The sequence below is a fragment of the Silurus meridionalis genome, chromosome 24 (assembly GCF_014805685.1).
Source record: "Silurus meridionalis isolate SWU-2019-XX chromosome 24, ASM1480568v1, whole genome shotgun sequence".
NCBI classification, from domain to species: Eukaryota; Metazoa; Chordata; class Actinopteri; order Siluriformes; family Siluridae; genus Silurus; species Silurus meridionalis.
The window spans coordinates 7716319-7788407 of NC_060907.1; the positions used below are offsets into that span (position 1 = coordinate 7716319).

General features: G+C 38.5%; 1 protein-coding gene and 1 long non-coding RNA gene across 5 annotated transcripts; one reads left to right on the plus strand and one right to left on the minus strand.

The window, feature by feature from the left end:
* Positions 1-15083: 15083 nt before the first annotated feature.
* Positions 15084-16956, plus strand: LOC124378327. Of its 2 annotated transcripts, none has more exons than XR_006924204.1 (2): positions 15084-15455; positions 16757-16956. It is a non-coding gene; the product is annotated as an uncharacterized LOC124378327 (long non-coding RNA). The 2 variants fall into 2 exon arrangements; XR_006924205.1 differs by lacking the exon at positions 15084-15455 and adding an exon at positions 15467-15591.
* LOC124378326 (pseudouridine 5'-phosphatase) lies at positions 16151-48666 on the minus strand. 3 transcript variants are annotated; one of them, XM_046837921.1, is made up of 5 exons: positions 48496-48666; positions 45204-45422; positions 44172-44401; positions 29847-29941; positions 29512-29674 (listed from the first exon to the last, which is right to left on the minus strand). In XM_046837921.1, the coding sequence occupies exons 1-5, from the start codon at positions 48551-48553 to the stop codon at positions 29527-29529; spliced, it is 750 nt and encodes a 249-aa protein (XP_046693877.1). In that variant the 5' UTR covers positions 48554-48666; the 3' UTR covers positions 29512-29526. The 3 variants fall into 3 exon arrangements, with proteins under 3 accessions (XP_046693878.1, XP_046693877.1, XP_046693879.1); XM_046837922.1 differs by lacking the exons at positions 29512-29674; positions 29847-29941 and adding an exon at positions 16151-16956 and having other exon boundaries at positions 48496-48663; XM_046837923.1 differs by having other exon boundaries at positions 29559-29941.
* Between the last annotated feature and the right edge of the window lie 23423 nt (positions 48667-72089).

Below are 72089 nucleotides of genomic sequence, written 5' to 3' on the forward strand. Positions count from 1 at the left end.
ACCTGTCAAATATTGTGCAGTTCCCTCCTTAAGGCATAGATTCCACAACACCACAACACCTCTGCTGTAGTCTCTGGCACCAAGATGTTAGGAGAGACTTTATGTCATGTAAAATGGCTCCATGGATTGACATCTATAAGCATTGAGTGCCCATAGAACTGTGCCTGTTTGGTACTGTATTTCTATAGCGCTTTATTCACAACTAATATTTAAATGTATGTGTATTTATCCTTGATGAGCTGCCTGGAGCGACTGTGGCAAGGAAGAATTCTAAGACATTATGAGGAAGAAACCTTGTTTGGAATCAGACTCAGAAGGGGAACCCATCATCATTTGAGTGATATCAGTAATCATGATAATATAAATCATGAAAACATTACAAACACCGGTGAGTGAGAAATATCATGAGCACCAAAGTATGTGATTATGAATAATTTCCATTCTACAGTCTTCTACAGTCAGTTGGAGTTGTGGAACCAGGCGCTCCTGAGCAACTCATTAATTAACATCTTAACACCAGCTCCTTCATGCCAGAGTTTCAAGTGTTCTATGATGGAAAATAAATACATATGTAGAATGTTATTTTAAGTATTGATTAAGGGGTTGTTTATCCCTAATGTCCGGACATCTGGTACATCTCTGGATGGCTCTGGATCCTTGCGGGGTTGGCATCTTCTCTTTGAAGGTCTGAAAAATGTATAAGGTGGAACACAACTGGAGCTGGCACAACCTCTGGATGCCTCAGGATGGGTATAAAAAGAGAGGCAGTGGAGAGTACATTAGCGTTCATAATATTAACAAGCACAAGATGGTAATGTGCATTTGATCGGATGTACTGTAGCACAAGGTAATGATATGTGTTATGACCACGATCATGATTTGTGTCCTTTGACCACGTTTGATAGGCACTAACTCCACACCCAAACTGCTATTTTGGGTCATAATCTAACCCTGTTGCTTAGCCATCAAAATATTTTATCTTGAAAATGTCACTCAGATCTTTATGCAAATTCAAGTGACCTCTCTTTTTCTTTTCAGCCTAATATATGTAGGTGTCACTATATCAAGATAATCATTGTCATTTCAGTGGTTTTGTGTTCAAATACCAGCATCTCCAAACTGCCTCTGGTCCCTTGAGCAAGGCCTTTAACCCTAAAGTAAGATCATTGTAATTCGCTCTGGATAAATGTCTTCTAAATGCTATACATGTAAATGTGATGAAAGAACTGGGATTGCATGGCACACAGCTTAGCAAAGTCAAGAGATCTTAAATCAGCCATTATCCTGGATTGGTTTGATTTGATGTGCACAAGAGCACTAATCCCTACTTCTTATATATACTGTAATTGCTGTCAAATGGTACCAAAAGGTATTTCTGTTCCCTATCATTTAGTTGGTTATGAATTATTACTTTAGAAGAAAATACACGTAAAACATCATTGTACACATACAGTAAATAAGGGATTGGAGCATTCACTTTTTTTTTTGTTATAAAAAGTGTACAAAGCTACAAAAGTGTACAAGGTCACTTTAGAACTCTTGTTCTATACATTTCTCAATTCTCCAGTTTATCCATACACTGGACTCCAGGTTTATCCAGATGCTCACATTATTGCTCCTCTTTTATTTAAATCTGACGGTACAAATAAACACATTCGTCATATCTAACTGTAATCCATCACAGTCTATTTAAAATACAGCATAACCAACAGTTTTGGCTAAAGCCTGTGGTACGTTTTTAAAAATCAAACTGTTGTGCAGAATGAAGCCGAACATGTGTTTCGGTACTGGAAGTCTTCTATTCCTGCCATTTCAGCCCATAAAACTCTGCATGCTAAATGAGGTCATCAATCACGATCATGAAGTTCTCTAACGTGACATACATAAACTGAAACCAAATTAAGGGGCATTTTGCAGGAATATTACCATCTGAGGAGCTGAAATATTGATTGCTAGAGCTGATTAAGTAACAAAATAGTAATGTGATTTTTTTTGGCTTCGCACTTCCTTAACGTGACTTTTAAGTAAACCAGTGGCAAAAGATTTTTTTATAGTTATTTCTCAGCTGTATTTAAATACTTAGACTGGCATTTCACATAAACTATCACATGGACGTTCTGCATTGCCAAGGCTTATAATTTTTTTACCATTTCTTTGCCCCTGATGTCTCTATTCTATTACCCCATAGCTACTGACTAGGATGAAATGAGCTAGTGTATGCACTTGGAACGTTCATCATTACAGTGCATCACTGTCTACCTGCCTCTTATACATGCATAAACTCATAGATTTTCAAGATAGTCTAGATTTTATTCCAGACTGTTTTGCTACGAGGACTCCTTGTTGGGAATCAATCTTGCAAACTCCAAGTGATATCCTGAATAAGACTATGTTTAAATCCCATTCCCACCTATTTTCAAAGAAATTCTGACCAATCCCTCCAGTCCTCATTTTAATTTGTACCCCCAATATTTACTAGAGCAATCCTGATTACTTTGCAGCAACCCTGCATGGTACATTGCTATCTTGATGAACATGTCTTTTCTTTCTTTCGTGAGCTGTATATCTAAAAAAACTGTCTATGAGACTCCTATATGTTTTTTTTTTTTTTTTTTTTGGCATGAATTCACATTTTTAACATTTCTAGCACATTTTATTGTTAATTAAACTTCAATTCAATTCATTTTTGTTTGTATAGCGCTTTTAACAATGCACATTGTTTTAAAACAGCTTTACAGATATAAGGTGGTTATAATAAGCAGTTTTATAAAACAGTGTCTAAGTTTTAGTGCCTGTACATTTGTTTCTTATAAGTTTATCCCTAATGAGCATTTTGCCCACCTCAAAATTCCCTGAGATGGCGTGAGGAAGAAACCGTGAGAGGATCCAGACTCAAAAGTAAACCCATTGTCATCTGGGTGGCACCAAATGTCCATTCATTACAGTTCCATCATTGTTGAGGTGTGCTTTTTAGTGATAGGCTCTTAAATGCAAAACTGTTCATGCAAACTGTGGTCCTGAGCAATTGAAGTAGATATTAATTATAGTTCTTGAGTTGCTGAGTAACTTCCCTGTCTTACTAAACCAGTCATAATATTGTATTGTTCATTTTCTATGAGTCTACATATATTAGATACAGAACATCCAATTTTGATTTTATTTTTTAAGCATTATATTTATAAAATGGGATTTTATCTCAACTGTAATTTGGCTAAGCATCATGATAATATTTTTTTTTAAGCATTGGGCAATAATATTACTTCACAACTGAACTTTAGATAAAAATGCAATTGAGGCAAACACACTTCTGGACAGTTTTTCAGCTCCGGGTATGAGATATCTTATAGAGAAATTGCAGTGGAATTAAAAAGAATAACAGCTTGCCATATCAGCACAAGTTTAGGAGGCCAGTGACAAGCTGCCACGATGAATAGAAATACTTCTCTATCTAAAGGTAAAGACTTTCTAGCTATCTAGTTTTTCTTCCCAGGTTAATATTGCTCTTCCTCCTCATCAACCAGTAGCGATTGGCTGTAAACATAAACAAAATCATTCTCATGGCTAACTTAACTGGAAATACAGCTTGCTAGCATTAGCGAGACAATATTATTAGCAATAGCATTTTTTTCCTTATTTTTTTGCAAAAAAATGAACTGAAATAGGAAAAATACAGCTGCTCTTTATCAATGCTAATGTCGGCTAATTTTACCCTACCTTGACTAATGCTTTCATGAAGAATGTCAGCTTAGAATCTTTTGTTGATGAGTGAGAACTCTTGTCTGCTGATGGAAACATCTTTTGACTGCAACTAAAGCTAAAAAAAATGCTGAAATGCTGAAAGGCTTACTGGAAATCAATAGGTCTTTGCACATCGTCTTGTGCGCACACACGTGTGCCAAATAGGCAATATCTATGCTATTTAGCCAAACATGGTACCGTAAAATATTCTTAACACCATCAGCCGGTAAAATCTAATGTGCTGGAGAACTTCCTGCATAGCATAAAAGTCATCAGATAACTGTTCATTGTGTGTGTGTGCGTGTGATGCTTTTACCACTGCCAGCTTGTCTACGCTCACTCTACCACCTCTTCACTTCTTCATGACATTGATTAGCAGGCTGCTTTGAATTCATTCCCTCTAGCGTGGGGTTCCAGTTAAGCTCGCCTGAGTGCTGATGTTAACACCAGGTGAAACTCGTCACACGCACCTCCGCTGATTAGCCGCAGCAAGTCCTCGCTCAATCACACACCCACACCCGCCGAGTGCTAAACGCCCTGCATGTTTCTTATTGCACGTGCGGCGAAGGCCAGACCCTTATAAGTCCACTGTAGCGCATTACGCACTTCAGCTGAGTTCGCATCTGTCTTGCATTATAGGCATCCAACTCAGTTATAGACTGGCACAACAGGCACACAAATCACATTAACACAAGCAGTTCTTGGCAAAGTTTCTTGATTAGGGAGTGCCATCCCTCTGTATGGCTAAATGAGATCCCTCTTTAAGATTGCAATCAAGTTATTTACTTGGGGGTTATAAGGCAACACTGCAGACCGGGGCTCTAGAAATAAAGACATGCAAGAACATTTGTGGATCCATTTAAAAAAGTGTGCATATTGTTTTGCGATGAATCGTTTTAACATTTTCCCATCATTAAGAAACGATTTATGTATATATAATAATTAGTAGATGTACTATACTTTTATTATTTAGAAAGTGTCCAATAATCTGTGACATACATTTTATACATAGATTGATTTCTTCACGCTGAACAGTTTCTGATGCGCGTTCTCTCATCACCCTGCTGCTACGTGAACATGACATACCACAACACTACGGAGATCGAGGCGTGTCCTGAGAGTCACACAGAATATAAATGAACATGGCAGAGATCATGGCTAAGGGCCATGCATTAGAAGTCAGAAGGCACTTAAGGAAATTGATGATTTGCTGTATGTCTGGAGCAAAGAAATAAAAGCGAACTATCTGTACCATATTAAATTGCATAGCATCATATTTCATATCATATTGCATTGAATCACATTGTGTTGAAACAAATCATAATTGGATCGTACTGCATCGGAGGTGGGAAGTAACAGAGTACAAATACAGTTTTTTCTGGTACAGCATCTGTTCTTTACTTCACTATTTATTTTTTGGACTTTTTACTTTCACTCATTACATTTTTTATACAAATATCTGTACTTTCTACTTCTTACATTCTCAAACCAGCCTCATTACTTCAGTTTTAATCTATTTGGTGACATGATCAATATTTTTCTGCTCATTACGTGCCATTTTCAGCCCATCAACCTATTTCTTGTCATTGCGATCTACCACTATTGTATCATTTCCTGGCTCTCACACACCACAGACGTAGGCTAGTTTACCAAGCAAACAATCATTAAGGCAGAAGGCAACAAGAATTCTGGGGTTAACGTGGATGAGACAGAAGGAGTCAGCATGTAAACATGACTGAGAACAGAGACGTTCCTGATCACCCGATGATCATCATCTTTTCTCTGCTTGTGTTCTGTATGGTGGATGTTCAGCCTGAATACATTCATTAGGTAACATTTGAAATTCTTTTGTAGTAATATGATGTGAGTTACCAGTGTGACACTAAAACAGATAGTAGTAATGGCTATTTTTTACTTAATCACGTCAGAGCCCAAACTTCATTACTTTAACTAAAAGTGTAGCCAATACTTTAACCAGAGCATATTAAAATATGAGTATCTGTACTTCTACTTGAGTGAAGGATATGTGTACTTTGGCCGTCTTTGCACTGCATCTGCAGCTGCTTCATGTACATCTTTAATGTATCGTATCTTTGGCTATGCATTGAGATGCGAATCACATAAGCCTTAGTTATGGAGATGCACATCCCTAATGCAAAATATTTAGATACAATTATTGCATAAAAAAATGCCCTGACAAGTAATTTACAAAACCAAACAGTACCAAAGCAAAAACTAAGGCTTATGTCAGTGATCGCTGTACCATGCAGTACATGGATATTGTAATTCTTGCTAGTTTTCTAGTGAAGTACAAAAGTGAGGTGTGAGGTGCTAGCATATCCAGTAGCGACTCAGATTTCAGTCTTAGCATAGGCAAAGTATCTCTACCAACTGTTAATGAGATGATGATTTTAGGAATTCTTAAAAAAGTGTACAGGGATATTTTGTGATATTTCACACACTCTGACTGAGCTGGTAAGATTTGAATTTTAAAGCTAGACAGGTAGTGGTCTGCTCTTATAGTTGTCAACTTATTGCCATCTCAGCAAGTGACAAATCCATCGGACTGTTCCAGGCAGGGGTCATGGAGTGATTGATAGGGCATTCAGGTATCCCAGGGGTTTAAGGAAAAGGAAAAGAGAAGATGGAATCGTTTGGAAGGTTATAAGGTCAAAGAATTTGATCAAGGGTCTTGTGAAGGTAAGCCACCTCGTGGGTAGTTATTACTTGAAAAGCCAGTGATCCTGTACTTTAGCTTGACCCAGGAGTGAATGCTGTAGGTGAGACACACAGTAACAAAGCCACTGCATATAGGTTGTGTCCCTGACATATACAATATCTGAACAAATGTAAAATGAAATACAAACATGCAATATTCTGTGATCATGTGCTTACCGAATTGGATTTTCTTTTGTGTTCTTTCATTACATGTGGGATAAAAAACAGGCCATAATTTTATGATTACATTTTTTTTTGTATTGCATAATTTTTTTTAAGTGAAGAAGTTTTTTTTTTGCAGGAGGTTAAAAAACCTCACTATATTTCACAGTACAAAGAGTAAGTAAATGCACTAGAAGGATTTAAAAAACTAGGATAAGCCATACTCACAAATCGAAATAAAGTAACAAAGAAGTAAATGCAAAGCTAAAATATAAGGCACTTTTGAATTACAAGGCAGAAAGAAAGAAAGAAAGAAAGAAAGAAAGAAAGAAAGAAAGAAAGAGCAGGGTAAAAAATAGAGCAACTCTTTATGGGTTAACAGACAACAGGTGAACACAGTAGAGTAACAGACCGGTAACAGGACAGGGGTGGAGATAAAGGCCTATGTAAAAACAAACAAAAACATGTAGGTAATCAATAATGAACAAAGGCAGAGAAATTGACATTGAAACATTTTCTAAAAATGATATTCAAAATATGATGTGTGAGGTGCTAGCATTTGCAGTAGTGGTTTCTATATTAGCATATGCAAATAGAATCTGCAATTGCTCGCAAATGTGCTGGTAGAATTCACTAAAGTATTTTTTCTCTACAGATGTCCAAGATAATTATGAGCTTCCCACTTTCTAAAATCAACACACACACTGAAAACGTAACTTCAAAACTATTACTTAACATTTTAAAAATGTAAAGAACCCAAGGAAGTAGTTTTTACATTTGTTGCAAAATATACACTCCTATAAAGTCTATTTCTAACATCCTGTAATTAACATAGAATTGCAGGATGAGCGTAAATATCATTATATGGACAGTATGTTTGTGGACACCTGACCATAAAATAGTTTTTTTGAACATTCTGCTCCACACTCGGTCCTCATTTGCTGTTGATGTTCCACTAGATTCTCGAGTTTGCTTGTGGAAATTTGTGATCATTCAGCCATAAGGGTGTTATTAAAATCAGGTACTGATGTAGATGAGGTGAGGAGGCCTGGGGTGCAGTCATCCCATAGGTGTTCAATAGGGTTGAAGCTCTATAGCAGGAGATCTTCCACTCCAACCCATTGAAAGCATATTGGCATTGTCATGCTGGAACAGGTTTGGGTCTCCCAGTCCAATCACATCCAACAATGTTCTATACAATTGTGTGCCTCCAACGTTGTGGTAAAAATTCAGAGAAGAAACACATATGGGATGAAGAGACATTTGTCCCAATATATTTGTCTATATAGTATATATTATGGATACAAACAATGTGTGCATTGCACACACACAAACACACACACACACATACACCTTTTACACACCAGTTAATTTCTCACTGTCATGTGATCAAAACAACGTTGATAAAAGTGCAGAGATGTGTTTGGAAGGTGCAACATGAAGCCGATAACCACAATAAACAAAAATGCAAAATAACCAGAAACATGATTAAGATAAACTTGACTTGCACATCATTAAAAAATAAAGAAGAATATGGAACAATGAGACAAAGGAACAATAACCGAACCCTGAACCGTGGAACATAAAGCAAGAAAAACAACTAGCGCTGACAACCATGGAAAGACAAATGTGAGGCAAATGCAAGCATGGCAATGTGAGTCATCATAGAACTGTTAATTAGGTGTGGATCTGAAAAAAAAAAAAGTAATGTGACAAAAACCAAGAGGTGCAGTGGCTGATGGGAAACGTGGTTCTGTGGTATAAACCTGACACACAGCATACAGAAGGATTAAAAGCTTTGTTCAACAAGGATTGTCCTGCAGGACTAAAATCAACAGAGGAAAAAAAAAATAATCATCTAACCGAATTAAACATGACGGGTATTTGTGTGGTGGTAAGAAACACGAGGGCATGGGCAGGTCAGCGCAGACGGTGCATATAAGAGCACAGAAGAATCATCGTTCTACAGGGAACAATGTTAAGTGCTCACACCGACGAGTCAAGAAAGCCAGGCTGAAATTCAAAATGTGAAATGATTGCAGGGTAATTCACTCGAATAATAGCTGTCGGATTAGGAAGGCTTAGTGTGCACCCCAGACGATAGAATAACCCCGGCGTCGAGACTTTTTTTTCCGGTTGAGGTTGCCAACACATTTCTTCTGACCTGACTATCTGCTTGTCTCACAGTTCTTCCATTTGTATGCGTAAACATCCCTTTATTTAACACGACGCAACTGAAAAAAGTCAGGCACCTAATGAAAGTGCAAATATTGGCAATAAATCAGTGAAGTCTATTTGAGGAATATATTAATGCATTGAACTCGGGGGAAAAACTCTACAAAAGGGACGAACACTGAATGCAAAGAAATCTGTGATTCCTGTGGACTTAAGTGAAACTATTTCAATGTAAATTGGAAGCCCGATTTCTGCTGATTTTCAAGGTGATGTTTGAATTTGAGGTGTCAATCTTGTGAATTTGACTACAAATACCATAGCACTTGTGAGAAAAATAAGACAAGTGGAAAACAAGTGGTAGCTCAGTAGTTAAAGTGTTGGATTTCTGACTGGAGTTCAAATCCCAGCACCATCAAGCTGCCATTAACCCTTAGCTGCTCAAGTTGTATAAATGAGATCATTGTAGGTCACTCTGGCATCTGCTAAAATGCCTTAAATGGAAAAGAAAAGAAAAGAAAAGAAAAGAAAAGAAAAGAAAAGAAAAGAAAATTTCTGTGATTGATGATGATATTTGAATGACACATATAAAGTACATATCAGGGGTTGAAACACCAGTAAATCAATGATGAGTTGAGAATCCATTAAAAAAATACAATAACATAAAAAACATTAAATAAAACAAAAAATAGACAAACCAGAAAGTGCTACAGGAAACATAAAAAAAAATGGCTTGGAGACACTTGACACACCAAAGCAGAAATCTGCCAAAATTAATTCAAAAAAGACACAAAACAGGTGAACACAGTAGGGTAGCCAACCAATACCATAAGAGACAGGACCAAAGGAACATCGAAACAGTGAAATTTAAAAAGTGAAAAATGATATGAACACAGCTGGGGGAAGATCATAGGTCCAAATTTATTAGGAAAAGTAACTACAAATCGAAAGCAAATACATCTTTTACATCCAGCAATCCCAGCAAATCCTTTTTTCATTCATTCTGGACAAAATTATATCTGCGTTTCATCTGACTGCTGCTTTATCAGTAAAAGCAGCACAAGCGTATCCTTTAGGAATTTCCATTATCGTTCTAGGAAGAGGTCAAAAATCATAAATGCGATGACTGATCCGTTGATTTTGGCACCTCCGCAGAATGCCAACGCGTACTAACGATGACTCGCCAAAAGCCTTTGTATTTCATTGGCTTCCACTAACTCGAGAGAGACTTTTAGAAGCTTTTGTGCATGTGTAGAATATGACCCCGTTTTAATGCCATGTAATAAAAATAAAAGAAAACTACGAGATTAAAGTTGTGGCAATACGAGGAAAGAAGTCGTAATATTTTGAGAAAAAAAGTCATGCGCCCATGTTCCAATTCTTTCAGGATCAATTTTTTTGATTATCATCATCATAGTCTCTTAAGAAACATCTTTTCGAATAGCACACAGATGTAACCATCGATATCCTTGAATTCGAGCTAAATCCGAACCTAAAGTAGGATTCAACCAAATCTCCCACATCTATTTAATGCAAAACAGCTAAATGTTTCTTGTAATTCTGTGATTTTTCTCAAAACACTACCACTTTAATCACGTATTACTACGGATTATTCTGAAAACATTTTGACTTCATTCTCTTAAATATTTTGACTGTATTCTCAAAATATTTCGAGTTAATTCTCATGGTTTGAACTTTATTCTTGTAATTCGGACTTTCTGAATACTTCGGCATTATTTTCTTTAATATTCCAACTTTATTCTTGTAATTTGAAATTTATTTTAATAATATTTCGGCTTTATTCCCAGGATTTAAACTTTATATTAAAAATATTTCTCGTAAATTTGAATTTATTCTGGTAATTTTCTTTAAATATTTAAACTTCGGTCTCGTAACTTCGACTTTGCTCTGACAAGATTTTGAGTTTATTCTCGTAATTTTCATTAAATATTTTAATTTTGGTCTCGTAATTTCGATTTTGCTCTCACAAGATTTCAAATTTATTTCCGTAATTTTCTTTAAATATTTAAACTTCGGTCTCGTAATTTCGACTTTGCTCTTACACGATATTGAGTTTATTCTCGTAATTTATTCTTGTACGACTTCAATCTATAGTTGATTTTTTTTTTTAACATGCCACTAAAACTCTGTCGGAGTAAAACAACGAGAGACAGAAGGAGTCAATTAAATACCAAGTTAAACTCATTGGAAGCTTAATGGTAACTTCTCTCTCTGATGCTTTAAAGCCCAATCCGACAGGACCTTGTTTTCAAAACGCTTACCAACAGGCCTGTTTTTTTTTTTTTTAAACGCCCCCCACATAAAGCACACTAATTGCGCTGGGTCTTTGAACCTCCCAGTCTACTCTGAAAAATCCTCCCCCCTGCGTATTATTTCTGAGGAGGCTGCGTTATGATGTAGTATTTCACACTGTAGTACTCCCGGCTGCCCTCCCTGTGGTGTGCGACTTACAGTTAAACTTCTATAAAGCAAAGCTTCATGAGGCTTCCTGCGAGAGGGGGGTGAGGAATCGCCGATCATACATAATTTTTTTAGGATAATAATAAACTTTCTTTTGGCTTCTTCCATTAGGGGTCGCCACAGCGGATCATCTGCATGTTTGATTTGGCACAATCCTCCCCATTTATCCGGGCTTGGAACCGGCACTAAGAGTGGCTGGGGTTGGTTCCCTGACTGGGGATCGAACCCGGGCCGCAGCGGTGGGAGCGCTTGATCCTAACCATTAGACCACCAGGGACCCTTTTTTAGGATAATAATAAAAAAAAAAAAAGATTTACCATTAATTTATTGTCCATTTGTCCCACGCAATTCTTCAGTCTTTGCAAAGTTTCAGGAGCTGGCGGACGCTCATGCTAACCCGATGCTGAAAAAAGAATGAATCTGCATTCCATCCTGCAGTAATTAAAATGATAGAAGCAGTCATTGAGACCACCGATGCTTGATATGATTTGGCATGTACGACTGGGCAGTACAGAGGCCTCCTCATCACACTTCTATTTTGTTAAAGAAGCTCGACACCGAGCTGCTCTGTACGCCTCCATGGCCATGTAAACACCTAATATTGCTGCACTCTTTTTTTTCCTTTTCCTGCGTATCTTCAGTGTCTTTTGTATTTAAAAATCTCTTATTTTTGCCTTTACCCTGATTGATTTAATTTGAGAGCACGAGCAAAGCGCTTGGCTGCTTCAGGGTCTCATTTCCCTCGTCTACAACAATTAGGGAGCATCTTATCTTCCTTTCGGGCAAATAAATACATTTATTTTCCAAACTAGCCTGGTTTGGTTGTCTTTGGAGCTCGGCTCCAGTCTGGAAGCTCAAGATGACATGGAGTCGCCTTTATGAGTAAAGCTCTGCAGTCATTGTTGTTCAGGATTTTTCCAGACAGGAAACCAACAAATATAATATAGATACACCAACCAGGCCTAATATTATGACATTATAACATTATAACTAGTGATGTGAATAACACTGAGTATCTCTGATATCATGGTATTGATGAGTGGGATTTATAAGGCAGCAAATTAACATTTTTGTACAAAACGTTCAAGTGTTAGAAGCAGGAAAAATGGGCAAGTGTAGGGATTTGAGTGATGTCTAGACGACTGGGTCAGAGCATCCCCAAAACTGCAGCTCTTGTGGGATGTTCCTGGTCTGCAGTGGTCAGTATCTATCAAAAGTGCTCCAAGGAAGGAACAGTGGTGAACCAGCGACAGGGTCGTGGGGGCCGAGGCTCACTTATGCACATGGGGAGTGAAGGCTTGTCCATGTGGTCCGATCCAACAGACAAACTCCTGTAGCTCAAACTGCTGAAGAAGTTCATGCTCTTAATGCTTGAGGGGTTCAGAACTGTTTTGGCAGCATAAAGGGGACCAACATAATATTAGGCAGGTAGTCATAATGTTATATCTGATCGGTGTAGTTGCAGAACTCTACATATCAAAGGAATGAAATCAAGGGAGTTTTTTAATGCCACAGTTGCTCCAGGCTGATCATCAGGAATAAATAAATGCACACTCAAAATGTTTGTTTTGTTCTATAACACTAACATTCTGGAAAGCTGCTTTAAGACAATGTTCATTGTGAAATAAAGTTGAACTTGGATTTTTTATCAAAAGGTCATAAGTTGAAATCCCAGTTCTTTCTTGGTTCCATGCATGCAAGTTGCTTCTTCCAAACGACATGCATCAAGAGTGAGCCATAGACAGATGTGGTGGAGAGAATCCAGTCATTTTTCAAAATAAAACATCGTTCAGAATCAGATAACAAATAAAACAGAAATAATGTAAGTTATGTATTCTTTCTGTGAGGCCCCGTACCAATTGACCCACGGACTGGTGCCGGTCTGCAGCCCACGGGTTGGGGACCACTCATGTACAGTACATAACAAAATCAGGTCATACCCACCAGTAGGCTTTGTCTATTGTATGCTTGGGTTTCTTTTTCCTTCAAGGTGAGATTCAACTCAGCAAGAAAAGAAAAGCTGACACTGAAGATGAATTGTGGTGTTCCGGTTCCTCCTGTCTATTTAGGCTTGGCTTGAAGACTGAAATGGGGAGTAATCTGTCTCTCGTCTCTTCTTTTGCTGTGTTCTGAACCTCTTCAGTGTATCCTGTAGCACAGTTTTTTTTTTGCTGTTGCACCCTGTCATGATCAGTTTCTCACTAATGCTTCTTTAAACTCTCTGTCGAATAGACTTTCATTTCCTCGTTTTGACACGTCGCCTCTCGAGTCACCATTTTTCATCTTCAGGCGCATGATACTATTCACCGTTTCCTCTAAACTCCATTCCATCTTATTTGACTGTATTTTACCTGGAGATTATTTGCCCATGTCATTTGGAAATGTTGCTGCACTGCATGTGTTTATGCTGAATGTTTCTCTGTACCGGTGCTGGTCAGTAAGTTGGTCACCAAGTTTCTATCCAAATAGGGATGTTTTTAATGTTTATTGGCGTAAGCATCCATTTATCCATCCATCCACCCCTTTGTCTATCCTTCCATACACCCATCTATCCATCACTTATGAACCCTGCTACTAAGCCACTAGAAACCTTCCTTCCATCGATACATCCACCTACAGTATCCATCCATCCATCTACTGAGCTATCCTTCCTTGACTCCATCCCTCCATCCATTCATTCATTCTTCCATCTATCCATCCACTGAGCTATCCTTCCTTTCTTCTATCCACCCATTTATCCATTCTGAACCCTGCCACTAAGCCCCTGGAAACGTTCCTTTTATCCATCCTTCTTTGCTTTGTCCATTCATGCACCCATCCATCTATACTTTTTTAATTTGTCTGTCCATCCATCCATTGAGCTATCTTTCCTTTCTTTACTCCACCCATCTAGCCACCATTTATGAACCCTGTCACTGGAAAACGTCCTTCCACCCATTCTGCATCTATCAATCCATCCCCCGACTAAGCTATTCTTCCTTTCTTCCATCCACCTATCCATCCATCAATTATGAACTCTGCCACTAAGACCCATTCATCCATCCATCCATCCATCCATCCATCCATCCATTATGAACCCTGCTACTATGCCTCTGGAAACATTGCTTCCATCCTTTCTTTCTTAAATCCATGCATAAATCCAGTCCTCCATCATGAACCCTGCCACTAAGCCCCTGGAAATTATTTCTTAAAAAATTACATTTTCAATTAATTTTTTTATCCATCTTAAACATTTTTTTTGCCCATCCATGCATCCATTCCTCCATCATGAACTTTGCCACCAAGACCCTGGAAACCTTCCCTCTATCCTTCCTTTTTATCTCTGTCCATCCATCCATCCATCCAAACCCTGCCACTATGACTCTGAAAACAGGGGGGGAATCCAGATGTAATGTTAGTAGTATCAGCATTTGGGAGTTCCTCAGCCTCCGCAACCGTCATGCCATGTCCAAAGTTACTGACATTACCTTTATTTGATTCGTTTACAAAAGCTCAGGGTAGGAGTTTTTTCTGTTGTCGGTTATTTTTATCATGGCGTAAGTATCAGTTTCTGTTCTTTCTGTTAACAGATGATCAAAACAACCCGGGGTTCAAATCGCACGTTTGCTAGTTGAGAAGGCAGTTGTTTAGGTGCCCTCCCACGCATCGGCTTAATTTTTCCACACCACCTGCTAAGTCTTCGCTCCTTCTTCAGAGCGCACAAACAGTAACATACAAATGGCTCTTTGTTCGAAGCGGCCATGTTGTTCTGCTGGCGTATTATGTGCCCGTGCATCAAAGTAACAAGTTCGCTGTGAATGCGTTTCATTGTTTCGAGCCGAGCTTTTCTGTTCATTTCAGGTTGGCTTCGTAACAATAGCAAGTTTTATGCTCTTACCCCCAACACACTCACACACACTCAGGCAGCTCTCACTTTTCAAACCCCTGCCTTTGGGTATCTTGTGCTCAACAGCATGTTACAGACCCATGGGTAAGCGTCACGCTGAACAACGAGTTTTCCAGATCCCCCCCCACGCTTCATCTTTAAGGTTGATAAGATGAAAGTTCCATAAGCTACACAGCGTAAAAAAAAAAAAAAAGGAGGCTGGAAATGCGTTTCATCCCGAAGGGCTTCACAGAGAGAGCAGAGTGTGTCTCGGACTGCACTGATGGGGGGGGGGGCGACATGCAGCAGCCTAACCCAGGTATGAGCAGAAAGAAGCCTCGTCTCTCAGATCCTTTTTTATTGGATTACACTGCATGGAACTTGAAAATGTCTTTGGCATTTTAATAAAACCCGCCGGGTTTCGGTGGCTGCGTGTTGAACAGGTGGAAAAGCAGGTGAGAATCGCACTCATGAGAATTAGACAAGGTTTGCTCCTGCTTAGCTGTAACACACTTTATTGCCAAAAGTTTGCGGACACCTGGTCATAGGAACGGTATGCACCTTTTAAGCATTGCATTTCACATTTAGTCCCATTTGCTCTTATAAATTCCTCCACTCTTCTTGGAAGATGTTCCACTAGATTTTGTAGAGATTTGTCCTCATTCAGACACAAGGGTGTTAGTAAATTCAGGTACTGCTGTAGATGAGATAAGGAGGCTTTTGGTGCAGTCAACGTTCATCCCAAAGGTGTTCATTCGGGTTGGAGCTCTATAGCATGAGATCTTCCAACCCATGCAAAGCATATCTCCATGAAGTTTGCTTTGTGCACAGGAGCATTGTCATGCTGGAACAGGTTTGGGTCTCCTAGCACAAGTGAAGGAAAACGTAATGCTACTGCATCCAAAGACTCCCTGTACAATTGTGTGATGTCAAGTTTGGGAAAGAACCACATAGCCCTGGGAAAATCAGGCGTCCCAATACTTTTGTTTAATAAAAAAAATTTTAAAAAAGACGTTGTATAAATGAAATGCTTTATTGTGTAAAGGAGGACAAATTGGGGATTTACCCAGCCTTCAGACAACGTATCATTGGTGTGTTAAATATAAAAGTAAACCATTACTGTGACTAATTTAGTGAAAAGCGCAGGGGGAGGATGAAAGTGCAAGCGAGAGGAAAAAAAAAAAGTCGATGTGGCCTAATGGCTTGATTGCGCCTAATTGAGCGGCGTAATCAAAATCGGTTTGGGTGGCGTTCGAGCCGTCGGCGTTCAGAGTGCATAATGGGTGCACCGAGAGTTCGAGGCTCGGGATTGGCTCAGTGAGCTGCACCAATCAGATTATGCTTGCTTTCAATCACGTTTCCTGCGAAGCATAACGAGCATGGAGAAGCATAACGGACGGAAACGGAGCATCGTTTCGCTTTCTCTTTACATTGATTAGTGCTTTTGCGTTTCAGTTCATCCCTTGAATCATCTCCAAGTAAACTTTATACAATCTGTTATACGAGTGAAAATGAAGGATTAATTACGCTACAGAAATCACAATGACAGTGTTTATGTGGCTCATAAGAACTGAGCTTGATTCCTCTGCTCATTATAGCTTTTCATTGGTTGATTTACAGGATACAGGTGCACAAATCGGCGTTTAATCAAAAACAGGAAGGCCGAAGAGCTCGGGTCGGAAGTCCTCCATGCTGTCGAGCACCAGCGTAGCCCCCTGTTTTAGAGCACAGTCCAAGTTCTGATCGGGAATCATGACCACCTGCATGCCAGCCACCAAGCCTGCTTTCACTCCATTGGGGGCGTCTTCAAAAACCAGACACTGCAGAGAAAAAAAACTTTTCAGCATTCACACAAAAACACCTTAAACACAAGAAAATGAGTCCAGTTATATTCATTTCAGACCAAAAACATGTTAATTAGTACAAAAGAATTCTGCTTTTCCATCACATCATATCAGATTTCAGTTTGGGGTTACGGTTATCAATGAACGTTCATGAATTACTTCTGCTGTTGATCCCATTTTTTGGCGGACCGCAAGTTTGTCGAGTCTCCGCCTCGCACTTTGAGCGCTTTTGTTAAATTATTATTAAACTTGAAGCATATACAACAATGCCAGGGGTATCAAAAAGAAACTAGAGTTAGCACAGTGTCACAAATGTTAATAATAATAAACCGTGTTGATAAAAAAATAATTTTTTTAAAGCAATTTTCTGTTTTTCACAATTACTATTAAGCCAAACATACGATCCAGTTTACCAAAAGGTTTGGAAATAACTTAAACTTAAACCCCCAACCGGTCTGTGGGTTAATAGGTACCGGGCCGCACAGAAAGAATACATAACTTACATTATTTCTGTTTTATTTATTATCTGATTCTGAACGATGTTTTATTTTGGAAAATGACCGGATTCTCTCTGCCACATCTGTCTATGGCTCACTCTTGATGCATGTCATGATGCCTCGGTCACATGTCTTACCTCCATCCTCTACCTTCTTAAAGGGGCTCCTCCGGCCGCTAACACGTAATACATTACCACTAAATTGAAACCCCAAGCTAGCAAAATGAACAAACAACAACACAGTGGATTCATGTTTATTATTATATTCAGAAAATACCCAGTTTTTTATGTCGGTCGTATCATTTTATTTTGTTGTATTTATCTGCCACACCTTAAAGGCCAGAAAATATTGTCTGACATTAAACTGGTCTGTGGTGAAAAAAAGGATGGGAACCGCTAATGTACATTATATTGTGTACCCTAATTTCCAGACTATTAAGTGCACCCAAATATAAGCCGCACCCTCTGAATTTTACAAGGATTTTTATTTTGGACATAAATAAGCCGCACCTGTCTATAAGCCGTCTACATTGTCTGTTATACAGCTTGTATCTAAACAGTAGCCTACCAAGAAAGTCATTGTTCACTGTCTTCCTCCTTCCTTTCACAACAAGTTTTTCTTTTGGCATCATCGTGGGTTTAAAAATCACCATCGGTGAATCTTTTCTCCCAATGCCGTGCAGCTCAGAACACAGGTGAAGTGCGTTTTTTTCATGCCCGGTTGTTTTCAGCGTGACGAATGACTCGCATTTCCTGTAGACAGTCCGAGTGAGCGGCAGGTCAAACGTCAGAGGAACCTCATCCATATTTATGATGTGGTGCGGCCCGATTCAGTGGGAGTGCATCTGATTTAATATAAAGAATTTCATTGGTAGATATCTTTATATCTTTATTTATCTGCCTTCTTTTTCTTACTATATTTTTCTTAAATTTTGTTATTATATTTATATTTTTATTCCCCTTTTTACCCTATTTTATTCCCTCATGCCGGACCATCGTTAAAAGCATTTCACTGCATGTCGTACCCTGTATGTATGTGTATGTGACAAATAAAATTTGATTTGATTTGATTTGGTTCACCTGAACCTGTTCTGCCATTTCGTTGGTCTAATGTCATGGGGCTCAGTTTTCTGGCTTGAAGATTGTGAAACCGGGAAAAATCCAGGAAAAATCCATAAATTAGCCGCTTCTTTGTTTAACCCGCGGGGTTCAAAGCGTGGGAAAAAAGTAGCGGCTTATAGTCCGGAAAATACGGTATATTACAGTAAATAATTTTTATTGTCAAAAATTGTGTTTTTTTGTTGGGTTTTTTTTCTTACTATAAGTAAAAAACAAACTGAACAGTGGGCTTTCTCTAAACTTTTTTTAAATTATTTAATAAATAAACAAAAACAAATAAATAAATAAACTGTAACCTGTTTCATAAGAGGATGCTTGAATGCCTTAAAAAATTATTTAAAGGATAAAAAGGCTCAATAAAGTCTGAGCATCTTTAAAATTTTGCTTGTTTCTCTTGCAGAAAGCATTAAAAAGGCTTTGTGTGTGTGTGTGTGTGTGTGTGTGTGTGTGAATACACTTAGAGGCGAAACTAAACACACGCCTACTTTCTGACCTTCTTGTTCTTGTGCTGGCCTTGTGGTTTTTATATGAAAACCCGAGTACAAGACATCATGCTGAGCGTTACCTCCGTGACCCAGATCCAGCTGCCCCTTGGTGGCAGTTCAGTACTGGTTATAAGGTGCATCTTTAACAACTCAGTTGCAGCTCAGCTTCGTGACAAGAAGCCCTGCTGCGAAACTTCACACACACTGAAGGTGTGAGCTAACTAAAAACTAAAACATGAAACTCGCTTTCTCTTTCTAAGAAGTCTTTAATAAGGTATTATGCTGCCTTTGTAACTCACAAGTTGGTTTGTAGAGCGGACTCGGAAGTGCACTCAGGAAAAATTAAAAAAAAAAGAAAAAGGTAAAATAAACGAACCCACTGGACTTTAATATGAATGGACCTAATTGCCTTTGTGCGATCAAAGACACCGGAGAAGAAGCGTCCCATACAAAGGCCGGAGGAAACGCGACGCACTTCAGAAAAGGAAGCTTAGCTAACTCTATTGTGTCGAGGGCCTCAATTAAAACTCCTAATTACACAAAGGAGCCCTACACATGACCTATAATCACTAATTCTCACATTGTGAGAGCGGGAGGAGGGAGAGAAGCGAAACACAAAAGAATGTCGGGCTTTGGCGGAGTTTGACGTTTGAAGTGGAGAAGCATCGCTCTCTCCGTCTTAGGGATGGGAAAGGACGACAGGAAAGAGATGGTAATTAGTCACGGCTTCTGTATGAATCGGCTGCAGAATGCGTGTCAATCACGCTGGCAGATGAGGAGCGAAGAGACAGGGACGTTCACCCAAACACCACTAATTATGACGGTGAGAGCCGCCTCGGAAAAAAAGACGCTAAGTCAGAACTCTAGAGAAAATCGAGGCACTTCTTCAAAACTTAAACAAATCCAGACCACCTCAGTGACGGATACTGGTTTTTGACCAGTAGACTGGTTTTGAAAAACTAGACCTTTTATTTGACGTAGAATTGCTACGTCAAAGCTCCAGAGTCCCTCACTCTGTCTTGGACTCAGGGACTGGTCTGCATGTTCTACGACGTCAGCAGGTGTTTGAATAAACTGGTGTCCCATCTAGGATTATATCCTGCCTTGTACCATAACCCTTACCTGAGTGAAACACCCAAATCCTCTAAAAAGATGTATTCATGGGAGCTATTTTTCTGACTCCTTCAGTGTACCATCACCATCATTCCCCGAGTTTAAATGGACAGCTTCCAACCAGTCTCGTCTCACACACACACATAAATTAAAGAATGCGGAATTATTCAGCAAGTTGCTGAGTAGAGAGTGTGGGTAGACGTGGAGTAAAAGTGGCCATTTTATGCTATCTATTGTGGGATGGAAAATGCCGTTGGAAAAACGTATGCGTGCGTACTCTGTGAAAGTGCAGGGCTGTTGAGATCGGTTTCAGAGCTAACAGCCATTTAAAAGGCAAATTATGTAGAAAAAAAATCACTTTTTTGATAGAATATGAGATATAAATAGATAGTCCCCAAGTTATGATGGTTAGACTTTTCTATTTCTTATGATAATGACAAAAAAAAAAACAGTATAAAAAATGTGCTAAAAGAAAATCAATTTAAATATATTTATTAATAAATAAAATAATATAATGAATACATTGCAAATAATAAATATAATATAGCGCACTCCGTGCAGCATGCAGTGTAATCTCACGTGTAAAATCTAACATCTTGTGGCGTCAGTGATTCGCCTCTAGAGGCCGCTCTCGTAATGACAGCAGAACAGGAGCCGGAAAAACTATTGGATTTTATATTATATGGATATTTTTTAGTGATAGCTGAGAGTTCCAGCAATCAACTATCTGTGGCTCAAATACTATTCATAACTAAGGGAAATTTTTGTTTGAAAACCAACCTTTATTATCAAATACAGATATGATATGAGTAAAACATATATTTAAAATGACTTTTAAAAAATGTCTGCCATTGTTCAGAAGGCTGTTCCAAATGGCCCATAATTTGGGGACCCCTGATTTAAAGCCCGATGTTTAACACTCCCATCCTTGCTGAACAGACTCCATCCACCCACATTAGCCCTTAACGCTTACCATGAACTGCTTGCAGCCGTGTATGATGAAACAGACACGACCTGACACATCAGAGTCCATCTGTGCTCTGGCACTCTGGGAAAATGTCACATGCCAGATGACCAATGTATGTCCCTGTGACTTACGACTTCGGTCCACACGGCATGAGCAAAGCAGCTTTGGTGCCTAAAACGGTCCAAATGAGGACGACGCACTCGTACAGGAGAGCGCAATAGTGGGGAGAAAATATCACGAGTTCTGTCTGACAGAAGGAAAAATCTCATTAAAATTACCTATTTCTGTCAGTGCCAGTGGAGGAAGGCAAGCCTAGAAAACATGGCACAAACTCTCAGATGGAGTACGGCATCATGTACCCTTGGGGAACGGATTTAAACATGCACGCTTTAGGAAGGCAATGGGACTCTGATAAGACCAATGAGGACATTCTCTATATCTCCTAATATCTGCTAATTATTTCTTAAACTGAGAGATATTTGCTATAAATATGTTTAAAAACGCTGTAAATGACAAACAAAGTCAACCACAAAAAAGCCAGGCTTGCTAAAAACACTTATGCAAGACTCTTACTCTTTTGAAGACCACCCAGGAACCAAAATCTCAAAAAAAAAGGCAATGCTTTTAGCAGCATTAGCAGCTAAACCCTCGCCTACACACATTCCTCGTCACATTAGGACGCACAAATTTTGAATAGGTTAAATTCTGTCTACATAAACCCTGTGAACTCCGATATATGTGTGTGTTTGAACGAATATCTGTAAAGAAGGTTGTAAAACCTATTCTCAAGATGACAACAGATTGCACAGGCTGCATTTTTGAAACCATCACTACGCCTGGGGACAGCCCTGAGAGGATGGTGTGGAATGGATTATTATCTGTGCTAAAGGAACGACAGCACCGAGAGACAGGAGAAAAATAATAAATCCCTTTGTTTAGGCTTCAAGATGTGAACTGATAGACATTGCATTTAAAAAAAAAGTATGCTTATATTTGGCACATCACAATTTCAGTTCCATTATTTATTGCACAGCTCAAGTAAATCAGAGGGAATCAGGTGGACTCTGGCCAATGGGAAACTGCCTATTCGCTCTGAGGATGAGTGGGAAGGCAGGCTGATAATCAGAGGCAAGGAGGTCGATTTTCCCCTGGTACCATGCCCAGACCAAGATACAGTTTTACAGTTGGGTTGAATGAGGCCGCAAAGTCTTGTTAGTGCCAGCTTGGCTAGAACTTCATGGAGGGGCAAAGATACCATTTATCAAGTAGTATTGCAAATTAGTTAGACAAAGGCTTGTATAATGGTGAATTATAGATAAGGATGTAAGTATTTCTATTAGACACATATTTCGAGGTTGAGCAGCTCACCGAATAATGGCAATAATCTACATCTAACCTACATGAAAATAATCTACATCTCCTGTAAGAGGACCAGAGAAAACCAAGGAAAGGAAGACCAAGTGAGACCAAGTAGGAACTAAGAAAGAATGTCAAAGCAAAGCAATCAGATGATATTCCTGACTTGCACTTGATACACATCAAGCCAGGGCCAAGAGCACCGAGGCCAAAGGAGACACAGAAAGAATGGTCGTATAAAAAAACAAGAAAAAGAATGAAACAGAAACCCAAGAAAATGCAGGGCACAAAGGAAACAACAAGGAAAAGCTAGAAAAGGAATGCGTAAGACAACAAAGCAATGAAAAAGGCCAATGGAACTGCAAAATACTGTAGGAGGACTAAAGAAAACCAAGGAAAGGAAGGCAAAGGAAGACCAAGAAGAGGAAAGAATACCAAAGAAAAGAAGACAAAAGAACTATTGGCTGCTGTCATTACGAGAGCGGCCTCTAGAGGCAAATCACTGCCGCCAAATGCTGCTTGCTATTACACGCAAGACTACATGTTGCACGGAAAGCGCTATATTATATATCATTTATTAACATATTAATATGTACATGAATATATATATTTATTTCATTTAGCTCATTTTATGATTCTGTACTGTTTTTTGTTTTGGTTGTAATAATGTTAAGAACTATTTTACATGGAGTGAATAATAGAGCGTTTTCACATTCAGCTCCTAAACTTTGGAATAGTCTTCCTGACTCAGACAGGCTCTCCCAGTTTAAGTGCAGATTAAAGACGTATCTTTTTAGTAAGGCCGACAGATAACACACATCTACCCATCCCGAGGCATCCTGAGGTTGCGCCAGCTCTAGTCATGTCCCACCTTATGAAGATTGTGGACCTTTAAAGAAGCGGATGCCGATCCTGCAAACATTCCGATCCATCTAGAGACGTACCAGCGCCATTTGGATTCCACTTCATGTGGAGTTTGAACATTGGCCCTCTGAGTGTTTAAAGGCTCTGGCATGGAGAATCTGGTGTTGGATCTCTGATGATCTCAAATATTGAGCTATTTTATGAGTTGCTCAGTAGCTCCTGGTTTCTTACCCTCAAATGACTGTTTAAGACTGTAGGAAGGACATTTTATTTTACATTAAATTATGCTCATAAATTATGCTCATGTTAGTTCTCACTCTCCAGTGTTCTGTATTGTTTAAAGACTATAATCACACTCTTGATGTCGCCCAAATGAGGATGGTTTCCCTTTTGAGTCTGGTTCCTTTCAAGGTTTCTTCCTCATAACATCTAAGGGAGTTTTTCCTTGCCACAGTCACCATGGCTGCTCATCAGGGATAAACACACATCATTAGCCTTAACTGTTAAATTCTGTAAAGCTGCTTTGAGACAATGTCCATTGTGAAAAGTGCTATAGAAACAAACTTGATGACTGTTTTCAACTTTGGTTGATTAATCGGTTATTGGCAAGTACGATCCAACCTTGGTATCCGTTTCGGTAAAATCCACTATCGGTCGTCCTCTAGTTAAGTGGATCAGTACTCTAGATTTGGATGGAGCAGTAGTGAGCAACTAAAATGCACACCCATACCAAAAAGAAAATACACATACAGAGCATTATATATACACCAAAAGGCATACACCATTGAGAGACCTCTTGTCTAAACATAGCTTCACTCCTAAAGTCTCTCACATGTCTGAAAACACTGGTCAGCACATGTGGACAGCACATCTATAAGCTTTATTGATGAAGGCATCAATACACTTGTGGCCTTTGCAGCTCCATGATGAGGAAAACGGCCCGTGTAAATCGTTTTGTAAAGACGTTTTATGCTGATATTAACGGGTAATAATAATAATAATAATTAAAAAAAAACTTGCTGAAAGAATAAAAAAAAAAAAAAAAAACGGCACTGGCATGCTGTATGTGTCAATTAATCTTTCATTTTATATCTCATTTCCCAGAACTCGGCTGGCCTTTCCCCTAGATGAGTTTAGGAGTTTGATCAATACTGCAAAGCTTCTCGGTAAACACATACACACAAACATATTTGAGTTGTGCTGCCCACACATTTTTCAAGAGGTTGTGAACTCTGTAAAGACTCCCTACTCAAGCTGCAGGTTTGACAAAGTACCCAACAGAGATTTGAGCAGTAAAGCCCAAATGAGGAAATCCCTCTACTGGGCTGCTGTACAAATAGAGGAGAAAACACACACACACACACACACACACACACACACACACACACACACACACACACATAAGCACATACACCTATGCAGCTTCTGACAAAATAGTCTCTGAAAGAAACCGACCATAAAAGAGCGCACGGCCTTGTGAACCGCACAATCGTGATTCTGACCTTACTTTAATAGCTTAACCGATTATACGAACTGCCCACTGAGGTTTCTGTGACAAACAGGTCTTTATATGCCATAAAGAAAATATACTGCAGCTACAGTTTGACAAGCCGACTGCTGTAATGTTTATAAGATTATATACAGAGAAACTTGTTTCCTCTCAAGCAGGTGGAACAAACAAATAGTTTGTTTTGTCAATTTCTTGATCATCATTATATTTGCTATAGTTATAAATTACAGTTGTCAAAAAAAAAAAAAAAGCTTTTGTGATATGATCTCAATGGCTCTACTAGAGAGAACTCTCCTACACCAGCAGGGGGCAGTTGTCTGGAAATGGAAATGGAAAAGTGCGAATATATATATATATATATATATATATATATATATATATATATATATATATATATATATATTCGCTATATATATATATATATATATATATATATATATATATATATATATATATATATATATATATATATATATATAGCGAGCAGCGCCAACAAGCTCCGCCTCCAATTCGACAATCCAGAATTGGACGGAAAAACAGCTGACACTGTCCGACCAGAGCCAAAGGTGCAGAACACACCAATAAAACTAAATCTGGGCGATGCTCAAAAGTCACCTGACATTTCCCAACCATCAACTTGGCGTGTCCTGGGCTTTAAGTTGTTATCCTTCGTCCCTAATCTAGCCTCATCTATTTTATTGGATAAATATGACGCTACATATGATGAGAGAATGAGAACATTTGGAGACAACATTTGGAAAGAGAATGTGAGTAACTTTTAAGAACTGTATTGTTAGTGAGCCTTCAATCAGCTGTTGTTTAGGCTACAGGTTGGCACAGCTACTAAAACCTGCTAACAGCTGCACTGATAGAAGAGGCCTGTGTTTGTTTAATTCAAGCAATTTTCTGTATCACTTCTTATTAATGAACTGTTATATTTTATGAGGTGAAGGAAAAAAAATTCAGCCAAACATATCGGCCCAAAAAAAAAAAATCGTCATCATATATCAGGCTGCTCGATATCTAAATATCAGTATCGGCATCGGCAGAGAAAAACCCGTATCGGTCGGCATCTAGTTACACAATCTTACACAGCCATGATATTATAATAACTGCCCTGTCAAACTTTATTCACTTATAATAGTATTTCTCATAACAACCCTCAATCCAACAACAGTCAAGTCATGTCAGTGTATTATTCTGACAACTATAGGTCGAACTCGAAGGAAGCCCTCCAACACATAAATCTGGTGCATACTTTTGTTTTTTTCCCCCAGAATATATTTAAAAAAGTAGATAAAACAAAGTGGATCCAAATTGCTTGTGGCAGGCCAGGAATGTAGGTTAAATTTCCCTCAGGGTCCCTAGGGTGCGCTGACTCACGGGCTGTTTATGCGGTTGTGGTGAAAGGAATCGGAGATTAAACCCCAAAGTAAACCAGAACCTCAATCAAGTCAAAAACACTGGGCCTGACGGACGGATCTGCTTGCGTCGGGATTCAGTCATGTTTGGCTTCACATTTTTGCCAAATCTACAAACGCAAAGTAGAACTGTGCCAATGTCTATAAAACCATGCCTTTAAAGACAGATTGCTGAAAAAAAAATGAAGTGTAAAATGGGTCTGATTACACATTGCATTCTGTGCAGTAAACTGTGGGCAAAGAAATGTATTTAATGCAATTTCTTTTTTTTTTTATTTAAACCAAGCAGACATTTAAATTGTTTAAGTTTTGCATTTCTTCCCCCTAACTGTACCGAAATTGAACCGACCGTTTATTTTGTGTACTGTTACACCCTTATCACATGCTCATCCCCATCATACATCATCAACCACCATACGAAACTAGCAGGTGCTTCTTCTGAGCCTTCTCATCTCATTCTTTTCTAACTTGCTGCATATGCTGTGTCCACCTCAGCCTAACACTATGAAAAGCACTATTGGGTTTGCTCCTATTGTTGGGTTCTTGAGCAAGGAGGGCCTCATTAACACAATCTTCTCAAAGGGTTATCAAGCCATAGCTGACCCTACGCTCTGCATACGAAATGCATAGGAAGGAATTTGCAACAAATTAAGTCTTCTTCATCTTCCTTTTCCCGCATTCAGAGACTGCAGTGATCGGTTAATGTCACTCGAATTGACCTGTGAGAAAGAAGATGGCATCCCACCCACACCTCTGGCTCTTGGGCACAGATGACCTTGTTGGGTTTTGCGATCTGGCACTTTGAGTCGCTGGTCCTTCTTATATACTTCATTCGGACGCAAAATCATTAACGGCGCATTTCCACTTGATTGAAACGCTTCACGTTACCAAACCGGCATGACGGAAAACGACAACGGAATACTTTTACCTGCTCCTAATCTTCACATTAATCCAAATGGATCCCACCCTGTGCTCCCCTTCAGGCCGTTTCGAGCCAGATGTTGACAAGTAAAAAAATAAATAAATAAATTACAATCCTGTCCTCCCTAGAAAAGAGGGGGTCTGTTCCCCAGCCTCCGGTTAGAATAGAGATGAACGAGCACATGTTAGTTCATTACTCACCTGTGGACTGCTGCTTCTGTACCATGGGACAGAACTACTTGGTATTCATTGTCGGTAACCCCATGTAACATCGTTGCATGAATCAAAAGGTGGCCAGATATCTCCGTTCACATTCTTGGCTCATACTCATGCGCGCGTTCGTAATGCAAACCGATCCGATAGGTCAGGAGCAAGATCAAATCCTGCTTTTTTTCCTCATCTGAAAGCTCATCATGCCCTAGAAGGATATTTGTATTAATGATCAAGAAGGCACTCTTTGAAGAACGAGTTCTCACTTGTATAGAAGTTGGGATTTAGCAACAAAAGTCTGGAAAAAGTAATTGTTATTAATATTAAACAGTTGGAGAAACATTTCGCAACTAATGAGGTTAATTAATAACAGGTCAGTATGATGATTGGATATAAACAGTGTTAGAAAGGGAAAGTCTCTCAGAAGTAAAGATGGGGAGAGCTTTACCAATGTATGTAAGACTGTCTACTAATTTGTAACAATTTCAGAATAATGTTCCTCAAAATAAAATAGCAAAATAAAATATCTCATCATTTACCGAACATAATATCAAAAGTTTTAAAGAATCTGAAGAAATCTCTGTGCAAGAGAGAGACAAGGGAGAAAATCAATCCTGGATGTCTTCGGACCCTCGGGCGGCACTGCATTTAGAACAGTTATGATTCCGTAATGGACATTAGCGGTCGACCAAATAATCGGGCCAATTTTGGGCATTTTTTCCCGGCATCTGCCACCAAACTGTGCGCGTACGTTCTGTGCTTGCAATAGCTCTCCAAAACCAGCAGGTGGCAGTAGTGTGTATTTGGCATCCAAACAGGGAAACCGGAAACGCCACAACTGAATATACAGTATAAAGCAAGCAATGTTTACACCTGCCGCAATCATTGCTAATGGATACGTGTAACTTTTCTCAGTCATGTCAGAATTTGGGAGACAAGCCCCCCCACACTGACAGTCAGTGTTTGGTGCCCGGGCTTTAAGTTCTTATCCTTCATACTTAATCTTAAATTTCATATTACTTTTGGAGAGAAAGTGTTTTTGGAACTGTTCTTAGCGATCCTTCAACCAGCTGTAGTTTAGGCTACAGGTAGCTCCGGGAACAAGTGCAGGCATTGGAGAGGCTTGTGGTGTTCAATAAATGTTGAATTCAAGCAATTTTCTGTATCACTTCTTATTAACTGTTAGATTTTATGAGATATATTGGCATCGGCCAGACGAAAACCTCCAGAAAATATTGTCAGTGGATACAGTTTGTCATCCACAAATGCAGGTTATTTCTCTATCATGCAAAGAAGAAGGCATGCGTGAACATGATCCAGAAATGGCCACAACACATCCACATTCTTTGAAGATGTGATGCTACACAGTGGTAAACTAGGGTCGGTTAAACTATAGTACAGACCAAAAGTTTGGACACACCTTCTCATTCAAAGAGTTTCTTTATTTTCATGACTATGAAAATTGAAGAGTCACACTGAAGGCATCAAGGGCTATTTGGCCAAGAAGGAGAGTGATGGGGTGCTGCGCCAGATGACCTGGCCTCCACAGTCCTCGGACCTGAACCCAATCAAAATGGTTTAGGGGTGAGCTGGACCGCAGAGTGAAGGCAAAAGGGCCAACAAGTGCCAAGCATCTCTCTGGGAACTCCTTCAAGACTGTTGGAAGACCATTTCAGGTGACTACCTCTTGAAGCTCATCAAGAGAATGCCAAGAGTGTGCAAAGCAGTAATCAAAGCAAAAGTTGGCTACTTTGAAGAACCTAGAATATGACATTTTTCAGTTGTTTCACACTTTTTTGTTATGTATATAATTCCATATATGTTAATTTATAGTTTTGATGCCTTCAGTGTGAATCTACAATTTTCATAGTCATGAAAATAAAGAAAACTCTTTGAATGAGAAGGTGTGTCCAAACTTTTGGTCTGTACTGTATATTCTTAGTTTAAAAATGATAAAAAAATTTTTTAGATATGGATTTATTAGATTTGCAAATCTGTTCTGTTTTTATTTACGTTTTACACACTGCACCAACATTTTTAATATGGTTGTACAGAACTTGGCGCACAGTTATGTAGGATATTATTTACAAAATTATGTAAAAAAAAAAAAAAAAAAAGGACTCTTGTTGAACTGTTCCTGCTTGCTTCACTACACAAAGGTGAGATATCAAATATTTATGAATCCCGATATGAAAAAACACTGCAGTACTTTCCAGCGTGAACCAAGGCGACCTGGAAATATAGAAGACGTGTACTTGAGAACCGTATTTGAGTTTTAATAGATGATAAAAATAGGCATGTGCGGCAATACGGTTTGTTAAATATTTTCAAACTGCAGCGTCAGGAAAACCCTGCTTTTTTTAACTGACGTCTTCTTTCTTTATCTCTTTTTATTTTTAAATACTTGCAATCCTTAATCTTCGCAGTAATTGCAGATAAACGTCGGGTCGTTCGCTTATTGATCGTTCGCTGATTTTGGACGTGGTATGAATCTGGAATCTGGGAAACAAACAAAGGAGAAATACAAGCGCTTTTTGTTGTAATGTTTCAAAGGCAAAAAAGATCAGAAAAAGAACAGAACACAAATAGACCCTGAAGCCTGAACCTCTTGTACACCATCTAATGGGGAGGGGTATATATACAGTACATACTGTACATTATCGCACAAAAGTGAGGACACCCCTAACCATTCACCAACCATTTTAGTAGATCTTCTCTAGAGACAATACTATAGAAATGAAACTTGAATATAGAGTAGTCAATGTGCAGCTTGTATAGCAGTGCAGATTTACTGTCCTCTGAAAATACCAACAGCTCTTATTGTCTAAATAACTGCCAACAAATTATTTTTTGTTCCTCAATCATGGCTGTTTAGTTTCAAGATCCTGAAGCAATTTTGAGGACTTTATCGACTCAATAGCGAATGCATCTCGACACATAGGGGTTGACCCCGAAGATTCGAAGCTTTGATAGCCTGATTCGACTACCAATCTCACTGACGAATCCTTGCAGAGGTGTTATGAAACAAGGATCATGCCATTTTGGTTACATGGGGGTGCTCAATGTCTGATTTCACATAGAAGTACGGTTTTCTCCACATAAGTTATCTCATAATAAGAGTATCATTCAACTGTAGGCAAGACTAGAAAATTCTGATTCGACTCTGTACATTCCCAGTCAGGGACACCATTACATATTACACATGTGAGGTTTAGTGTGTGTGAACTGGCCGTGGACACGAAACCGTATTTTAGATACGAGCCATATTTTTGGTTTCTTTCTTTTTTTTTCACAGCCCGGTACTGGGTCAAGACCTCATGGATTGCGACCTCTGCCATGGACTAGAGGTTATTTTCTAAAGAGATAAAAGTTTGCGGTAAATAGAACAATGTGTTTTAGTAAGAATGCACGTTTAAAAAAAAAAACGTTTGCTCCTGAACGGCTCAATAAACGTGTTAAATTAAGCACTTGGAAGCAATTAAAAAGTGGTCAATATATAGAGCTAGCTAATGTGATCTGTTCTTGGTTGCACTAATGTGGAGTTAATTGCATTTTTTTTGCTTTTTTGCAGGTGAAACAATAAACAACTCCAGGGATAACATACAATGAGTGATGGGCCGGAAATGCTTTCGGTCATTACCGAGCTTTTATTTCACTTGTGAAGTGCATGTCTGATGTTTGGTCTTGTTTGAAAGAAATTTCTTCCAATTTGATCCTCTGAGGAAAGGAATAATCTGAACTTTTTTTTTATGTCATGGTGGAGTGATTACTACAGTCAATTATTTTATAACATATGCACACACACAGACACACTAGAGTCACATAGAATACAGATTGACACGGCAGAGGTAGAGCTGCATCCTCCTGGAGATGAAATTTGTTTTGCACTGCAAAGGCGTGTTGTTGTTGTGAAAGGACCAAGTGTTAGAAGTCAGAATGCAGTTACTGTACATAAATTTATGATTTGCTGTCGGTCTGAACCAAAGAAATAAAAGTGAAATATCAGTACCATATTAAATTGCATAGTATCGGATTTTTACATTGCATCGTATTGCATTGAATCTAAGGGTTGTAATGGAGAAAGTGGCTAGCAGCTAACTATAGCGATATGGATTCTTTAGTGTTTTATGTCAGGCTTCAAGAATTTCTCTTAAAAGGAGAAAATTCTGACACTTTCACATATTGAGGAAGTGAATGAATGAAGGATGAAAGGAATGAAGACATTTAAAGTATGCTGAAATAAGTAGAACAGTTAGGTAGATTATATCATTAGAAAATTAAATATTAAATGTAAAGTGCACGCACACACTCAAACACACAGACACAGACACACACACACACACAAACACACACACACAAACACACTCTTATATGCACATCTGTATTATCCAAATGGGGTCTAACAAATGTAAACTATTTAATTTCATTTTTCCATTTATTTATTTTTATTTAATCAATTTAATTTGTGTCAATTTAATTGATTACTCAATTAAATCAATATAATAAAGTGTATTGCATTTATTTAATATATTCTGTTTTATTTTTTATAAAATATTCAAAAATATCATTATTTATATCATTAATAAAAAACGCCAAGTAGTTCTATGTTTTGCATTTCTCCCCCTAACCGTACTGAAATTGAATCGAACCGTGACTCAGAAACTGTGCTACGTACCAAACCGTGAGTTTAGTGTACCGTTACGGCCCCAGTTGAATCGCATTGTGTTGAATCGAATGGAAATCAGAACGCACTGCATCGTAAAAGGGGTGAATCGTATCACATCCCATCGGTAGCTGTTTCATATTTATCTTTAACACATAGTATCCTTGGATATGCGTCGAGATGTGAATCTGCCTAAGTTTCATATATATATATATATATATATATATATATATATATATATATATATATATATATATATATATATATATACACCTCCATCTACATTAAAGTTTTTCTATAAAAGTACACTCCACGTGTTTTATTTACTGAAGATGTGAGTGCTACTCGTATTTTCAAACGTCATCCCCAACATGCAACTTGTGTAGGTTTTTATTCACGCATAATTAATTAGACCTGTACCTGTGTTTCCGTAGATACCTTCCGTTAGAATACCATCCTGCAATTCTCCTCATTAATTCAAGCGTTATGATGTACCACACGGGAAACATTTTGGGGAGCATTTCATGCCAATGGGGCAAAAAACAGACAAACTAATTACATGCTGTAAAAGTGAAGAAATAAAAGATAACGAAAACTCTGTATGATGAAGATGATGATGATGCACATTTATAAAAGTGATGCATTGCATTTCATATTCAATACTAACAATGTCTGCTTTTAAAGAGTGAATCTAATTCACAAGAACACCTTTCTTCAATAAAGCACATGTGGCAGTTTTATGTGCATGTGGCTATATTAGAATACCCAGAATGCAATTCTCCTCAGTCAGCCTGACGTTTCTACACGTCATATGTCTATGTACCAGAAGTTTTGCAGTTACAAACAATTTTGTGGCAACTTGCATGTGACCCATAATAGAAGTCGACTACAACACACTTGAGTTAAGGGGTTTTATCATCTCCCATGATGCAATTCTCCTCATTGACACATTGGTTTTGATGTATGACATGGCTGCAGTAGTTTGATTAAACCCTGTAGTGTCAGTGATACTTAGATGCCTGCATTGCATCCTCACTACTTACACTTATTTTAAATAGTAAATCTACACCTGCATTAATGAAGCACATTTGAAGTCTTATTACAATCTAAAAGTGGACAACGGACACGTCTTCCTATAGAATGATTACACCTGGAGGTTCCTACTGAACTGCACAGACTGGACAAACTGAACTTGTTTTTTATTACACTTTTCCACCTGAATACATTTTTCCCGTTAATGACCTGCAGCCTATTAATTAGCATTTTACTGACTGAATAAAAGTCACTACAATGTTAATGTTGGCTGTTATTTATAGATCTTCTTTTGGTAGACCTCCAAACCACTTTCTTGCGCTTGATACATTCGGTTCAGCTGTTCATTGCAGATCCTGATGTTTTCTCCACAGCATATGTGTGTGTGGCCAAACACCAAGACGAGTTCCTAACCTGTTACACTGCAGCACTGTTCAATTCACAGTTCGGAGTCTCGGGTCAGCTGACAGGCGCCGATTCGTTTTTTTTTTTTACCTAACGTGTGTAACCTTTTAGATGGTAACGATTTCTAATCCCGACAGTGATGAAGAAATCCTATATATCAATATCCCAATAAATATATTACTATACTAAATGTTAATCGATCAGAGACGTCATTAAGAAGCGTATTCCGCTTTTTTCCCTGGTTCTAATGTGGACTTGTGTGGTCGTATGCTGAGGTTTCTAGGCTAGCTGGGTGAATTCCAATCAAATGCCTTAACTATCCACATTAGTCCTGTTAGATTGGATGGAGCTGCAGTGAAACAAAATCTGATCATCTGTATACACAGCTGTGAAGGAAGTTGTATTCCTCCTCGTAAGTTATCGATAGAAACCGATTTTCTAAATCATCAACATACTGGGTACAAGTTGTTATTTTTTCACAAGTTGTTCTCGTCAGGATCTGGAGGATTTCCCAGGATATTCCCCAACCCCCGTTTCCATCACAAGAAGATGGCTGCTGACCTAGAAGTGGGGGGTATTAACCAGAAAATTCCCCAGAACCTGACAGTTCTTTCTGCCAGCTTTTGCTGCTAGAAATGAACTTCTCAAGATAACGTATTGATGTTTGACTTTTTAACGATCTGCGTGAAACTCATCCGTCACTGTCTGTTTGTTAATCTGACAATGAACGATATTCTTACGTAGCATGGTTTTGTTTGTCAAGTCAAAGCGAAAGATCTGCCATTTGAAACTGTACGGATGTTTAAAGAGATGTACATCTGAATATTCAGCTTGTTGGCGAAAAAGAAAAACGAAAACCTGGAGAAAAAAAGGGAACTTATCTATTCTTAACTGCAGCTTGAGGAGATGCCAAGTGCTAAAGAAGACGTTTACAATTTCACCCCCACAGCGAGCTAATTGAGAGTGCTAATGGCAGGGGGATTGGAGTGAGGGAGGGAAAGATGGAGGAGGGTTTGTCCTCTTGCGTAGCCTCATCCGGTTTTCTAACCAGGCTTTGAAAACCAGCCTTAAAGGTTTCAATGGCGCAGGAGTCAGGATTCGGTGTGTTCATGCATGTCTGCCTTTTATCTCTTTTCCTTTGTCTCTTTTTTCTTTTTTTCCTCACGTTCGGCCTCCTTCTGTCATCGTCTGTCATCTTGTGACCAACTTTTTCCTTCACTCTCTCTTTCTCTCTGTAGATTTCACCTGAAATCCCAAACACCTCACCTAAGCCAAAATAAATAAATAAATTAACAGGAAAAAAAGAAAGAACAGAAAGAGAGAAACAAAAAAAACAAAGAGCTGGAGCTGCTCGGGTGCGGCGTGACGGCTCGTAAGCCGGGTGAACAATTGTTTTATGAGCAGCAAGAGAATAAGAGATCCAGGATCAATGGGTTCCGATGACTTCAGCCCTCTGGGAACTTCACTTGTGCGAGAAAAACCCCTGGTGAGACACTTAGCTCCACGCCTAACTACTTAAAAAAAGAAATAAAAAAACGATAGTTTTTTCAGTCTAAACGTCTAATTTTCTTTTCTCCCGTGCATCTCGCATGTTTTGTATTTTTTTTAGCTACATCTACTCTTATTCTTGTCTTTTTCGCACGTCGCGGCGACGTGCCGGAGAGGCGCTCGGCGTCATTCACTGTTCCTCCATGCGGGAGTCTATCGCTCCTTTTCTCTCTCTCTCTTGTTCTCTGCACCCCATTTATATCTCATTAGGAGAAACGCAGCACTATTTAACACCTGGCTGCCTGTCATCCTTCTGAGATCTTTAGAAAGCTTCAGTCATTTAACAAACATTTCAATCCTGAAGTGGAAGAAATCAGAGGCAGGTTTCTCCATTTCTAATCAAGATGCTCCAAAAAAAACCCAATCAGGTTTGGATAAAGTTTGGACGTTAATGGAGGGATAATGGAAAACTTATCTTAACTTATAACTTATCTCCCATCAACAATGTATCCATGGCAGGAAATTCCAGTTCCAAGTCCTCTCTCTGAGGTTTATCAAGAACATAATGTAAAATTCTTTTTTTTTTTTACTAGCTACACTATATAAATAAAGGTTTGTGGACACCTAATCATAAGCCTCATATGTGCTTTTTGAAAATCCTGTTCCACCCTATTGCTGCTATAATAGCCTCCACTCTTCTGGGAAGATGTTTCACTAGATTTTAGAGTGTGCTTGTAGGGTTTTGTGCTCATTCAGCTACAAGGCTGTTAGTAAAGTCAGGTGCTGATGTAGATGAAGTGAGGAGGCCTGGGGTGCAGTCAGCGTTCCACTTCATCACAATAGGGTTGAAGTCAGCTTGTTGTCCTGCTGGAACAGGTTTGGTCTCCTAGTTCAAGATCAAGGAAAAATTTATTCTACCGCATCCAAACACGTCCGTACAATTGTGTAGCTCTAACTTTGTCGTAACAGTTTGGAAAAGGAACACATACAGAAGGATGTGAGTTTAAATCCCAGCACCACAAAACAGCTGCTCCTGGGTCTTTGGCCAAGGCCTTTAACCCCCAACTGATCAGTTAGAAAAATAAGATAATTGCAAGTCCTATATATCCCATATATATATCCCATGTTTTGCCCCCGTCCTTCTGAGCCATATATATACTCACACAACAGTCTTTATCCTAAGTGGTGTAAAAAAACATCTTGATTTCGGTTAAAAAATTAAAAAATTAAAAAATATAAAAGGTGCAGATCAAGCAGTCAACTTCAAAAATGCTGTAGATTTTTTAAAAATCATTCTAAAACGCTGTACAGCTACACTGGCAGGTTTTCCAAAAATTGCCAATCAGACTTAAACATTTGAAAACGCCGCGTGGAAGCGGGGGCGTGGCCGAGCGCCGGTTTGTGAATGGAGGGCGGGGCCGGGAGCAGGTAGACACAGGAATGCCTCACCTGAAGCAAATAACGTCTAATGAGTGTTCTCTCTCTTTCAGTGATCGGAGGGGGCATTTAAGGAGGAGCGCGAGGATATGTGTGTGTGTGTGTGTGTGTGCGCACTTGTTTATTTACAATTTTTTTTACTATTACTGTTTATTTTACAACACTTGTTTATTTACTATTATTTTTTATGAATTGGTGTGACTGCAAGTAAAAGTTCTGTTTCTGTGAGTAAAAAAAAACAAACAGTTGTACAAAAGTGATCTTTAATAAAGTGATTCCACTGGATAACAGGCACACTACAACACCAAAACCACACTACAACACCAAAACCCACACTACAACACAAAAACCCACACTACAACACCAAAACCCCACTACAACACCAAAACCCACACTACAACAACAAAACCCACACTACAACACAAAACCCACACTACAACACAAAACCACACTACAACACAAAACCCACACAAAACCCACACAAAACCCACACTACAACACAAAACCCACACTACAACACCAAAACCACACAAAACCCACACAAAACCCCACTACAACACAAAACCCCACTACAACACCAAAACCCCACTACAACACCAAAACCCCACTACAACACCAAAACCCCACTACAACACCAAACCCACACTACAACACCAAACCCACACTACAACACCAAAACCCCACTACAACACCAAAACCCCACTACAACACCAAAACCCCACTACAACACCAAAACCACACTACAACACCAAAACCCCACTACAACACCAAAACCCCACTACAACACCAAAACCACACTACAACACCAAACCCACACTACAACACCAAACCCACACTACAACACCAAAACCACACTACAACACACAAACCCACACTACAACACAAAACCCACACTACAACACAAAACCCACACTACAACACAAAAACCCACACTACAACACAAAAACCACACTACAACACAAAAACCACACTACAACACAAAAACCACTATCCTATTGAGTGAGTGTGTTTTGTGAAAAGTTTAATGATGTTCCCCTATAATTCCATTTCCTGAATAGAATTATAAATAGATCTAAATAAATAGAAGTTGGTATAAGTGCAATAAATGCACTTTATTGTTACAGGACAGAACAATCAACACTTTACACAATTATTAATCAATGGATTACTCAATTAAATCAATATAATAAATATAAAAAGTGTATGGAATGAATTGAATTTTTTCAATTCTACTTGTATATATTTCTTTTTTTTCTAAATATTCTAAAAAATGTTTATATATTTATATTGTTATATAAATTAAAAAAATGTATATATTTATTTATACAATATTATTATTTATATAATTATTATTGATTATTTATATGTATTTATTAATGTGATATATATCCAAGCAGGCATTTTATTTAAAACTGTTTTAAAAATGTAAAATGTTGATGACAAATGTAAATGATAATAAACTGTTAATAAAAAAACGACAAGCAATTTTATATTCTGCATTTCTTCCCCTGACTGTACCGAAATTGTAACAAACCATGACAAAACTGTGAATTTGTGTACCGTTACAACTCGTGTGTGTGTGTGTGTGTGTGTGTGTGTGTGTGTGTGTGTATGAAATATCAGTTTTGAATAACTGAAGCTTCAATCTATTTATATAATTTTTTAACCCATTTTTCAGTGAGAAGGTAGAACTGAACAAAAACCAGGATGCCTCTCTTTCAAGTGGATTGTTCTTACGCACACACACGCACTTTTACAGAACGGGTTGAGGAGCGTTCGCCTACGCAAGAGGCTCACTAATGACAGAAAGAACAAAGTGGCCTGAAGAGGGTTCCTGTTTTTTTTTTTTTTAATCGGGTTCATTGCGACAGAGAGCGCTGGCACAAAAGCGCTGCTATTATCGGAGACGAAAAGAGCAATTTGCACAAACACCTGTTGACCGAGAACATTATAAACTTGCAGAACTGCACAGTGTGCTGCTGCTTCATCTCTCACTGTGGCGTCTTCATTACTGTCTGAGATTATTTCCCTTCGTCTCGAGTGCTGCGTGACGGTGCACTTCCTTGTTTATGTTTCGCCTCAGGTCATGTGCCCACCCCTGCCTCGTTGAAGGTAATTTCCCCACGTGTCCTTATTGCCCACACCTGTTTTGAATGGCCCTTAATTTGAATTTTATATATATATATATATATATATATATATATATATATATATATATATATATATATATATATATATACACACACACACACACACACACACACACACACACACACACACACACACACACACACACACACACACCCCATGTTTTGTCCCCGTCTTCCTGAGCCCCGTCCCACCATTACATTCACTGCACGTATGCTTTGGAAATGAGAAGGTTCTTTGAAAACGGAAACATTTCTACACATTTTTCTCTTATATTCTACACAGAACGTTTAAGGCTTCTGTTCAGAATTCAAACGGGATGTGGTTGTTGGCTGCCACAGATTTTTTCTTTTTTTTTCAGGAACTGTCCAGAGTGGTGTAAAAAACAAAAATGGTCAAATAAAAAAACAAACAAAAAAAAAAATCTGTTGCACAACAAGCAGTTAACTTAAAAAAATTTTTTTTTTATGAAAACCTGTAGCAAGAACACATTAGTAAATCAGGTTCCGATACCTCGAATGAACAAATTGTGAGAAAAGATTCCAAGCTGAAATGTTCCTCTGACCTGCCCTGAGTGCGATAACGTGCTCATGTAGAGAAAGCTTGATTTATGTGGGCTGCTACAATATAATTATCGTAAAGACGGCGTGAGAGAGTTTGTCATTACTGTTACAGTTATTGCTCTGTACAACTCTCCTTGTGGAGGATTTTTCTTTTTTGCGGGTTTTACAGCGTTGTAAACTGAAACGTGTGTCGTGTTAATCCCCATCTGCAGATGACTTTCCTGTCAGACTTTCTTAGCGCATTTATACAAGGCAATTAAACACAAAAATTGGAGGCTTTGAGCAGAATAAATCAGCAGGTTTTTTTTTTTTTGCAGATAGATTCCCTTTCAGCTACTGGGCTGAATTAAACAACTCTACCACTTGATTTTAACCAATTACCTTCCACAAACTCTGCTCCCATGCTTTAAAATGGAGCGGTTGCTTAAAATGGGGGGTTAATTATTACAGATGAGACAATGAGAATCAAGTCAGTTGTAATTACGCCCTGGCATTATTACAAATAAGGCACAGGATCTGTTCGATTCAACCAATTTTGTCTTCTTACACATTGCTCTGGGAGAGAAATTGCAGACGTATGATGAATGTAAACAGAGAAAGCAAAATCGAGAGTGTAAAAGTTTTACCCTTATACGATACCTTGATGACATTATACAACCCCAATTCCAGAAAAGTTGAGACAGTGTGTAAAATGCAAATTCAAAACAGATTGCAATGATTTGCAAATCTCATAAACCCATATTTTACTCACAATAGAACATGGAAAACATCATCAGATGTTTACAATGAGGTAGTGTATCATTTTAAGGAAAATATTTTTTTAATTTGACGGCTGCAACATGTCCCAAAAAAGTTGGGACGGGGCAACAAAAGTCTGGATAAGTAAGTGTTATCAAAATAAATTTGCAAATAATAAGGTTAATTGACAACAGGTCAGTAAGATGATTCGGTATTACCGTAATTTCCGGACTATAAAGCGCAACCATATATAAGCCGCACCCAATGAATTTGACAAATATTTTTATTTTGAACATAAATAAGCCGCACCTGTCTATAAGCTGCAGGTGTCTACACTGAAACTAATGAACAGGCTTTAACGAAAGACAGTGTCTGTTACACGGTGTAACGGGTGAAATATGTTGTGGCTCCTTTAAGAGCAGAGCGGCATTTTGGGAATAGCCTGTTGCAGCATTTTTCCGGTATTACTGCATATGTGCAAGTTTCTTTGACTAACCCGTAACGCTGTTGCCAAGAAAAACAAAAAAGCACAGGTTTTGGAAACCTGTCTGTGCTTATATGATTTCTGTTGCAACTGGAGTTAGCGAGCTCTCCCTTGACCCATTAACTACTTCTCTCGGGAGTTTTTCTTTTGACATCGTCGTACGTTTAAAAATCACCCGGTGAAAGCTTTTCTCCCGAAGCCGTGCAGCTCAGAACACAGATGAGGTGCGTTTTTTGTTTCCGTTCGGAAATTTAATTCTTCTAATGTTATGTCACTCAGTTATTTGGCTTGAATTTTGTGAAACCGGGAAAAACCCAGGAAAAATTCATAAATTAGCCGCTTCGTTGTTTAAGCCGCGGGGTTCAAAACGTGGAAAAAAAGTAGCGGCTTATAGTCCGAAAAATACGGTACTAGTGTATCGGTCATGGCAACTGCTGGCTCACAACATTGTTTCTCTCCATTTTGGCATTCCATCCGACACTGAGACGTCGTTTTCAGCATTGCTTTTTGAAAACGTTTGTGAACAGTGTGAACTGTGTAAATGGAGGTTTTCGAAAACAATGATGCATTTTGAGTCATTGTCGCAACGTTTCAAAGAGCCAGACAGTAAATAAACAACGGGGGGGAATGCCGAAGGTCAATGTGTCTTACATTTTGCTCATGCGCAGTACAGGGACGTAAGCATTTTCATACGTTTTAGTATGGATGAACAACTTTTGGGAAATGATTGATTTTTATATCGCTCTTGCGTTTTTGAGAATCGATCGTATCGGCAAACAAAATATCGCAAAACTCATGTGTATCGATATTTTCATACACCACTAATAATGTTATGTGGTATACAAAGCCCTGTAAATGATATGTTACTATATATGTTACAGACAGAGTGTTCATTAGCGTCAGAGATTTCGGCCATGCAAATCTCAAATCACTGCTCACTAAATTCCATCAGCATGTGGACTTTGCAACCAAAAAAACGTCCCCGGACGCGTGCGGAGCCTAGCCCCCCACTTCGGTTACTCAGACCACTTCATCTCTGTTATGCTAATTCCAGCATACAGACCACTCGTCAGATGCTCTAAACCGGTTCTGAAACAGGTGGGAACCTTCAGGAATTTTTGAGTGAACTAACTGGGACATGTTTAGAGAGGCAGCAACCAACAGCGATTCCATCAACTTGGACGAGTACACATCATCAGTGACATGGTGCATGCGCTGCTAAAGTATAAAAACTCCGCCTTCAGCACAGGGGACAAGACGGCCTTAGGAACAGCAAGGTCCAAACAATCCATCAGAGAGGCAAAGCGCACACACGCCAAGAGAATCCACGGCCACTTCTAGGACAGCGGAGACACAAGTGCATGTAGCAGGGCATCCAGGCGATCACAAACTACAAGACAACTTTACCTGTCTGTGACAGTGAAGCCTTCCTCCCAGATGCACTGAAGGACTTCTATGCCCGGTTTAAGGTTCAGAACAACATGGCGGCAAGAAAGACCACCCCTCCTCCCAACGACCAGGTGCTCTGTCTGACCATGGCTGAAGTAAGGAAAACTCTATGCAGAGTTAACCCATGGAAGTCTTCTGGACCATTACATTTTCCTGGCAATGTGCTCAGGAATGTGCAGAACAGCTAGCAGATGTCATCACTGACATCTTCAACATCTCCCTGAGCAGCGCCATTTTTCCTACGTGCCTCAAGACAACGACTATTGTCCCCATGCCAAAGAAGTCTACAGTCTCCTGCCACAATTGCACCGATCATAATGAAGTGCTTCAAGAGGCTCTTTATGAAATACATCAAGACCCAGCTACTAACTTCACTGGACCCAAGCAGTTGCCATCATCACAACCCTCCATCTAGCCCTCGCCCACCTGGACAATAAGGACACATACGTAGTAACTTCAGTTCAGCATTCAACACAATCATCCCTTAGAAGCACCTGATTGAGACGCCAAGCCTACTGGACTGAACCATCTCCCTCTGCAACTGGATCTTGGACTTCCTGACCGGTCAGTCTGGATCAGGTGCAGCATCTGAGGAACTGAGGAAAGCCCATCTATTTCCCCTCATCTTGATCATCTTCTACAGCAGGACCATTAAGAGCATCACTGCCTGGTTTGGGAACTGCAACTGACTCGGCTCGCACAACTCTACAGACGCCCGAGAAGATCATTGGAGTATCTCTCTCTCTCCTCTATCACAGACATTTACACCACATGCTGCATCCGCAAAGCCAACAGCATTGTGGACGACCCCACACACCCCTCACACACATTCTTCACTCTCCTACCATCAGGAAAGAGGTGCCGAAGCATTCGCAGCATTACATCCAGAATTTGAAACAGTTTTTCCCCCTCAAGCCATCAAGCTCCTCAACACACAGAACTGAAATGTACCAAACACACACACACACACACACACAAACTTACTCAACTGTGTATTACTGAACTGTTACAACCTGAACTTAAACACACACTCATATCAATTCATACACATCCATGTCTTCAGCACCACCCATATTATATTGGTATCATATTATTCTGTTTACGTATCATATTTACTGTTATGCTGTTTTGCACCTCTCGATTGCTGCTCTTGCTGTTTTTGCACAACATTAGAAGATAGTTATTTTTTGCATATTGTATGTATAACATATTATATAGTAGGCTTACCAGTCGGAAATGGTGTGTTTTGTATTGTCTAGTGCACTGTGTTTTGTCTGCACTGTTGCCACTCTGTTGCACACGATGCACTTTATAGGGCTAAGACAACTTACTTTAGTCTTTATCTCTGTGTTCTATTATGTAGCTCTATTTTGTGTGATGTAACTCTATGCTGTTTTATGTAGCACCAGGGTTCTGGAGAAACATCGTCTTATATCACTGTGTACTGCAGACCTGGGCATACTACGGCCCGCGGGCCACATCCGGCCCTTTGTACTTCCCTGTCCGGCCCGCGTGAGGCCAATCATAAATTATAGGAATGCACCGAAAATTCGGCCACCGAAAATTTTCGGACGAAATACATAAATCACCGAAACAACACGGCAGAAACACAATTGTAATGACGCAATAAAAAAGCGCAGCCAGCACACAGTTATCTGGATAAAACCCAACATGTCTGCGGTGTGGACTTATTTCAATATCTCAGAGAAAGACCCACGGATAGCGATTTGCAAAACATGCAATGCTGAAATTTCAATAGGGGGTGTATCGGCAAAGAGTTTCTTTACGTCGGGTTTAATTTATAACCTGAAATCCAAACATCCTGATTGCCATTCTAAATATGAGAAGAATGCGGCGCAGAAAAGTAAAGTCAATCCGAGCATGCGCACTCCGTCTGTACTATGAATGGTAACAAATAAATAACAATAATTTATAATAATAAATAAAACACTTTTGTAATTGATTTATTCTTTAAATTGCAATGCATTGATTTTAGTGAGGTTAGTACACACTCATAGCCATAAATGCGATGGTTCTAATAATTGACAATCTTTTCTTTCGGTGTTTCAGTTTTCGGTTTTGGCCTTGGTTTCCTCATTTTTGGTTTTTGGTTTCAGCCAAGAATTTTCATTTCGGTGCATCCCTAAAATATTATCGTTGGTGTGGCCCTCTGACACAATTCAGGTTTCTCATGTGGCCCCTTGTAAAAATTAATTGCCCACCCCTGGTGTACTGCATTAGCTATATATGTTTTAAATGACAATAAAAGCTTCTTGAATCTCTCTTGACTTGAGATGAAAATGACAGTCGTGAATGTCGCACCTGTTCTGGCTTGGCAGGGGGATCAAACCTGCTGGCGCACACCAGGAATGAGTCAGGCTGAGGCTTCCCATTCTTCACTTCCGGGTCGTCTCCAAGAACGACGTGGCTGAACATCCTGAAGAAGTCTTTATGGTGGCTCGTCTTCATCTGAAAGGTCAGGCCAGCAGAGCTGGTGGCCACGGCGATAGGGATTTTGTGCTTGTGGAGATGTGTGACCAGCCTTTCCACACCTGGTAATTGAAATAGAAATGCGGCCTGTTAGAGACCCGAGGCAGCGAGACGGAGACCCGTGAGCCCTGACAGATGGCGTCCGATTGGATTTACGTGTCAAGTTGGAAAATTGTCACTTAATTAGAAGAGATCCTTGACCCATGTTTTATTATCCTGAACACTGAACTGATGAAGATGGCTTTAAAAGAGGCACCTCATTCCTTTTGTTCTGCTCGAATGTGCATGGACTACACATTAGCTTATCCTGGTCACAGAATCCTATTATATATTTTTTTTTGCTCTGAAACTCACGCTCCAGGAACAAAAGGTAGAATTAGCTAGCTTTGGGGTGCCGGCCCAAATCGCAGCAAAAGGTCACGGTGGTTGCTCATGCTCAGAGGCGCTCTGCATAATGCGTGCCGCTTTATCAAAAGTTAGTTATGAGCTAATTGAGAAAGCACGAGAGCAAGAATCAGCGATTGTCATGACCTTTCGCAATTATTCCAGCAGTCTCTCGGAATCGGGACGGTTTTACATTCATTCATCAAAAAGCAAGTTTCTCGGCATATATATAATTGCAAAGCAATTGGATGCAATCCTGAAAGACAGAGGGAAGAAAAGCCACATCGCATTTACATTACATTTACATTTATTCATTTTTATCAAAAGCGATTTACAAGTAAAACCGATCCCAGTGTCTTGCCGAGCAGTTGCTGGTTGAAGGTTTTGCCCAAGTGGCTATAAATCGCTTTCTGGTAGCCTAAGGAACAAAACTCACAACCTTCCAGCTACTAACACAGAAAAAAATCTACTGTCAAATACCTGGCATTAGGGAAGCGGAGGGGAAAATACGTTCCTGTATCGCCCGGCTCTCTTCCAGCAGCTCCTCGCTCGTCATGGGCAGATCCAGAGAATCTCGAATGATCCTGGCGGCATCCAATGCCTTCTTTCCCATCACGGTGGACTTGACCTCCCATGTGTACGTCTTCCCGAACCGATCACAGACCTCCTGGAAAGAGATTGTGTACAACCTCTCTGTATCTGCACAGACCGAGAAACTGTTGATCAATAATCTACGCCAGAGATGTTGTGAAAGACAAGGGCTGAACACAACAACAACCCGTCCAGACAAGCAGGATTTCACAGTGAGGGGCTAATCCTTACTGTGCACTTTTTTGGCCATAAGCTTCAGAGGCCAATCAATGATCACCAATGTTTCAATCACGGTACACTATTTTTTCCTAATGACTAATCACTGATCCCCCTTTTTCCTAATGATAAATCACTATTGACGATTGTTCCTAATAACTGATTGGTCTTACCATTTGTTCCACTATTGTTCCTAAAGTACTAATCACCACTATACCCAACAACCAATTTCTGATCACCACCCTTCTCAACGAAAAATCACCATTATTCTTAAGAAAGAATCAATGATCTCTATTGTTCAAAATGACCAATAACTGATCAAGTCTGCTTCCACAATAATAACCAAATTCGGATCCTGACCTTGGACCTGATAAAACATGGTGCACCGACACCAGCAGATGACACGACTGCCCAAACCACCAGTGACTGTGCAAAGTTTACACTGAACCTCAAGCAACATGAATTCTGTGCCTCTCCTCCCTTCTTCTAGACTAAGACCTTGAATTCTAAATGAAATGAAAAATTTACTTGAATCTGAAAAGACGACTTTGGCCCACTGAGCAACAGTCCAGTCCTTTTTGTCCTTTGCCCAGGTTAGACACCTCTGACGCTGTCTCTGGTTCAGGAGCGGCTTGACACAAGGAATGCATAAGTTGTAGCCCATGGACACGTCTGTGTGTGGAGGCTCTTGAAGCACTGACTCCAGCTGCAGTCCACTCTTTGTCAATCTCTCCCAAATTCTTGAATGGGCTTCGGTTCACCTTTTTCTACCATATTTTTTCCTTCCATTAATGTGCTTGGATACAGCAGTCTGTGAACAGCATCTTCTGGACAACTTTTAAGTCAGCAGTCTTCCACATGATTGTGGAGCCTGAACCAGACTGAGACCCCATTTAAAGGCTCAGGAAAACTTTACAGGTGTTTTAAGTTAATTAGCTGTAATGAATCGATATATAAGTTTCATGCGTGAGCTCTGTTTCGTTGTCTGGTGATTCTGATAAAAAGGAGAGACAAGAGCTAACATTCGGGCTTGAAAAAAAAAATAAAAATACACGTTCTACGACCGAGACAACTGAACACTGTCGGCTGCTGGTGAGAGTAAGGCATCTCACAAGGTGGGAGATGTGTACATCCTGGTAGCGTCCCCAATGTGTCATATACGCTGCTATGTTTGTCTGCTATATTTTCCGCTATTTCCATCGTTAGAACAAAAAAACAGTAGGTCAAACCATTGTAACTCAGGGACTACCTGTATTCCCAACATCCAATCACTGATCACCACTGTTCCCAACGTCCAATCACTGATCACCACTGTTTCCAATATCCAATCACTGAAGACCACTGTTCCTAACATCCAATCACTGATTACCACTGTTCCCAAGATCCAATCACTAACAACCACTGTTCCCAAGATCCAATCACTGATCACCACTGTTCCCAAGATCCAATCACTAACAACCACGGTTCCCAACATCCAATCACTGGTCACCACTGTTCCCAACGTCCAATCACTGATCACCACTGTTCCCAATATCCAATCACTGACGACCACTGTTCCCAACATCCAATCACTGATTACCACTGTTCCCAAGATCCAATCACTAACAACCACTGTTCCCAATATCCAATCACTGACCACCACTGTTCCCAACATCCAATCACTGATTACCACTGTTCCCAAGATCCAATCACTAACAACCACTGTTCCCAATATCCAATCACTGACCACCACTGTTCCCAAAATCCAATCACTAACAACCACTGTTCCCAACATCCAATCACTGACCAGCATAGCTGATCTTTGTCTTATCCCTTTGCTCTTCCTTTTGTATTTTTTATAATTTCTTGGCAGACAAGAAACAAAAGCAAGTCCCCCTTTTTTCCTCTGTGTTTATTTCCTGACTACTCATTACCAGTGTGTCTCTTTGTGAGCTTTCTTGACAACCATGGTAGTATATTATACACATTCATGAATATCTTGTGAAAACTCTATTTTATTTAAAGTGTCTCAAAAAACGTCTTTCTTCACAAACCACCATTTGATATGCAAATGACCATGACGCCTCAAATAATATGCAAATTATGCTGAGATGTCACCTGACGACTTTCAGCCACTTTCTGAGCAGGCATTAGTTACTTCCTCCTAATAAAGATTTGGCAATGGTGCTGAGATGAAAAATCTTTCTCTCTCTCTTCCTCACACACACACACACACACACACAACAGGTACTGCACCAAAGGTTCTTCTCTCGCCCCCTTAAAACCCATCGATCACTGGCTATATTACTTTTGTGCCCCTCCGGAGCAGTTCTTGGAAACTGGCCAGGCTGAGGCCAAGACCCGGGTGACAGGACACATGACTGCACTCCAGGCACACATCTTTACTTTGTGTGATACCCAGGGCCCAAATGAAATACAAGTTTTACACACAGGGCCATGAGGGCATGTGTATAGTTGGAGGGCAAAATGGCAGAGGCCATAAATCTATCAGTGCATGTGCCTGGCCTGTGGCACAGTTTTACTGCATATGTGAAGTGTTCATCTGGTCTAACACACACACACACACACACACACACACCAAAGGAACCAAAAGTACTCTACTAATACATCAAATTCAGTCTCACGGCTGAGCCCAATATTGATTCGTACCCCACGTATAGTGCACTAGATAGGGCGGTAACGCAATTACGTCATACAACTACGTAGTGCGCATGTATAGTAACTAGTCAGCCAATTAAGATTCAGCCCAAGTACACGCAGTCCAATGCGGAAATATTTAGGGTTGTATAAACGTCGACGCATTATATTATGTTTAAAGCATAAAAGCACTATTTTTTTGGTAGAAATACGAATATTTTAGAACTAAATAAGTGTTTTTTATTCATTTGGATTGACATGCCCATTCAAAACAATAGAAACCGGTAACCACGAAAACTCTTCTGGATTAAATAGACACCTCACCCACCTAATAACAACCCGTCCATGTCGAAAATCACATGCGTGACTGGTTTATAAGACGACATTGTAAAACAAAAAACTTATTTTTATTTTACGCAAAATAAAAATATAATAAGTTGCTCGAATTATATACAAGCTCATCGGCAAGCGAGGTCCATTTATTACAAGGGAAAATATGGTGGCCAAACAAAATTGAACGCAAAAAGTAAAATGTATAATTTAAGCCATAATTTGTTACTATTATTTATTAAAATTAATTTTGAGCTATTACAGAGTCTTTTAGAATCATAAAACATATTATTCTTATGTCGAAAATATGTCTAATTTAAAAAGTGATACGGTTGGAAACTCCGAGATAGTTACAGTGGTCCAGCATTTCCCTGCAGTGCATTATGGGAATTGTAGTAAGGTGGATAAACGAATAGCCGAGTTACACAAAATAGCCAAAAAAGAACAAATTTCTTCTTCTAAGTTTTTGGTTGTTTGTTTACTGTAAATGCACACTGAAGCAGCATATATTCACTAATAATATTTTATAATGTTCATTATTATATTATTTAATTTTAGCATTTGTTCTTTCTTCTTTCGTCAAGCAGTGTTGGCTGTAATAATGATTTCTGTATAATAAGATTTATAGATTGTCCAGCAAAACAGAAATCACTGGTGCGGCCAATGCACTCAAACAATATATTTTTATAAAAAAAAAAAAAAATAATCGTTATAATCATTTCCTAGATTTTACAAAGAACCTCTTTTCATCTATAATCTGTTGTTTATCCACTAAATGAAATAAGCTCATTACACTTGTAGTATCAACAGATACCTGCTAATTTCCAGGGTTTAACAGAAGAGCTTGTGTTGTGGTTCAGGCTCCTGTTCGGACACCGGTCTGAAAGCCGGTCAGCCGATTCTCTGTGTCACGCTCACCTACTCAGCATCCCCAGGATGGATCACGGTCCAGTTTTTTTCTTGAAGATCTGCTAACAATCCTGACAGACTTCATTCTGTACTCCGTAGAGTTTCCGCTGGGTAATTGGGAGCGCAGTGTAAACGGAGTGTGTCTCGTTAATAGCACATGGGATGGGGGGCTGTATACGTCTGGGGAATGAGAGAAATCGTCCTGCATGGAGCAGCTAATGAGGCTCTGGATTCCACATCTAATTGGGGAGACTGTGATCGAAGGACGCGAATGAAGCACTGATATAGCTGTCAGTGGAAGATGGAGTGACGAGACAGAGGAATGATGGAGTGAAATTATGAAGAAAAAAAGGTGGAGTGATGGTGTGAAGGAAAGACGAAGTAATGGTGCAAAAAGTAAAGATGGTGTAAAGAAAAGATGGCGATGGTGTGAAGAAAAGATGGAGAATAAAGTGATGGTGTGGGGGAAAAGATGTTTTGATGGTGTGGGGAGAAGATGGAAAATGGAGTGATTGTAGGGAGGAAATAGGAAAGAGGGCGTGGGGAGAACATTTTTTTTCTTCTGGTCCTGAAATAGCAAAAGCTGTTTACTCTAGACCACAGGTTAGTTTTCAAAGATGTCGATATCTATTATTGGACATATACGTACGCTGTACATTAGAGAGAACTTTAACAGGAAGGAGCTGGAATAGTCTAGAGTTATGGCCTGAAGGTTGTGGTGTGATCTTGAGCTTGGCTTATTGTATATCATTTTACTATTGATCCCAAATGTCTGCTTCAGGATCAATAATATACACCCATGCATGCATCCTTGCATGCATCCGTCCATCCATTCATCCATCCATCCATCCATCCATCCATCCATCCATCCACCTACTCTAGCCTTATGCATATCAGTACTACACCCTTATTAAATTAGTGTCCATCTCTTGAGAAGAAAACTGAAAAATCTGGAAATAAACTGTAATGAATACTATAGTGATACTGAACATGTAGTCAGTTTCACTGGCAATTAATTTGAGGGAATCAGGAAGTACTTATATTTAGATGAAGGGGTTGGATGGATGGATGGATTGATTGGATGGATGGACAGAAACTTATCTTGAAAGGGGAAGTCTGGTGAAAAATGTCAAACACCACACAGTCACTCATGAACAGATTCAAACCCCTTGGAGTTTCTTCCTGATCAACACTATGCCCAAAAATAAGTAAGTAAATAAATAAATAAATAAATAGATAGATAGATAGATAGATAGATAGATAGATAGATAGATAGATAGATAGATAGATAGATAGATAGATAGATAGATAGATAGATAGATAGATAGATAGATAGATAGATAATTTATTTTGTACATTTTATGTTCGTTTATTATTGTCTCAAAGCAGCTTTTACAGATTTAAGAATTATAGAGCAAAAACATTTTAATATAAGTGAATTTATGTCACAATTAATTGTGTATTTCACAAAATCCTACCAAACACAGTCTTGTATAAGTGAAAAAAATACATTATTATAACCTAGTCCTGGACATCATCATCATTGCATCCAGTAATACCATTTTTTCCCCTCTAATCTATTTCCAGCTTTTGCTTAAATCTGCTGACTGTGCAGTTCCAGAGATGGAGAAAGAAGGCACAGTGTTTTGACACATCGCTTCACAGTATTTTGATACTGAGTGCTATTTGTGGCAAACTCACAGAAGATCTTCTTTTTTCCCCCACAGCCAGAGCGTCTCACGTCTCGGTTTCGTCCTCGACCTTTCTCTCGTACCATGTTTCCTTTAGGATGATTAGACTTTTCGTTCATTTTTCATTTATATTTTTTCGGCATTTTAGCAGACGCTCGTGTCCAGAGTGATGTAAGAAAGTGCTTTGAAAAGTAACAATGAATAAATATACACCGATAAATTACAACTTAAGATAAATCAGCCTACATTTTGGTTAAGGGGTTTTCTTTTTTTATACATTTTTTTTTTTTATTTAATTTAATTTTTTTCCTCACACAGAAATCAACACAAACATTATAATGATTTGGACCCTGGATTCGTAAGTGTCTGTGTGTGCTGAGGTTTAGATCAAGTAGAAACGCAATACATTAAGCTGAGCATCAGTAGTGTTTCACAGAAAGAACTCCATTTCACACAGTAAAAGTACAATTACACATGAGATTTTTCTCCCATGATTCATTTATTTCCTTATGTTTGCTGATTTTCTTTGTTTTCTATTAATTAATCATTTAATTTATGTATTTATACATTCAATATATTTACATTATATAGTCTAAGTATTTTGATGCGGTAGCATTTAATTTAGCTTTCACTTGATCAAAACTGTTGCAGCATGACAAAACCCCTGTGCACAATGCCATCTTTATTAAGGTATGCTTCACATGAGTTGCAACATGTGGAAGATCTCGAGTGGCCTGCTATAGAGCTCCGACCTCAACCCTGCTGTACACCTTTGAGATGATTATGAACGCTGACTGCACCCCAGACCTCCTCACCTACATCAGTACCTACCTTTACTGCAGTGCAACAACCTTGTAGCTGTATAAGCACAAATCTCCACAAACACACTTCAAAATAAAACATCTTCCCAGAATAGCGGAGGATAGTATAGCAGCAGTGAGATGTAAAAAAGAAAAACGAGATTTATAGTCAGTAGTCCATTTACTTTTGTCCATATAGTATACATTTGTCCAAACTTCTGTCCAATATTTAGCATATTTCATTTCACATGAATTGTTTTGCATGTGATATTTCACTAGGATTCATTCATTCAACAATGAACTTGATTCTATTTTCATATGTAATCAGAAAGCACGGATCATTTAATATTCAAATTATCTTTTACTTAAGATTTATTTATTTTCATGTCATTGTTTAATTATATGTAATTCAATTCTTTCACGTCATTCTTAACACGAGTTATTTTTAGATGTTATTCTATGAAAATTTTTTTTCTCATGTTCCATCTGTCTACCTACTCTGAGACATCATGTTTTAGACAGACATCCAGACTGACAGACAGAGAGATCCCAAAGGGAAAAATCATCAAACACCACAGAGAAATACCAAGAACCGAATCAAACCCCTGACTTTTAAACTGTAAGGCTATAAGTCCATCACTGAACCAGGTAGTTTCTCTTCAGGAGCTTCCTGATGTCATGTCATGTCAAGTCATTTTTATTTTTATAGCGCTTTTCACAACAGACATTGTCTCAAGGCAGCTTTACAGAATTTACCAGCTAAGGTAAATGATGTGTATTTATCCCTGATGAGCAGCCATGGTGACTTTGGCAAGGAAAAACTCTCTTAGATGTTATGAGGAAGAAACCTTTAGAGGAACCAGACTCAAAAGGGGAACCCATCCTCATTTGGGTGACATCAAGAGTGTGATTATGGTCTTTAAACCATACAGAACACTGGAGAGTGAGAACTACCATGAGCACTGGAATGTTAGATTATGAGTCATGTCCTTTCTACAGTCTTATACAGTAATTTAAGAACATCATAGATCCAACACCAGCTTCTCCATGCCGGAACACTCAAAGAGGTCCAATGTTGAAACTCCACATGAAATATAGATGTACATGCGATGTACCTGTAATTCTTTACATATATATCTTTACACACAGTTCATTTTCTCACGTATGATTTTCACTTGAATCGTCCATATGTTCATTCTTCTTATGTTTTATTTACCACATATTTCCACAATAAGTGATTTTCCTGTAAGAGCCTGCATTCTTTAATAAAAGCCTACGCGAGTGGGGTTTGATGTTCGCAAAGGATTCATGCGGCTTTACACGTCTCGTTTTTCAATGTCGGAGTCGGATCGTATGCAGGAGTCGTCGCATTTTCGCTGTGATTAATTACACGCTCGGTCTTATAACAAACAGATAAATCTGTCTATTCCGCTCGGCTGGGTCGGATGAGAATTACCATCTAATTTAGTCTTTTTCCGGGCAGCCTATGAAGCCTATGAACAGTGACCTTGTTCAGTGTACGAGGCATATTAAACTCAATCATTAGCATGTTTGACTAAATCGTTACTGAAACCTATCCAGCTATCCCCAGTCAATAAATCGAGGTAAAGCTAACACAGCTAATTTGCACAGCTCATGTCAAAGTGCTTTCCTTAATCCTGTGAATAAGAAATGAAGACCAAATACTGCTGCGGACTTTTCTATGAGTGAAATCAAGCAGAAAATCAGATTTGAGGCACTGATGGTTATTGTGAGTTACAAAGCCACAACGCTTAGCAGAACGCCCCACATCGACTTCCTTTCACGACTCTTTGTTTTTTGTTGCAAAGCATTTTCTTAAATTATCTCTTGTCTATCTATCTATCTATCTATCTATCTATCTATCTATCTATCTATCTATCTATCTATCTATCTATCTATCTATCTATCTATCTATCTATCTATCTATCTATCTATCTATCTATCTATCTATCTATCTATCAGCATAGTGTACATCAGGAAGAAACTCCAAGGGGTTTGAATCTGTTAATAAGTGACTGTGTGGTGTTTGACATTTTTCACCAGACTTACCCTTTCAAGATAAGTTTCTATCAATCCATCCATCCATCCATCCATCCATCCATCCATCCATCCATCCATCCATCCATCCATCCACTTCATCTAAATATAAGTACTTCCTGATTTCCTCAAATTGATTGCCAGTGAAACTGACCACATGTTCACGATCACTATAGTATTCACTACAGTTTATTTTACAGAGTTTTGAGTTTTCTTCTCAAGAGATGGACACTAATTTATTAAGGGTGTAGTACTGATATGCATAAGGCTAGAGTAGGTGGATCTATCTATCTATCTATCTATCTATCTATCTATCTATCTATCTATCTATCTATCTATCTATCTATCTATCTATCTATCTATCTATCTATCTATCTATCCATCCATCCATCCATCCATCCTTCCATCCATCCATCCATCCATCCATGCACCATGCTATATTAGCCATATAGTAAATGATTATATTTCTGAACCACTTGTTGTACCATAATTTGCCAAATTGCAACAAATCACAATCACAGGCTATCACATCACTTCCTAAAAATGAAGTAGCTAATAGGTTGACATTATTATATAATTGTTTAATTGGAATTTGAGAGATATAAAATGATATTTAGTAAATTGAAGTGATTATATTGGTCATTTTGACTACAGTTGAGTGCAAAAGTGTGTACAATCCAAGTGGGTTTGGAAATAGAAGAAAAGCAAAATATATATCTTAAATATATCTTTTTAAGAATATATAATGAAAGGTTTCATTTACAGGGTTATAAAAGATATGCGGTAAATATTACAGCAGAGAAAATACAAAATGAAATATCTGACAAAGTTAATTATAGACTTTTCATAGAAAAAAGTAAACCTCCAATGATTAAACAATTCATCATTCTAAGATTTACATTGTAATAAATTTCAATGTCACATTGCTGTGCTGTTCAACTACCTGTTGAGCTAATTATAGCACCAGGGAGATTGAGACCTTTTCTTTTCTCTAGCTAAAGAGAGCAATGCAGCAGAGATTTTAGTCCTTTAGTCGGAACTTTTCTTACCTTTCTTCTATACACTTCACTCATTTAGATCAGTCATCAAAAAAAAAAATATATCAACATTCACGATAATGTCACTATCAATGCCTCACACTTGTCTTTTTGTCATCTAATAGACAAATGTTGAGCAAAGTCTTTTCCATAACCCATTATACAGCTGCGTTGCGTTCTGTAACTTTGAGTCTAATGTTTGCTTGGAATTCTTATTAATATGATCTTGAACGTCTCAAAAACTGGTACCAGAATCACCAACTTATTTTGATTGTCAGGGATCCACCAGCCACACCTTCACCTATCACTCCAAGCAGCTCTCCCACTTACTGATCAGCTACACCTGGCCCTCATCAGTTCCCATGCTACATATATATATATATATATATATATATATATATATATATATATATATATATATATATATATATATTTTTTTTTTTTAAAGTAAATATATATTCCAGGAAAATATCTTGAACATGGGTAAATTTATCTAATATTTCTTTGGCAAAACAGCTGCCAACAAAAGTGAGTACACCCTACGTGATAACAGCTGTATGGCACTTAACCATGCAAAGCCACATGTCCTATTCTTCATTTTTCTGTTTTTGTCTGCTTGACAGGACCATACGAATGTGTGTATTACAGCATTTAAAATCTTGAGTACAATTCTCTCAATTCTCTCGAGTTTTGTCAAGGACCAAATTGTGATGTCTAGACATCAGAGCATCTCCAAAACTGCAGCTCTTGTAGGATGTTCCTGGTCTGCAGTGGTCAGTATCTAGTGCTCCAATGAAGAAACAGTGGTAAACCGGGGACAGGGTCGTGGGCGGCCGAGGCTCATTGATGGACGTGGGGAGCGAAGGCTGGTCCGTGTGGTCCGATAAAACAGACGAGCTCCTGTAGCTCAAACTGCTGAAGAATTTACTGCTGTTGATGCTCGACAGGTCAGAATTGTTTTGGCAGCAAAAGGGCACCAACACAATATTAGGCAGGTGGTCATAATGTTCTGCCTGATCGGTGTATATTAGCAGGTCAAATTGAAGTGATGCATATAAAAGTATTAAAAAAAGATTATTTTGTGCTCTATCCAATCATATGCATTTTATGTAAATTATTTAGCTAAAGCCAGACTAAAAACTAGCTACTTAGAAACTTTCTTCTCTGATTAGTCAAGTCAAGTTTATTTCTATAGCGCTTTTCACAACAGACATTGTCTCAAAGCAGCTTTACAGAAATCAACAGTTAAGGTGAATGGTGTGTATTTATCCCTGATGAGCAGCCATGGCGACTGTGGCAAGGAAAAACTCCCTTAGATGTTATGAGGAAGAAACCTTGAGAGGAACCAGACTCACCCATCCTCATTAACATTATCCCTCTGTTGTCCGAGGCTAACACTGCATACGACCACCTGATGATCAGCTCACACTTATAAAGTATTAGCGGCAGCTTTAGGATTGTGACAAATAACCTCCAAAGGGAGAAGATGAAGGGCAAATCTGTAAAAGCAAATAAAAAAAAAAAAAACAGCATTATATAACCCAATTCTTCTCATCACAGTTCAGCCCATGACTATTTATATCAATCACTGACAACTGACAATTGTTTTTTTTTGGGGGGAAGAAAAGGAGGATAGCAGTGTATCCCGCATGAAATATTCATACCGCATCTGCAATCGCTGAGCAAACAACGAACTCGTTTTGTTTTTTTCCCCCACTAACGCCATTCGTCTTATGCAAACGGAAGGCAATTAACATCTGAACTATTTATGTAATGCAAATGAGCTCGCTAATTTGAGGAGCTGATTGGTATCATCACTTTCGCAATTATTTTTGGGCTTTGGAGGTATTAGCAATCACACTTTCGCAATGAGAAGAAGTGCTAGGAAATTCTGTAGTGTGGGGTCAAAGCAGTGGGCCAGTGAGAGGGGATTGAATTGAGTGTGTGTTCAGAACAATATTTGTTTACTGTAAATTTATTATTAATTTGCCACTCAGGTTAAAAATGTAGTATTAAGATAGTATTGAAATCATAATAAAAAACAAAGGATGGTCTAATTGCCTATTTCTGTGTAGGTTTCCTCTGAGTCCTCAAACCATGGCAATAAATAGTAAAAATCTAATTGGCGAATTGTGTTGATGTGTATGTCTGTGTCATGTAATTTGATGTTATATGAAGACAACAAAACACTAAATAACAAGGATCCATAACCTGAGAATGAAGATAAGGATCATGAAAGACACAATCAATTATAAAAGACAAATATTAGACCATCAGGTCAGTGCAAACTGAGACTAAATACAAGGAGGTGCAGTGACTGATGGAAAACATTCAGTTCTATGGTGTAAACCTGATACTGTGTATTATATAATGGATTGGCTTCCCTTTCATGGTGTTCCCAACTTGTGCCTGGTGTTCCTGGGATCTATGGTCAACAAAATCTCGGACCAGAATAAAACGCTTACTAAAGATTAATGAATAAATGCGAAAGATTTCTAAACTTCTAAAGTCAACTTACTGTGAAAATGAGTTCATTATAAAAACACTATACACACACTATATACTATAAACACACTATACACGCTATACACTATACGCACACTATACTCTATACACACACTGTACACACAGATGATACACACACTATATGCTATACACACAAACACACACACACACACACACAATACACACACTATACGCTATACACACACAATACACACACACTATCGCTATACACACAATACACACACACAATACACACTATATGCTTTACACACACACACACACACACACACTATGCACACACTATATGCTATACACACACACACTGTACACACTATACGCTATACACACACACACACACACACAATACACACACTATACACACACTATAAACAAACTATACGCTATACAGACATACATACTATAGACTACACACACACTGTAAATATAATACACACTACACACACTGTACACACTATACACACAATATACACTTTACACACACACTATCGCACACTATACTCTATACACACACTGTACACACAGATGATACACACTATATGCTATACACACAAACACACACACACACACACACAATACACACTATACGCTATACACACACAATACACACACTATACGCTATACACACAATACACACACACAATACACACACTATATGCTTTACACACACACACACACACACACACTATGCACACACTATATGCTATACACACACACACTGTACACACTATACGCTATACACACACACACACACACACACAATACACACACTATACACACACTATAAACAAACTATACGCTATACAGACATACATACTATAGACTACACACACTGTAAATATAATACACACTACACACACTGTACACACTATACACACAATATACACTTTACACACACACTATACACTATACACACTATAAGCTATACATATAGTATACACACACACATACGCTATACACACATAATACACACTTAATGCTATACACACACTATACACTATGCACCCACTGTACACACTATACATACACTGCACACACAATGTAAACACTATACAGTATACACACATTATATATTGTACTCACACTCTAGACACACTGTACACACCATACACAGTGCATCCACTATACACAATGTACACACACTATTCATACACCGCACACACACTGTACACACTATACAGTATACACACAGTATACACTGTACTCACAATTTACACACACTGTACACACTATACACAATGCATCCACTATTTACACTGTACCCACACACTGTACACACACTATACACACTATAGGTTTATTTCTTTTATTTCAGGTGATGGATCAGTGGTTAAGGTTCTGGGTTACTGATTAGAAGGTTGGGGGTTCAAGCATCAGTACTGCCAAGCTGCCACTCTTGGGGGCCCTTAAACAAGGCCCTCAATCCTCTGTGCTCCAGGGACACTGAAATATGGACATTAATTAAGTAAAGGCAATTTGTTACTGGAGTAGCTTTTTTAATGTATTTGTACTTTTTCAGTATTTCCATTTGAGAAGACTTTTACTTTAACTTTACTACATATTCAAAGTGAAATATCTCAACTACATTTTGCGAAATCAGTTGTATTTATGAGTGGATACAAATAATGGAATTAACACCTGTGGCCTTATTTGTGTGATTTTTTTTGTAGTAGGAGGAAAGAAGGTTTTGTGCTTATGATAGCTGTAATAGATATCAATTAGTGTTTGACTCAAAGTTGGTGTGTTAAATAGGTAAGCGTGAGGATTTGAGTTTTGACGAGGGCCAAATTGTGACGTCTAGACGACTGGGTCAGAGCATCTCCAAAACTGCAGCTCATGTGGAATGTTCCTATTCTGCTGTGGCCAGTATCTATCAAAAGTGGTTCAAAGAAGGAACAGTGGTGAACCGGCGACAGGGTCATGGGTCGAGCCTCATTGATGTACGTGGGGAGCGAAGGCTGGCCCATATGGTCCGATACAACAGACGATTTACTGTAGCGCAAATTGCTTTTTTGGCAGCAAAAAGGGAACCAACACAATATTAGGCAGGTGGTCATAAAGTTATGCCTGGTCAGTATATATAGGAGTCACATGTCAAAAGTCAGGGGGTCAACTACTAAATTCTGTTTTCTGAACATTACCTATATAGATTTTGTGATGTTTTGCTCCTATGTGTCTAGTAGAAAATTAACAAATGACTCTTTGAGACTACTTGTTCTTCTGAGTCACATTAAAGACTCGTTCAAAATGAATTAATGACACTCCAGCAACAGGAGGAATTTAGTGTAACCTGTCAACTTTCTGGAAAATTTTCAAGTAGTGTAAGGATGCAAAAGATCTGTGAGAAAACTCTTACAGAACAATAACCCAATCTCAGGATTGAATCAATAACCCAGGGGCCTCAAAGGAGTCCACACTACCATTTCGTTGACATACAGTATCTGAGCGCAATATATATTTTTTCAAGCAGTTTTCTGCAAAACCAAACTTCAGTTAGCAGAAAGTGTCTGTTTTGTCATGAACTCCGTCTTCAAACCTCATGCTGGAACCATAACAGATCTTGATAGAGTATATCACACTTGAGTAGATATGAGTGGACTTGTTTTAGCTTCAAGAAATAGCAAAAGTAAGATGAATATCTGCTTTCCCCCTTGTGTATTCATTCATGCGGCCGAAGCCCATGCTGTCGTGCAGCTGAAATGATGCGTCTCTGAATAGAAAGCCGGTGCTTGTGCAAGCCTTGCATCCGTAAACAGAGTCTAGACTGCAGGCAACTTTTTAGACATTTGCTCAAACTAAGTCTGTAACAGAATCCACTTTCAGGGTGGATCATTTACCACAGCGATTCGAGTTACATGCCAGTCTGGTATAAATTCAGGATATTGCTATTTCCCTGTCCACTTAATTCAGGAGCTTTGTGTTTTCTCACATAAAGATAAGCCTCTTTAAAAAGGCATCAGGAAAACAGAGAACTCTCTCATTCTCACATTCTCTTGATGCTAACTCACACAGACTGACTGGACCTCCAATTAAAATGGCACACTTTTCACTGTTAAGGCATGCTTTTCATTTCACCCGGCTACGAAAACACTCAATATTAAAATCCGTTGCCTGGACCGAACCTGAATTGCTAAGCAGGATTTGAGCCAAGCAAGCAGAGCGCTGAGCCACCAGAGTGAGGAGGAAAAATTAGATTTATCCCGGTGACTTGCACTAAATTTTATTTAACTTCCAGCGAGCTGTAGAGAGTTACATTGAACAAAAACATTAGCACCCACTTCAGTTTTTTGGAACTATAAATATAATAAAATGCAGTATCAGACAAATACAGTGCATCTGGAAAGTATTCACAGCGCTTTACTTTTTCCACATTTTGTTATGTTACAGCCTTATTCCAAAATGGGATATTATTCCATAAATATTCCAAAAATTCCAAAAACAGTACCCTTATAATGACAATGTAAAAGAAGTGCATTTCAAATCTTTGCAAATTTATTAAAAAAGAAGAAAAAAAAACATGTACATGCTTTGTTATAGCACGTTTGGCACCAATTACAGCCTCAGGTCTTTTTGAGTTTGATGCTACAAGCTTAGCACCTATTTTTGTGCATTTTCTCCCATTTATCATTGCATAATCTCTCAACCTTCATCGGGTTGGATGAGGAACATCAGTGCACAGCCATTTTCAGATCTCTACAGAGATGTTCAATCAGGTTCAAGTCTGGGCTCTGGCTGGGCCACTCAAGAACATTAACAGAGTCGTCCCCTAGCCTCTCCTTTGTTATCTTGGCCATGTGCTTAAGGTCGTTTCCTGTTGGAAGATAAACCGTTGCCCCAATCTGAGGTCCAGAGTGCTCTGGAGCAGGTTTTCATCAAGGATGTCTCTGTACACTGCTGCCATGGAAAAAAAATTTCTGCCACCGCCATGCTTTACTGTAGGGATGGTATTGGCCAGGTGATGAGCAGTGCCTTGTTTCCTTCAGACATGAGACTTGGCAGTCAGTCTTTTAATCTTTGTTTCTTATGTTCTGAGAGTCCTCTGGGTTTTTGTGGGTTTTCAAAAGGGGTGGCTCCAGTTTGGCCACTCTACTACACAGGCCTGATTGGTAGAGTGCTGCAGAGATAGTTGTTCTTCAAGGAAGGTTATTCTCTCTCCCCACAGATATGCTGGAGCTCTTTCAGAGTGACCATCAGGTCCTTGGTCACCTCCTTGACTAAAACCCTTCTCTCCTTATCGCTCAGTTTGAGTCCTGGTGAGTCCAAACCTCCATTTACAGATGATGGAGAACACTGTTTGATTATATATATACAGTGAGGAAAATAAGTATTTGAACACCCTGCTACTTTGCAAGTTCTTCCACTTAGAAATCATGGAGGGGTCTGAAATTGTCATCGTAGGTGCATGTCCACTGTGAGAGACATAATCTAAAAAAAAAAAAATCCAGAAATCACAATATATGATTTTTAAACTATTTATTTGTATGATACAGCTGAAAATAAGTATTTGAACACCTGTCTATCAGCTAGAATTCTGACACTCAAAGACCTGTTAGTCTGCCTTTAAAATGTCCACCTCCACTCCATTTATTATCCTAAATTAGATGCACCTGTTTGAGGTCGTTAGCTGCATAAAGACACCTGTCCACCCCATACAATCAGTAAGAGTACAACTACTAACATGGCCAAGACCAAAGAGCTGTCCAAAGACACTAGAGACAAAATTGTACACCTCCACAAGGCTGGAAAGGGCTACGGGGAAATTGCCAAGCAGCTTGGTGAAAAAAGGTCCACTGTTGGAGCAATCATTAGAAAATGGAAGAAGCTAAACATGACTGTCAATCTCCCTCGGCCTGGGGCTCCATGCAAGATCTCACCTCGTGGGGTCTCAATGATCCTAAGGAAGGTGAGAAATCAGCCCAGAACTACACGGGAGGAGCTGGTCAATGACCTGAAAAGAGCTGGGACCACCGTTTCCAAGGTTACTGTTGGTAATACACTAAGACGTCATGGTTTGAAATCATGCATGGCACGGAAGGTTCCCCTGCTTAAACCAGCACATGTCCAAGCACGTCTTAAGTTTGCCAATGACCATTTGGATAATCCAGAGGAGTCATGGGAGAAAGTCATGTGGTCAGATGAGACCAAAATAGAACTTTTGGGTCATAATTCCACTAAACGTGTTTGGAGGAAGAAGAATAATGAGTACCATCCCAAGAACACCATCCCTACTGTGAAGCATGGGGGTGGTAGCATCATGCTTTGGGTTTTTTTTCTGCACATGGGACAGGGCGACTGCACTGTATTAAGGAGAGGATGACCGGGGCCATGTATTGCGAGATTTTGGGGAACAACCTCCTTCCCTCAGTTAGAGCATTGAAAATGGGTCGAGGCTGGGTCTTCCAACATGACAATGACCCGAAGCACACAGCCAGGATAACCAAGGAGTGGCTCTGTAAGAAGCATATCAAGGTTCTGGTGTGGCCTAGCCAGTCTCCAGACCTAAACCCCATAGAGAATCTTTGGAGGGAACTCAAACTCCATGTTTCTCAGCAACAGGCCAGAAACCTGACTGATCTAGAGAAGATCTGTGCGGAGGAGTGGGCCAAAATCCCTCCTGCAGTGTGTGCAAACCTGGTGAAAAACTACAGGAAACGTTTGACCTCTGTAATTGCAAACAAAGGCTACTGTACCAAATATTTACATTGACTTTCTCAGGTGTTCAAATACTTATTTGCAGCTGTATCATACCAGAGGTGGCAAAAGTACACACATCCATTACTTAAGTAGAAGTACAGATACTCATGTTTTAAATTACTCGGGTAAAAGTTGAAGTACTGATTATACCTTTTTACTTAAGTGAAAGTAAAGAAGTCTTGGCTCGGACATGTACTTAAGTAGAAAGTAGTTATTACTTCTACCTGTTTTAGCTGTTAACTGGACCTCACATTATATTAATATGATAGATAGATAGATAGATAGATAGATAGATAGATAGATAGATAGATAGATAGATAGATAGATAGATAGATAGATCTCGATCGATCGATCTTTATTGTCATTGCATAGTACAGGTACACAGCAACGAAATGCAGTTTGGCATCTACCAGAAGTGCAAAAAGTAGCAATCATGCAAATAGTGCAGATAAATATGTATCATATGTACAGCATGTGATATATATGTAAGCATATGTACAGTGATTAAATATAAAGGCTATATCAGTGCAGAGATGTGTGGACATCATTAAGAGCTTTTGCTATGTTTCCACACGGACAGTTAATGAGGTGATACCGGAGAAACTGCACCTCTTCAAGTCAAATAAAGAAGCTTTTATATATATATATATATATATATATATATATATATATATATATATATATATATATATATATATATATATATATATAATCATAGACATTTTACAGATTTGAATGATGTATTGTTTTTATCTATACGATCAATAAAGACAGTAATTTATGTTCGTGTCGCCATTATGAGGGAAAAACCCACAAAACGCCACCCAGAGGGTAAATTGTGTAAAACATGGCGGATTTGGTGTTTGATTTGAGACTTGGCGCAAAAATAAAACAAAAGTTTACTGATTAAAAATATATTTCCGTGGAGTTTATTTATTTATTGTATATCTAAGTAAAGAAGAGATGTCGTGAATAAGTGTATGTTTTGCTGGAGGTTTTAATTTCGCCTCTTTTATATTTAGTTATTTATTTATGTATTTACATTTATTTTTTATAAAAATGGTAAAAACAGAAATGCGCGCTGAATTAATAGCGTGTTAATAACATGTAGTGCAGTTTAAAATAATTCGAATTTTGACAGCCAAATATATATATATATATTAATGAATGTATCCAGGCTAAAGATCCAAATATAGAACACAAGCAGAGAAAAGATGATGATGATCATGAATGTGTCTGATCTCAGTCATGTTCTCATCACTGACTCCCTCTGTCTCATCCACATTAACCCCAAACTTCTTACTGCCTTCTGCCCTGCTGATTCTTATCTTCGTAAAGAGTGAGAGACAGGACTTTATACACCAGCGGATTAAAAAAGACGCGCAGTAACAGGAAATTGGTTGTTCGGCTGAAATCGGCATGCAGTAAAAAGAAAATATATATTTCACCACATCAATGGATTAAAAGTAAAGTAACGATCCGGTTTTAAAAATGTAAGAAGTAGAAAGTACAGATATTTGTGTAAAAATTTAATGAGTAAAAGTAAAAAGTTGTCTGAAAAATAAATAGTGGAGTAAAGTACTGATACCAGAAAAATCTACTTAAGTACAGTATCGAAGTATTTGTACTCCGTTACTTCCCACCTCTGGATCATACAAATAAATAGTTAAAAAAATCATACATTGTGATTTCTGGATGTTTTTTTTTAGATTATGTCTCTCACAGTGGACATGCACCTACGATGACAATTTCAGACCCCTCAATGATTTCTAAGTGGGAGAACTTGCAAAATAGCAGGGTGTTAAAATACGTATTTTCCTCACTGTATATATATATATATATATATATATATATATATATATATATATATATATATATATATATATATATAAAAGTAATGATGTAATGATGTAGAAATGATGTAGAAAAAGATTGTGGTAGTGCTCACACTCTTCAGCCGTCTGGCCAGATTTCAACATTCAAACCATGATCTATTAGTTCATCTCGCTCTTGACATTCATATCAAGGCTGCAGGAAATCAATTGCAATCTAAACGGACTCGGGGAAAAAAAAGGAAACGATAACGTTTGACTCGATATCTCCCGTTAGCAGAAGTCATGCGGAAATGAAGCTATAGAACCGCCTTCGAATTTCTCTGAAGAACAAGGTGAGCCACTGTGATAAAGAACTTAAACACAAGGAATGTGTGTGTGTGTGTGTGTGTGTTTGTGTGTGTGTGTGTTGGGGTGGAACACAGATGTACGTGGGGGAAATAACAGGCGTGCCGGAACGTGGGCCGCACGGCTTCACGAAAAGGCAGAAGTCATAAAGAAATCATAAAGAAATCATGAGGATGTGTGATGGGAGGCTTTCTTATAGTATTTGAGGTCGATGACAGGAGGAATCGACATGTGACCAGCAGCGCATATTAAAAGCTGGTAGAGCATACGATGGCCATCTTTCAGCCAGATGACAGACATTGAAGAGTTGGGTTTTGTGTGTGTGTGTGTGTGTGTGTGTGTGTGTGTGTGTGTGTGTGTGTGTGTGCATGTGTGTGCACGTGTGTGTTGGGGCGGTTGGAGTAAGAAAGCACAAGCATTCGAAGCTTTGACACAAGTGCGTGCACACATGCACCCATACAATCCTTCAGACTAATTAAACAGATGGAGGTCTGCGTGCTTCAAATGTAAAAGCGCCCTCCTATCTACTCTAATGATAATAATTGTGATTACGGCACTCATCACTGTAGCTTCTCCTGATTTTTAATTACAGCCTGAGCTTCCTGTTAAATGGAAAGGAAAGAAAACTGAGAACTACATGTTTGCACTGAGAAATCAAAGAGGAATATGTGGAGTATGGAATTAGCTAATATACATTAATTGCTGCTAGATTTTCACAATATCGAGTTATTGCTCATTTTATCTAACTGATATATCCCTAAATAGCTTTACATACTATGTTGGTTTTTGTGAATCTAAAACGCACCAAGGTGTTTTGAACAGCGGTGTAAATTATTTGAGTAAATGTACTTTGTTACTCTACTTAAGTCATTTTTTGGCTACTTTCTAGTTTTACTGAGTATCAAAGATATACAGACTACATTTATGATTTAATATATGTACTTATCATTCCACTATATTTTAATTGCCAACCGATTTTACATCTCTGTTAAAGAAGTCATTAAGACTCAACACTTCCCTACACACATCTTCTGCCTGTGAGTGAATAAAAATATTGACCCTTTCTGAGACTAAGAGATGCATCAAATCAGTCAGCTCTGAATGTTTGGTTTTACTTTATCTAAAATGATTTGCGTTCATTTGAGTTGCCCATTGAATACTAATAGTTCTTCTACTTTGTACAGACAACCACACTGTAATTCTTTTGTGTTTGTCTTTATTTGACCGACTTATTTGAATTTTGTTTCATTCTGGCATGATGAAGAAGCTGTTGTGTGATTAATGCAGTGTTGAGGTGAACAATTTGATTTGTATTTTAGGAAATAAAACCTTAAAAATCAACTGTTTTTGGCTTTTTACTAACATGTGTCTTGGTGTTGAGGACTAGTGCATCTTTTAGTCTAGTCTTCAATATGAGTCGATTACTCAAGTACTGTTCAAATCAGATACTCAAATCATATTGGGATGGATGACTTTTAACTTGTAATGTAAAGTTTTGCAGTATGGTATCAATACTTTTAACCAAGCATGATTTTTAGGTACTCTTTACACTTCTGGTTTTAAATGGCTACATAATCCAGTTAACTAGCAACTAATGCTAGCATGGAAGTTACATGAGCTCAGAGCGTAACCCCTGCGAGTTCTGGTTGACCACTGTAGCTGAAATCATGAGTTGTAAGCTATCTTGCATGAATGCTTCTAAGTGACTTGAATGGCAAGCTACTATTTTATTTATAGTATTTTTTTGCTAGCTAGTAAGATGGATTCCAGCTAACAGGGAAAGCTGCTATTAAAAAGTCATCAATTATAATCAATTAAAATGTTCCTGCTTAGTCATTTTTAAACCTTTTGTACCACAGGCATTTGCCAGCATTATTAATTTTTTTTAATTAAAGAACATGTCTTTATTTTAATCTTTTTCTAGTTACATTTAATGGTATTGGGTGTTAGCAAAACAAATGACTTGCATTATAGCAGCTGTAAACAGTCATTTCATTTCTAACGTCTCTATTTTCCTTTCAAGATAAGGTGAAACCCCTCAGCCTATAATGTTATAAAGAAACCTATAATTGCTAAATCCTATCTAGAAAAAAATGTCGATTAAACGTCTCCTCACAAAAAACCTCATCATATCAAGAATGATACTGTTTCCTTTGTTAAACAACAACACGTTTTTAATCTGTTATCAGTCTTAGAATACATGGAGCATTAATACGAGTGTATTTATTGTGAAAAAAATCCATTCTCACGTATCCCAACTCCCTCAAGTGTATAAAACTCCTCAGATTGCATTTCAGATCCAGTCTGTGCTTAGACTGGTAATTAAAGGAAGAAGTGGACTCTATATGAAATATGGAATGTCTAACATACATGGCCATGAATACAAATTCACAACTATTAAGCCAGATCCTTCCATTTCTCTTTATGATCCATCTTACACACTCTCAGTCACACACAACTATGCGCAACCCAAGAATTGCATTTCAGATTGCTTTTCTATAAAAGCAGTGCCACTTAGGGACACGGTGTCTGAGATAGTAGGCACACCGACAATTAGGGTATTCGATTTTCACCGACTAGTAAAGCAAATGTGGACTCTGACATCGTTGAACGATTCCAAAGTCATGACAGTATGTGACAGGATCTAACACCTAGTCACTCTAAGTCGTGACTGTGTGCGTCCCCTGCTATGTGATTTATAAACACATTTCTTTTCCATGTGAAAACATTACATCAAAAAGAATCTATTTATAAAGCATAAATCACAAATCTTTAGTAAAATTGTTAATGCGGATCAAATGTATGTCAGTGACGATCTTGTAATACGGCACATACTCATGATAACGGACGCATGATTACGCCAGACAAACACTTCGCCCATTGCTTTTCCTATAGATAAGAAAAAGACTTGAAATCTGCACATATTTAAAAGTATAATTAAAGCTGCATTCAATTAATACACATTTGATACACATGACCAGAATATTTAAGATCTAGAAACTACATTGTTCTGCACTAAATCATAAATATAAAAGAAAATATATGCACATATATTACACTCACACACACACACACACACACACACACACACACACACACACACACACACATATATATATATATATATATATATATATATATATATATACATACATGACCAGAATAAACAATATCCAAAACTGAAAGCAAAGTTGGGTTTAAAAAAAAGCAGAGCTCAGGAAATCAGCAAACAGTTTAACTAGAGCAGGCAAAGGTTATAAAAACTAGAATAGAAGGCAACACAACAAAAGGCTTGATGTGGACAGAGTCCTTTTGAACTGTCATTTAGATTTTTCTAATCAAAACCAGCTGTGTTAAATCAGTAAACTGGTGAATAACACCTTGTACAGTGCTGGATATGGAGTTCAAGGTGGTCATGTTAGGAGGCTTCAGTGGCTGCTGGGAAACAGAGTTAGAATGGTTATGTAACATAAAGGTAAAAGGTTAAACAGGCTTTTTACTTGTTACATTACAACATATCACAGCGATTTAAGGAAGTGAGCTTCAAAGCCCAGGGTCAGCTATGATAAAGAGCCGGTTGAGCACTGAGGGTTAAGGGCCCATTAGTGGCACCTTGGTGATACTGGGGCTTGAACCCATAACCTTCAGATCAGTAACCTAGCACTTTATTCACTGAGCTACCACTTCTGACATAATACAGTTAACGTTTCTGTCAGCATTTATTTACATATTTATCTGAGTTAAACCCCTAAACAATTGAGCATTAAGGGCCTTGCACAAGGGTCCTGCAGTGGAAGCTTGGTGGTGCTCGGATTTGAACCAATGACATTCCAATCATAAGGCGACCATCTTATCTACTGTGCTACCCTATCACTATTGCAATGTTGATTATTATCCAATATCAATGCATACAACAATTATAACAGTTACAATGACTCATTTATTAACAAATACCACACGGTACATTTTATCCATTAATAGTTACCTTGTCCAGAAGGGCTGGTTAGCACTTATACTATAAACATAGTCATTCCGTCAAAAGATTCTCACCCACTGTCTCTCTCCTGTGAAAATAAAAAGATACATCTCTTTGTTCTTATTGATGGCAGAAAATGTGCTCACTGTTACACAGCCCTGACACTGGACACTCTTTTTAATTTTATTTTCAACAAAAAAAACCTTTCCATGTAAAAGAAAAGGATTCATATTCTTTGTGAAATAACACAAATTACAAATGATTCATTATTAGTCTGAAGTGTGTTAAAGTCTACTAACACCTTCAGTCTTAATCAGAATTGATAACACCTCTGTGGTATTCTTTTTTTTATTTTTTCTTATGGAACAAAGCGCAATGCTAATAAAAATATATTAGCAATCAGAATCGGCCTGCATGTTAGCAAGTAACTGTATATGCTATGTCTTAACTGTGCTACTGATTTATTGCTTTCATGCAACAGTCCTGACTGAAACAATCACACCTTTCCTATAAACCTGATTTATAACTCATTGGGTCAGATGTTTGGACACATTGCTGTTCTTCAATCTTTCTCAATGCATGCTAATTAAAGTGCTTTCCAAAAAAGGCATGATTTAAATGCAAAGGAATTACGGTGACAATCCACTGAGGACCACCCCTGGCCCTCGACACACCTTCAGCCTAACACGAAAATGAAAGATTTGACGAGCCACAAGCACACAGGTAATTGGTCTCGGATGCTTCTGACTTCTGTCCAATTAAGGACACACTCTCTTTCTTTCTCTCTCTCTCTCTCTCTCTCTCTCTCTCTCTCTCTCTCTCTCTCCCCAACACACAGTTTCTCACACACATCCTTACACACACTAAAGCCTTTGATAAGGTTATAGGCAGGGCAAATGTAGTCACATGTTACCATTAATGTAGCTATAAAGAGACAATTAATGAATCATTTCATTTTAATGAGGCTTCGTCTTTGTATGATTCACTGCTATTTTTTTCTCCAGTCATAATTTGATCTTGGTTTAACAATTCATTATTTTTTGCTATTTCTTATTATTTGTAATTGATTTGTACTTGTATACCTACTACAGTATGTGTCTTTTCATGTGTATCTCTTTAAAAAGTAATGCTCATTTAAACAGTAAATAACAAATTAAACTAATCTAGCACTAGAAGGCATAATAAATACATTTAAAATAAAATATATAATACACAAAAATACTGGTAGTCACTCCGGCTCATGTCATTTTTTGTTACAGACCAAACCGGTGGCCCAATAAAGAAAGAAACTACTATGTGGCCCTCACAGAAAAAAGTTTGGTACCCCTGCTTTAATGCAATATGTTGGGTTTCTGAATGTTTCCTTAATGTTTTTATCAAATGTCAATCACAGGATTAAACTCTCTTTCAAGAAAAGCTTCCATCTAGCCCCATAAATAGCCCTTTAGTTTGTCTTCCTGCAGGAATCTTTACAAAAGAAGAACTTTGCAACTGTCTGGAAATTTTTAGTGTAGACCTATTTTTAAGACTGGTATGATGCCATTCTTTAATAAAAAATATTATTATTTTTTTATATCAGTAATATCAATGGAAATACGGATTGGACCCCAGGACCTGGAATTGCAATGCTACCTACTGGCCCACTTTGATCAAATTTGATCAAATAATAGGAGCACAGCTGCTTAATAAAATACTTGGTCCGATCCTCTCACATTCCATAAAACAGACTGGTAGGTGGTGCTAAATTATTGTTTAAATGACTGCATGGTGCTCTTTAATGGACTGCTGCGTTTTTCCACTTCGCAGCCAGTGGTCCAGGAATGAGCTTTGGATCTACTTTGACTCTTACCAGGATAAATCTCTTAATAAAGATACATGAATGAATATTATAAGCTTTGACATGTTCTTTTATTTAGTTTGACCAGGCAAGTATGATCATTTATCATCTGCAACAACATCACCAAACAAAAACCAAATCAGATCAGATCCCATTTTTAGCCTACTGTCAATTATGTATAGCACCACAACGTGTTTTCTTTATTTAATCCAATCATTTTCGCTATTTATTTATTTGACATTTATTGACACCTATCACGTGGCTGTGTTTCACGCTAATAAGGAATGACTTATTCTAGTGTCACATACTCACTACTCAAACTCATGCAGATCTCTCTCCTTCCTGTCGCCGTTTATTACTTCATATCTATTGCCAGCACACGTCATCACTCAACCTGTTCACATGTGCATCAAAGTAGAAAGCAAACAGAATTTGCGAGCGGCTAATGGCACCCACCAATCATTGTTTAACTGGGCCAGCCATCAGCTGAGCCATAACATTAATTGACTTGAGCGGTTCTGTCCTGAGGCACAATTACTTTAGGTGGCTTTGGAGACACTGGAATAATATGGATCAATGCGTTTTAGTCCTTTCGTTTGTTGATTTTGATCGATGGTGTTTGCATTGACTTTGAATGTAGCTTCTTTGGCAAGACTTGTGCGTTAGTGCTATTGGGAAGCATGTTGCATAATGTAATTGGTTCCGTTGATATTAGAAAAACACAGATGGCCCGCAAGCAAAAGTGTGATGAATAGAAGCAATTAAATGGTCACTACTCTGTGGTGAACAGAAAAGTATTTCAGAAAGCACAGCATGTTAAACTCTGATGCGTTCAATTTGATGTGGTATTTAACAAATTTAGAAAGTCTGCCTCAAGATGTGGTCAG

What these genes read in the sequence shown, in the direction of transcription:
- LOC124378326 (XM_046837921.1), bottom strand. Translation starts at nt 48,553, where the DNA reads ATGTCGTCTTATAAACCAGTCACGCATGTGATTTTCGACATGGACGGG. An exon ending in CCCCTGCCAAGCCAGAACAG is followed by an intron (nt 29,942 to 44,171) that starts GTGCGACATTCA and finishes TTTGTTTCCCAG; the next exon opens with ATTCCAGATTCATACCACGT. An exon ending in GCGAAGATTAAGGATTGCAA is followed by an intron (nt 29,675 to 29,846) that starts GTATTTAAAAAT and finishes CTATATTTCCAG; the next exon opens with GTCGCCTTGGTTCACGCTGG.